Raw genomic sequence first — 71,283 nt, forward strand, 5'->3', positions numbered from 1 at the left:
GCTTACACTCAGTGGTGCAATGATGATGCTCGAGCTGCTGTTGTTCTCACTGCGAGTGTCCTCCCTCAGTCTGGTTCAGAGTTCATGGGCCTCGGCACTGTTGCAGCAATGTGGTCCTATCTTTGTCAGCGCTATCAACCCTCTGGCGATGCTCTCTACCTCTCTGTGGTGCGTCAGGAGCATGCTCTTCAGCAGGGTGACTCGTCTTTTGATGAGTTCTATTCACAGTGCTCTGCCATCTGGCGTCAGCTTGACTCCCCGCGGACAGTTGTTTGTGGAACTTGTCGTTGCTGTCAGACTACTCGGTCCGATTTGGAGTTTCAGCGGGTTCATGAGTTCCTATCACGTCTCCGCTCTGAGTTTGAGCCGAGACGTGCTCACTTGCTTGCCCGTGGTCGTGTTCCTATCTCGGAGGTGCTTGCCGAGCTTCGTGCTGAGGAGAGCCGCCTTCGCTCTGCTGGTTTGCTGGTGGTCCCGTCTGTGTTGGCTGCTCGGGCTCCTGTGTCGTCTGCTCGGCTCACCGCTCCTACCCACACCTTCAGGGGGGGTCGCCCTGCTTATACTGAGAGGGGCCGGTCGCGCCGTGACACCTTCTGTGGCTACTGCTCTTGGCCAGGTCATCCAGAGTCTGATTGCCGTGAGAAGAAGCGAGACCAGAGGCGCTCCTCTTCCAGTGGGACTCCTGGATCTTCCTCGACTCCGTCACTCACTAACCAGGACATTGTGAGGCACAAGCGTCTCTTGGCTTCCTCAGGCTCTTCATCGACCGGTTCCGCTGCTGCTGTGACTGCATCCACTTCTCCATCACCGAAGGCATCTACACAGTCAGGTACATCTTCGTGGGTTCTGGATTCTGGAGCCTCCTTTCATATGTTTTCTGATTCTTCTGTGCTGTCTTCCCTTCGACCTCTTGATTCGCCTGTTAATGTTCTTACTGCCGATGGCACATCGCTTCCTGTTACCAGTCGTGGTTTTCTTTTCACTCCATCTTTTTCTGTTCCTAGTGTTTCACATGTTCCTCGCCTTACCATGAATCTTTTTTTCGCCGCCCAACTTACTGATTCTGGTTGTCGTGTCATTTTTGATACCGACTCTTGCTCCATTCAGGATCGTCGCACCAAGACTTTGGTTGGTGCTGGCCCCCGGCGCCGTGAGTCAGAGGGCCTTTGGGAGGTTGAATGGCTTTGTGTTCCTTCCGCTGCCACCACTTCTGCCCGCTCCCATGCTCTTGCTGCTTCTTCGTCTGCGTCCTTCCAGCAGTGGCATCATCGCCTTGGTCACATCTGTGGCTCTCGCTTGTCTTCTTTAGTTCATCAGGGCCTCTTAGGGTCTGTATCTGGAGATGTATCCTTACATTGTAATGGTTGCAGACTTGGCAAACAGACCCAGTTACCTTATCCTACTAGCGAGTCTGTATCTCAGCGTCCTTTTCACTTAGTTCATTCTGATGTCTGGGGTCCTGCTCCCTTTGATTCGAAAGGTGGTCATCGCTACTATGTTTTGTTTATTGATGATTTCTCTCGTTACACTTGGCTCTACTTCATGAAATCTCATAGCGAGGTTCTCTCTATATACAAACGATTTGCTGCCATGGTTCACGCCCAGTTTTCCACGCCCATTCGTACCTTTCGTGCTGACTCCGCTGGAGAGTATATCTCCCAGCTGTTGCATGGTTTTCTCGCGGAACAGGGTACTCTTGCCCAGTTCTCATGTCCTGGTGCTCATGCTCAGAATGGCATTGCCGAACGTAAGCATCGTCATCTGCTTGAGACGGCTCGTGCGCTGATGATTGCCGCTTCTCTTCCACCCCACTTTTGGGCTGAGGCTGTTTCTGCTTCCACCTATCTCATCAACATTCAGCCATCGACTGCTCTGCAGGGTGGTATTCCTATGGAGTGTCTCACTGGTCGATCTCCTGACTACTCATCTCTTCATATGTTTGGATGTGTGTGCTATGTCCTTCTTGCCCCGCGAGAACGCACCAAACTGACTGCTCAGTCGGTTGAGTGTGTTTTCCTTGGCTATAGTGATGAGCACAAGGGCTATCGCTGTTGGGACCCTGTTGGTCGCCGCTTGCGCATCTTGCATGATGTGACCTTTGACGAGTCTCGCTCTTACTACCCACGTCCTTCTTCCTCGAGCTTCTCTGTGGCCGATATTTCTTTTCTTCTCCTTCCTGATACACCCGGCTATGTGCCTCATGTTTCACCTCCTCCTCCTGCACCTCTCCTTCCTTCTCCTTCACCACCAACCCCATCTTCCCCATCCTCCTCCTCCACCTCTCCACCATCATCTCCAGTCCGTCGCCCTCTATCACCGTTTCCTCTCCACTATACTCGCCATCCTCGTACTGAGGATTCTTCCCCTGACGTGTCTGACGCGCCTTCCACCTCTGGTGAACCTCTGTTCACGCCTACCCCGGTTCACAACCTCCGTGCTCGGCCTCGCCCTCCGCCTGATCGCTACTCTCCGGATCGGTACGGTCTCTCTATTCTTGCTGAGCCCACCTCCTATCGGACTGCCATGACTCAGCCTGAATGGCAGCTTGCGATGGCCGAAGAGCTTGCTGCTCTTGAGCGCTCTGGCACATGGGATATGGTTTCCCTCCCTTCTGGTGTTCGTCCCATCACCTGCAAGTGGGTCTACAAGGTCAAGACTCGCTCCGATGGTTCTCTTGAGCGTTACAAAGCTCGTCTTGTGGCTCGTGGTTTTTAGTAGGAGCAGGGACGTGATTATGATGAGACATTCGCTCCTGTAGCCCACATGACCACTGTCCGCACTCTCCTTGCTGTAGCCTCTGTTCGTCATTGGTCTATCTCTCAACTTGATGTCCAAAATGCTTTTCTCAATGGCGAGTTACGCGAGGAGGTTTATATGCAGCCACCACAGGGGTACTATGCTCCTGATGGCATGGTCTGTAGACTTCGTCGCTCTCTCTATGGTCTCAAACAGGCCCCTCGCACCTGGTTTGAGCGCTTTGCCTCTATGGTGACTGCCGCTGGTTTCTTGCCCAGCGATCATGATCCCGCGTTATTTGTCCACACGTCTCCTCGTGGTCGGACTCTTCTCCTTCTCTATGTTGATGACATGATCATCACCGGTGACGACTCTGAGTACATTGCCTTTGTTAAGGTTCGCCTTCGAGACCAGTTCCTCATGACTGATCTTGGTCATCTTCGCTATTTTCTTGGGATTGAGATCTCCTCGACCTCTGATGGCTTCTACATCTCCCAAGAAAAAAAATATTCAGGATCTTCTTGCTCGTGCTGCTCTCGGTGATGAGCGCACCGTTGTGACTCCTATGGAGCTCAACGTTCAGCTTCGTGCCTCTGATGGTGACCCTCTTCCTAATCCCACTCGCTATCGTCACCTCGTTGGCAGCCTTGTCTATCTTGCTGTTACGCGTCCTGGCATCTCCTATCCTGTCCACATCCTGAGTCAGTTCGTTTCAGCCCCCACCTCTGTCCACTATAGTCACCTCCTCCGTGTTCTACGATATCTTCGTGGCACGATCTCTCAGCGCCTTTTCTTTCCCCGCTCCAGCTCTCTTGAGCTCCAGGCCTACTCTGATGCTACCTGGGCTAGTGATCCCTCTGATCGCCGCTCGCTGTCTGCTTACTGTGTCTTTCTTGGTGGCTCTCTTATTGCCTGGAAGACAAAGAAACAGACTGCAGTTTCTCGCTCGAGTACAGAGGCTGAGTTGCGAGCCATGGCTATGTTGACGGCTGAGCTGATCTGGTTACGGTGGTTACTTGAGGATTTTGGTGTGTCTGCTACTACCTCGACTCCCCTACTGTCTGACAGTACCGGTGCTATCAGTATTGCGCGTGACCCGGTGAAGCATGAGCTCACCAAGCACATCGGCGTGGATGCCCACTTTGTGCGTGCTGCTGTGCAGGATCAGATTCTCGCCCTTCGCTATGTGCCCTCTGAGTTACAATTGACTGACTTCTTCACGAAGGCACAGACTCGAGCGCAGCATGCTTTTTTTCTCTCTAAACTCAGTGTTGTTGATCCACCATGAGTTTGAGGGGGGTGTTAGATGTGTATAGTTAGTTCTGTACATCCCCATTGTATAAGGGGCTTTTCTGCACTTTACCACATCTGTATATGTACTGGCCTTTGGCCCTCAGTAAAACTAGTTGCTGATTATCCAACACATTTCACTAGCACTTTGACTTATTGAGGGCGGCGAAGTGAAGGAAGCTCTGTGTGCGAAAATAAACACACCTTTGTGTGTAAAAATGTACTGATGCATTTTCGGTGTAACCGGTGTTTCTGTTCACGCTTAAGAAGTGCTCCATCATGGTCTCAGTTTACAATTCAAGTTTGGCACGTTCATCATTATCTATAACAAATCAGGTTTCCGAGTTGTGTGGAGCTCCTGATTTTCCGGTCTTTGTAAGGAGTAGGTTCGAGTTATGATTTTAGGGCTATTTGTATGGTGCCTCAGGTAGAGATACTTGCTCTCTCATAGCCGCAAAATAAAAAGATAAGTATTTTTTATGATATAAATTGTGAACAATGTGATAAAAATATGCTAGTGTACTTTATTTTTTTCTCATGTTAGTTCAGATGAGATTAAGGTGATGTGTTGGTTTAATCAAAGGAAGAGATGGAATTCAGGCACGCATTACCAACGACAAACTATTGAATGTGAGAAAGTCGAGGTGCTTATTGCAAAAGTCAATTTTTATATCTAACAAATACTAGGGAGGTTTCCTCAAATGTACATTAAGTGGTTTGAGATGCCTCCACTAGAATCTGTACCGTCATTGGTTGATCTAATGGCCCAGATTAATTTTCTTTCCTATTTTTATACCACAACCCCATATCTATACCACTCCAGTTGATAACGCAGTGCCCCATAGGAAACGTTGAACAGCATATGGCTCCGCTCCAAGCAGAATACTGAAGCAGGGCTGCACAGAGACCACAAGAAAAATATCGAAGTGATTGCGTGTGGGGCCCATGAACACTGAAAGTGATCAGATGTGCACACAGGCACGGTGCTTTCAGACAATGCAGCTTGATGGGAAATAATTGAGCTTCAATCGCAAGCACAATAATAATAGCATTGACTTGACTTGCAGGCTCTTTGGCTGGTTCTTGATGGCTTCAACAAGAAGACTAGCATTCCCCACTCAGTCATGACAGCTTTTTGAGGATTTCAGATTCTGAAGTGCACAAGAAGGTCGCTGCAGGTCCATACCTGGCCGGATCTACATCGATTTTAAGCCAGGTGTGTTGCCCTTAATTTGGTTTCGTTCCTAGTTCTCTTGTAATTGTCATAAATAGGTCGATGCAAAAATAAGCAATTCTCACTATTACGAGCCAGGTGGGTGGTTGTTCTCTGGTTTTGGCGGATACCTCAAGTTGAAGATCAAATCCAGCTGTTTGTCATCAACAGCAGGCTAGCACACTCAGTCATACCCATAACCCATGAGTTCATGAAAGTTTAGGATCTCCACGAGTACGTTTCAATGACAACAAGACCAGCCAAGCCATGAGGCTCAGAATTTCAAGACTCCATGAGACTGTTGTGATGGTGTCAGCTTCAGGAACGCACAAGGAGGTCACCAAGATCGATCAGATGCCGGCTTCTTGATTTGTGACGACAGGTAATGGTCCGGTTTTAGTTGCTATCCATTGTTTCCCTTGATTCAAAAATAATCTGGAATTAATCTGTAGCTGTTATGGCGCTGCTAGAAGGAGGACGCGAGAGGGCTGGCCGGGGGCCTTTCTGCCCACGGCCGGGCAAGAGGGAAGGGATTTCCTTTTTAATTCTTGCTTCTTTAGATTGATGCATCTCCTCTCTTTATATAGAGAGGTTTACTTGACTCCCAAGCAAGGCTTACTTGACTCCTAAGCAAGCGATACTTATCTCTAATTAACCCTAAGACTAACGGGCTATACCGCCAGCCCAGGCCATTATGCCCATTACGTACTCTGACACTACACCCCACCTGGACATGCAGCTTGTCCTCGAGCTGCAGCCTAACCAACTTATAACCATGACTCGACGCAACACAAACCTAACACCTAAAAACAAGCCTTTTACATCTTGGCTTGTTTTATTACTCTCAACCTGAAAATGGACTGGTTGGACCCCTTAACAAAAAGTGGACACCATCCGCATGTCGGACGTGCACGTGTACAACCACCTAGATCCCATGGACACCACCTGGATAAAAGGAGTGCATGTGTATGGCTGTTGGTCTGCACCGCACAGGGAAGAGTGGAGGGCTTGCAATGGAGAATGACGAGGAGGGGTGCGCCCCCCCCCCCCCAACCGCCGATGTCACAGACTTTGAGGTCGCTGCCCGCGGGGAATACAGCATGCCCAAGATCCTCGATGCAGCGGACGAGATCGAGGTCCTTTGCCGAGCGAAACGCAGCTGGGAGGAGCGGCAACTGCAGACCACACATCTCCCGCACACGCCGACGCACTAGGAGGCCGCGTGCAGCAGCCTGTAGCCTCCCCGCCGCCGACACGTGGCGGGTAGTGATCCAAGTCAGAAGCGGTGACGGCGACGGCGGGAACTTGATCTGCTGGATGGGGACGCCTTGGGGAAGCGGTAATGGCGACGGCGGGAACTTGATCTGGTGGATCGGGACTCCCGCCGGCGCAGTCGATGCGGGGCCGGAGCTGACCGGCGGTGGCTGCTGCAGCGGACCGCCGGGCGCGACAGAGGCCGCCGGGAGCGGTGGCTACCACTGTAGCCAGGGCGGGGCGGTGGTGATGGTGGATGGCAGCTGCAGCGGCCGGCGAGCGCGGCGGGGATGCCCTGGGGCAGCGGCTGCTGCGGAGGCTGCCAGGAGCGGCGGCTGCCGCTGCAGCCAGGGCGGGGCGATGGATGGCAGCTGCTGCAGCCGCCCGGCGAGCGCTGCGGAGGCCGCTGGGTGCAGCGGCTGCCACGGCGGCGCGGTGGCGGCGATGAGCGGCGCAGCAGGGTGCGGCCCGTAGGATCCGGCCAAGAACAGGCGGATCTCTTGGACCGCCTGGGTTAGGTCCCGCAGCACTCCGGACACCTCCTTCGAGATGAGGACGGCGGGGGCGGGCGCGACGGAGGATTATCTAACAAGTGGTATACATAGCTGAGGTTCATATACGAGATCAGAGACGAAAGAGTTAGGGTTTCGTCGTATGCGCCGCCGCACGCGAGCCGGCGATCCACCGGATCGATTTCTGCTGCGCCGCCCTACGCAGAATCTGAGATCGACAGGATTTCATACGCAACCAGTTGTCCGAGGCCGACACAAACTTCCGCCGCGCCGTCGCGTCAAATTGCAAGGCGCCGGGTTCCTTCGCGGCTGCGTACAAGGATCAAGTCCCAAGACTTCAGATTAGCCGCCTCTCCCTTCACGTGAAGCTAAGTCCAGAATTGTTTAATCTTTCTTCCGTTGATCAAGAAATAGTACAAGGTCAGATCAGCTAGCTACTAGCTACTAGTACTATTCGTCACATCAAGCTACAGATCAAGTGTTTGGTCTTCGATTACCCGAGACGTTCTACTAGGTGCTATCTGTTTTAGTTTTTTCTGCTCGGCATATTAAATTCTGTTCAGAATTTTTCTACCGGCTTGTACTACTTTGTGTACACATATTTAATCTATTCATGACATCCATGAAATACGATGTTCTGCTGCTGGATCATGACACAAAGTTTATCCTATGGCAAGTCGAGATGCGAGCGTTGTTGGCGCAAGCTGATTATTAGGATGCACTCAGTTTTTCTTTAAGGTGGAGTTTTGGGGATTATGGCTCATCGGTATAATGGATGCAATATTGCTATAGTTATTTGAAAAACACAATTCAGTTATCAAGAAAAAAAGGGGTATGGAGGAGGTAATTATTAAGTCTGTTGGTAGCCAGCATATACACTATTCTCTCCATAGCTTTTTGCTGTTATGCATGTGAAGGTTTTATTTTGATATTCATGTTCGTGATGAGAATCAGTTGAGGTGTAAGAAGGAGATTGATTTGTTTCTGCTAGATACTACAACATTTAGCGCTGTTAAGTTTCAAGTGCAATTCAGTTGTCATTGGTCTTTCAAGAGGGGTCTATTGCAGAGTTGAAACTCCGTTGCATGTTAAGATGGTTCCTTCATCCGATAGTTGTTCTACAAGAACAGTTTATGACCATGTCATGGATTTTTCATTAACCACTACAAGTCGCAGTTTTTTTTGGGTGCACGCGATGCCGCCCGTACCATATGCTCTTGCATGAGTATTGTTTGCCGAGGTTTGTGCTTTCTGTTTTGAAGCACGTTCAGATTCCATGAGATGAGTTCTTCACAATGCGATGTGCACCAAGATGTTGCACTATGAGCTATGCGCTCGTTCAGGCACCACAGGAGATATGATGACTTATGTCATTTGATGATTGAGCAGTTTCAGTTTTTGAGGTCAGACTTTTATTGGGAGACCAAGTTTTGTTAGTCCGCTTTGTTGATAGTTGTGCTGTTTTCTGGACGACCTACTGACTGATTTGCTCAATATGACTTCATGAGAAGTTTATTAGTCCTATGGACGTTTCCAGGCACAAGGTTTACTTGTGATGACTTTAATTGAGGAGTTGATGCTATCTATGATTATTGTAAGGGATTTCGTCTCAAGGTGGAGTGTTATTTTATTGTGTTCCGAATCCCATACAAGTGTTGTACTACAGATGGAGTCCTACCGGACTACGGCATGCCAACCGTGCTAGACATAGCATGACTACAACTCTATTTCGTGTCCACCAAGAAAGAGAGTTGTTTGCCCCTTTATATAGTACCAGCTAGTCATAGAATAGAAGAGAGAGAGATCTTCACCAGATTAGCACGTAGAGGGTTTGTCCTCTCGTGTAATGTAATACTCCTCCTAATTATAGTGATACGCCGCCGTGCGTTCCGTGGTTTTCTCCCGCAAGGGTTTCCACGTAAAAATCTGTGTCTCTCTGTCTCGTTTATTTCTCGTTATTATCTAACAAGGTGTACATGCCATATTAAGATTTTTTTTCCGTTATGTGAAAATCAGGTGTATCCCCTCCTTGAAAGTTTGTCACCACCTGTATTGATTAGGTGAAATTTTATTGAAGATGAAGCTATTTCGACATCCTCATGCTCCCAAGTAATTGCACTGATGAACTCCATAAAGAAAGGAACTCCCAAAGCCTTCTTAGGAGTTAGGAGAACTAAACTTTATTTTTTATCTTTGTAGAGTGACTCCTGGGCATAAGCAATTCCAGCAGCTTTAGCAAACTGGCAATTAGATAATTGATGTTCCTCAGATTCATGTGCATTCTGATCACACATGACACAGCCATAAGGTAGGATAAAAATGTGCTTCCTTTGTAGCATTTCTCTATTGGTAAGCATGTTCATTACCCAAAGCCAGAAGAACACCTTATGCCTCAGTTGACATCATGATTTTCAAAGCCAGTTGAATTGAGCAGGGATCTCTTGGTACCCAACAATAATTCTATAAACTTTACTAGTACAATATCCAGGTGATTTCCAAGGATAGCGCCAGGTGTCTGAGTTGGCATTATCCTGAATGGATTGCAACATGATTTTTAAATCCTGAAACTTGTTCTTGTCAGCTGATAACATTAAGTTTGCCACACTTGATATAAGAGTCCCAAGCTTTCTAAAATTCTCATGGATCTGTCTGTTTTAAGTACCTTTTTGTTTGATTCTGTGGGTTAGAGTTACAAAGATTAACAGTATCAAATATGAGTTTAGGAGAATTACCTTGATTTTTTTGCTTATTACACTTTTCTATTCTGGTTGGAGGGTTTAAAAAATTTCTGACAAATGTGTGGTACTAGCAGAACGCACTGATGGTTTAATTAATACATCACCTCAATTTGCAGTGGCCATTCTAATGATACTGAGGAAAATATACAACTAGGCCACCACCCAACAGACAGATATTAGTAATTCTCAGAAAATAATGGCGGAGATTGTGATTCTTCTAGCCATTAAAAATATCGGAAATGCCTTGGCAAACGGAGCGGCAGACCAGGTGAGCATGCAGTTTGCGAAGTATGGGAAGCAAAAAGTAGATCTACAGGGCAGCATGGGTCGTGTTGCAAGGGAGCTTCGTGTCATACATGATGTTGTTTGTCAAATGGACATTCGAAACAGCAACAATCAAGTATATGAGGGCTGGTTGGAGGAAGTACGGAAGGTAGCACATGTGATGGAAGACATAGTGGATGAGTACTTCTATCTAATTGATCAGGAACATGATATAGGGTGTTGCTTTTACCTGAAGCAAGGGTTCAGAAAACCAGGATCTCTGCTTTATTTGAACCAGATAGCTTTCAAGGCGAAGGAAATAGAGAAAGACCTTGCACACCTGTCAGAGATAAAAAATCGTTGGGTCCCCATGATATAGAACGGGGATACTAGCAGCTTGAATTACATTGTCAAGAGGTCCCAAGATCTAGCAAACATTTCACGTTCCCTTGATGAAGAAGATTTAGTGGGGGTGGATAAAAACAGAGAGATACTTGAGCAGTGGTTGGCAGGTGCTGATTTGGAGTGCTCCGTGATAGCACTGCTTGGAATGGGAGGACTTGGTAAAACAACTTTAGCTGCAATGTCTATAGGAAGGAGAGAGAGCAATTCCAGTGCCACGCGTGGGTCTCCATTTCTCAAACTTATTCTAGAGAAGATGTCCTGAGGAATACATTCAAGGAACTTTTCAAAGATAACGTCAGTGTTCTGTCTAATACCGCGGCGATGGACATCACATGCCTTGAAGAGACACTGAAAAGATTTCTGGAGCAACATAAGTATTTGATCATACTGGATGATGTTTGGACTCCACAAGCATTTGATGACTTGTCTAGAGTGCTTATTCATAATGACAAGGGCAGCAGATTGATAATTACAACAAGGGAAGGTGATGTTGCTGCACTTGCCTCTCCAGGACATATCTTAAAGCTAGAAGCTTTACCAGAAGACAAGGCATGTGATCTCTTTCATAAGAAAGCCTTTCCAACAGATAAAAATCATGAATGTCCCGCGGAGTTGAAGTCTTTGTCCCACGAAATAGTTAGCAAGTGCAAAGGCTTGCCTCTCATTATTGTGTCAATTGGTAACCTCTTGCGTGTGCGTGAGAAAACTGTGGAAGAATGGAGAAGAATAAATGACCAACTGAGTTGGGAGCTAATTAATAACTTGAGGCTTGATCACATAAGGAATGTTCTGCATCTGAGCTTCATCTACCTTCCAGCACACTTGAAAAGTTGTTTCCTATACTGCAGTTTATTTCCAGAAGACTATCTTTTCAAAAGGAAACAACTTGTACGGTTATGGATAGCAGAGGGATTCATTGAGGAGAGGGGTGAAAGCACATTAGAAGAAGTGGCAGAAGGGTATCCGAAGGAGTTAATTGATAGAAACATGCTACAACTTGTTAAAAGGAACTCATTTGGTAGGACGAAGGAATTCAGAATGCATGATATCTTACGAGAATTGGCCGTTGATTTGTGTCAAAAGGATTGTTTTGGTGTTACATATGAGGATAAATGTGTGGGTTCTCTTGAGATGGATGGGCGTCGATTGGTAATGCATAAACTAAAGAAGGATATTCAGCACTCATTTTCTGGTATACACCAACTTCGAACCGTCATTGTAGTGGATGATAACATGCCATCATTCACTCTACTACCTCTGTTATGTAAGAAGTCAAGATATATGACAGTGCTAGAATTAAGTGGCTTACCCATTGAGAAGATTCCAGATGCTACTGGAGATCTTTTTAGTCTCCGCCATTTAGGTTTGCGTAATTCAAAAGTGAAGATGCTGCCGAGGTCTATTGAAAAGCTTTCAAATTTGTTGACACTGGACCTTTATAGATCAGATATACGTTATTTGCCTAGTGGGGTTGTCAAACTGAAGAAGCTTAGGCACTTATTTGCTAAGAAAATGAATTATCTAGATTGGAGGGATATTCATTCTCACAGTGGTATGACTATCCCCATTGGTCTTGGGAATCTAACAGACCTGCAAACCCTACGAACATTGGAAGTGCAAGGTGAGTCAGTTAGACATTTGGGGGAGCTGGGGCAACTGAGAAGCTTGAGGTTATCAAATGTAAAGGGAATCTACTGTGGACGCATCCGTGAGTCTCTAGTTCAGATGCAGTATTTGTCCACGCTATCTGTGAATGCAAGTGATGAGAACGAGGTTCTCTTGTTGAACGTCCTCCCGCCAAATCTGCAAACGCTATCGTTGAGAGGACGATTAGAGCAAGGGTCGTTGGATGAGTCTCCCCTCTTTCAATCTGATGGAGGACAGAACTTGTGTTCATTGGCTCTGTCTTGTTCACAACTGAGAAAAGACCCACTGCCATCGCTTTCTTTGTTGTCGAACTTGACACTTCTACACTTCACCAGAGCGTACAACGGAGAGCAGCTGGCATTTCTCACGGGGTGGTTTCCCAAGCTAAAGATTCTCTTTCTAAGAGACCTGCCTAACCTGAACGAGCTAGAGATACAGCAAGGTGCCATGGCGGGCCTGGAAAGATTATCCCTAGTCAACCTCAACAGCATGGCGGAGGTCCCACTTGGCATTGAGTTCCTCGTGTCCCTCCAGTATCTGGTCTTCCACGAAATCACCAGTGACTTCTTGACCTTGCTGCGCCAATGCTCTGCGATTCGAGGGAAGCAGTGGCATCATGCTCTCCGGCTTTGACCTGCCACACTGGTCGGGAAATGTGTACATGCGTAAGTTGTAGCCACTCACCTATCAACTAGTGCCAGTACTTGTTCCTCCCTCTAATCTCACTAACTTAAGATGCTCATATGATGCTTCCATAAAAAAAGGGTCATGTGATGCTGGTCTCATGTAGGTCACCCGCCCGAAGGAAGATGCTTTATAATTTGGGCCGCATGCAGATAAGGCGTCGATGAATCTCAAGATGAGTATATCCAGTGTCTCTGTACGTTCGTGCTACACCTGATGTGCACACCGTCTGGGTTTCCTCTGCCTTTTGAAGACAGATACTACTGCCTGATGGGCACACTGTTTGCTACTACTACTGCCTGTGTTTACTACTGCTAGTGCTAGAACTACTGTTCGTGATTGCTTGTGAGGTGTGATAATATTGATTTGGGCTGTGCCTTGGCTTTTAAGTAACAATACACCTGCTTTAAGACCGCGAGTGAGTTGTGTTTTCATATTCGCACTAATTTTTGCAGTACATGATTCCTTTTCATACTTCCATTTGATATGATATTGCCTATTAATTCCAGCCGTATCCGTAAAATAATACAATTTGGTTTTAGATAGAAGGCTCAAGGAGAGCCCGGCACAATTTGGTTAGTGATTCATAACGCCGAGACATTCATTTTCACTGCCATATGGTTACTGGCTTTAATTAGTTATTGTTGTTGTAACTTGCTGCTAATGTGGATCCTTTAAATGGTATCAGCACATGTGCCTGTTTTTTTTTCTTTTGCGGAATATGTGCCTGTTTTCGTTTTTTTTTTGCGGATGGGAATATGTGCCTGTTTTCTAACTAGCCTTCTGACTTATCTCTCCTAATTTGGAAATATGAGCTTTTAATTTTTTTTTCCTTTCTGGTAACTTGTTTTCTCTATAAATTATGGATCATGGCAATATATTTTGGAGTGCTGAGTTGGAAATGAAGGGCCATGAATAATTTTACGCGTTTGCTATTTGTACAAGTTGCCTCAGTCTCTAGTTCAGACGAGATGCGCTGCTCTTCAAATTATTGAACAGGTAAAAAAAAAGTCGTTGGTCACTGTTAACCAATGAATGAAGTTGCATTAATCTGCAAGAAGCTTGCTTCATGCTAAACCTGTAGTAGTAGTGGAGAACTTCAATCCCCAAACCACAGTGTATCAACTGGCCATCTAGCAGAGGCAGCTCACCACGCTGATGACGAGACGCGCGATGCAGTCCTCGGCGCCGCCGTCGTCGTCCCTGACGAGCCGCTCCAGAGCCCTGTCCCTCGGGAGCACGCCGGCGCGGTGCAGCAGCGTGGCCGCCGCCTCCGCCGGCCGGCCCGCCAGGAACGGCCCCAGGAACCGCGCCGCCGGCCTCAGGAACAGCGGTAGCAGAGACTGCATTAATTGCAGCGCACACGGCGTGAGTCCAACACATGCCAAGAATTTTATGCCACTGAATTACTAGCAATTTAGCACGCATGCGTCTAACAGGGCACAAGCCTGACACGTACCATTGAACTGTGATCAGGAGGCGCGACGACTGGCCGGCTGGGCTGCTCGCCGTGATTGAAGGCCGCCGGTGTCGACTGGCGGTGGCAACCGGCAATGGCAAATAGCCAAGGGCCCTTGTCGTGCCTTTATTTTCTCTTTATTTCTTTTCTTCTTTTCTCGCCGTGATACAAAAGTACAGAACTCACGCAGCCTCGTGCGCACATATATATACACACGATCCGGCTAGACTTGACCGACGCTGATATGGACTCGTACTAGACTCGAACACTAGTACTTCCTAAATCTAATCACCCGCCGACCTTGATTGCTAGGCAAACCTAAGCTGACTCGTACACAACTACTAGTACGTTGCAGGCATGCATAGTTCGTGCAGGACTCTGATAGGACACGAAATACTACTAGCACACGTGCTGGCGAATTCTATCACACAAATATATTTTGGATTACTATTCTAACATGCGTGCGTGCGTGCATGAGGTATGGGATCCCGTTGTCAACTGGCAGTAGCAATCGGCAATGGCAATGGCAATGTCAGGCAGTGTTGGAGGTGCGCTTGAGAGGGAGCCAGGAGCCTCTTTGGGACGTGTGATCGATGGGCAGGTGTGCAAGCAAGCGCACGCGCCTGAGAGGGAGCATGGACGCGATCGCGGCCGGGCGCCGACTCTGCACCACGCCGCGCACAGCGCGCGGCCTCTGTTGCTTCTGGTCCGCGTGTCACTCAGCAGTGCCTTTTTGATGGTACGATGGTTACGTGCGTACGTGTTCACCTGTTGGCATCATCAAAACAAAGCTATCAAGAGAGGTGAGGTGAGCAAAGAGGGGACACTCTCAGATTAGCGGTACGCTTGCTCGGCTTGGTCAGACTGATTGTTGCCCCCAACAAGCAAAGTACGGCGTGCGTTTGCGTGCAGCGTGTTTTGTACTAGTCTCCTACTATATCACTAAGCTCCCTAGGGGGAAGCGCTCTCGTTCAATTGAGACTATTGATTGCGTGGTGGGTGGCCTTATTTTGACGAGAAAACTCCTTGTATAACACTGTTTTGAATGTTTGTTCCCTATTTAACACTGCAAAAAAAAATTAAAAAATTCTTCCCAACACTTCCGCCAGTTCTGTTAGGAGACACCGTTAAAATCTGCATTGACCAATGTCAGTTCTTTGCAGTTGGACGAAATTGCCCGTGTTCATAATAAACAATTAAACTTGAGAAAAAAGAAAGACAAAGGCCTATCTTCTCTACCGAGTCCCGACCTGACGCTCTCTTCTCATCCCCTTTCTCCCCAGCCCTAGCGGCGGCGGCTTAGGGATATGGATGGAGGCGGTGCAGTGGATGGAGACGGCCGCGGAAGACGGCCAAGGCGCGGCTGTGGATCCAGCGTTGGTGACCGATAGTGATGGCGGAGCTGCGGTGGGCTTGGGCCAGGGGGGCGGGTGAGTGCGCGGCTGAGGGTGGTGATGGCACAGCTTCTGTAGGTGGCGGTGGCTCGGCTGCAGCGGGCTCGGGCGCGGCAGTGGCTGGGGGCTCGGCCACCGGCGTGGTTGGAGACTCCGGCCAGGGGATACCCCATCCATAATATGTGCATCTTTTAATCTCCTTGTACTACGGTATAACATAGGAAAGTATCAATAATTCAATATTGAAGATATATGTCCTTGTTTTCGAAAATAAGATGCATGTCCTTGTCATTTGTCATCGTCACGGCTTACTGTTTATACGACGGTATAACATAGCAAGGTTTTGAATGTGATACATGGCTAGATTCATTTTGTGTGCGCTCACTAACCGATGCATTGTCCAGAATCAAATCATAACGGTGATTTAACAGATCCCATTATTAATCATCCCCTGTTCGTTGCATCGGTTGCTTCTTAATTCCTAACACTAGACCTCTTATTATTCTATTTATTCTTCAAAGTTAATTACTTATATGATTTTATTCTTATTGCTATTTGCAATGCCTATACTTGGTTGTAGTCTCTCACGTGGCCATGTCATTTTTAGTCCCGCCCGTTGTTCTGTGCAGCTGGAGAACTCCAAGTTCCCAAACGCCAAAATATTCTAACGCTGGAATTGGAAATACGGATAACACATGTTCTTGGTGCTGCTCATGTTACGTTGCGTGGACTTGCACTCATGTACGTGATTCTAAAGTCACTTTTGTGCTACTCGTGGCATGTATGTATGGACTTAGACTATGTATGTGAACCTGTTGCCTGGATATGATGAGAGTCACTTTTGTGTTGCTCATATGATGTATGGTCGGACTTGGACTCATATATGTGAACCTGGATAGGTTGCAAGTCATATATATACTTGGATGTGAACTTCAATATTTATGTCTCATGCCATTGGCAAATTTAAATATTGTGTGTTGAAATGTGTATATGTGAATTGTGTGGCGTCAAATTACTGGGGAGGTTCTGCCCAATCTTTTGAATTAAATTTTGAAATAATTTAAGTCCGAGATGTGGATTTTTTTCTTCTTCATGTTTACGGGGGAGGTTCTGCCCAATTTTGTTTTTAACAACAGGAAAAGTTATTACTGATAATCTACGAACCGGGGGTCGGCGATCTAGCAGAGGCAGCTCACCACGCTGACGACGAGACGCGCGATGCAGTCGTGGCCGCCGGCGTCGAGCAGGTCGTCCCTGACGAGCCGCCGCAGCGCCCGGTTCCTAGGGAGCATGCCGGCGCGGTGCAGCACCGTGGCCGCCGCCTCCGCCGGCCGGCCCGCCACGAACGGCCCCAGGAACCGCGCCGCCGGCCTCAGGAACAGCGGTAGCAGAGACTGCAAAACATGCCAAGAACTGCATGTAAACCCACGCCCTCGCAATGAGCACCATGCATCGGACGAGGCACAGACAGACAGACAGACGATGCGTGCGCACTGGCCTGACGCGGTGACGTACCATTGGGCTATCAGGACGGCGCGGCGCCTGGCTGGCTTTGGTTGGTCGATTCGACGGCCGCCGGCGTCAGCTGGCAGCAGCAATCGGCAATGGCGATGACTGGCGCGGGAGCAGGTGCTCTGGTTGCCCGTGCGTGCGTGCGTTGCGAGCCTTGGAGGGAGAGGCAGGAGCCTTTTGGGGCGTGTGATCGATGGGCAGGTGTGCAAGCAAGCTTGCGTGCATGAGGCATGGGATTCAGACCGGGCGACGACGAAAACAGTTGGCGCACCGCGGCACCTGCCATGTGCCCATCGTTTGGCCGCCACCTGCCGTGGAAACCCCAACGTACGCGCGCCGCCGTCCGCGTGAGCCTATCTCGGCCGCTCTCTCTCTGCAGTCTGCAGCACGCCGCACACAGCCAGCCAGCCGTGCCTCTGTTGCTTCTGGTCCGCGTGGCGCTCTCTGCAGTGCCTTTTTTATGGAGCACTGCACCTACTGAGACACCTGTGTGCTTTGCTTCTTGGAATCTTGCCGTCGCCAAAGCTACCAAGAGAGTGACCGAGTTTAGATGAGTGCAGAGGGGCCACATGATCACTGCTCAGATTAGTAGTACTACTAGTATGCAAGTATGTTCGCCTTGGATCGATTGATTGTTGGCGCCAACAACAGCGTCCGCCACTTGGAGGGCGATCATGGCCGGAAGGGAGGCCCTACGCTCTGGACTGATCACGCGCTTGGGGATGGTTCCTCCATTTCGGTTTGGAATGACAAGTGGATTCCAGGTATAATTTCCATGTCTCCTATTTTTCGGCCACAACATACGACTGTTGAGCGTGTGTCCGAGCTTATTGATCTATCTAACTGATCGTGGAGGCAAGATCTTGTTCAACATACTTTCATTGCTCCTGATGCTGAAGCAATATTGAATATCCCTATTCGGCAAGGAGGAGGAGATGATTTTCTTGCATGGGCATTCGAAAGATCGAGGAACTACACTATGAAGTCGGCGTACCGTGCTCTCGTGACTCAGAAAGAGCGAGCTGCTCTAGAGGAAGGGACGGCTACCGGAACCTTAGAGGAAGATACACAGTTGTGGAAATCCCTATGAAAATTGAATGTCATCCCGAAGGTTAGAGTGTTCTGGTGGAGGGTTTCCGTGGAATTCTCCCAGATGAGGTCACTCTTAACTATCGACATATTGCAGAGATCCGTCGATGCAAAGTTTGTTTGGCTATGGACGAGAATCTGGAACATGCACTTATACACTGCTCACATGCAAAATGCTTCTGGGAAGAAGCTTATGCTTGGTTTGGCCTTAGATTGCCTCGTCTTCATCCTGACTCATGGGCGCGGGATATCACATGTGACTCTCGGTTTACTGATGATGACCGTTGCAAAAATCACAACAATAATGTGGTCCATCTGGCATTCCCGGAATCGGATCAAGCACGGCGAAGAGGGGAGGAATCCTACGGCGACGATCAGGGCTACCAAGGAGGCGATTGCCCTCCTTCATCTTCCACGTCGTGATGCGATGACTTTGCCTGGTTTCGGTTGGAGACCACCGGATGAGGGACTCGTCAAGATCTCCATGGATGGTGCCTTAAATTTGGCAGATGGCAGGGGCGGTGCGGGAGGGGTGGCCAGATCCTCTTCGGCGCTCCTAGGAGCATGGTGCAAACCATATTTGGGTATTTTCTGATCCCTTGATTATGGAGGGTTTATCACTACAAGATGGAGTTCGTTTTGCTTCACTTCGAGGATTCTCACATGTGGTCATGGAAACTGATTGCTTGGAGATGGTGACGCTCTGGAACACTCGCCACAATTCTCGATCAATTGTGGCTCCTTTATTGTTAGAGATAGGAGAGCTATGTAATAATTTTATTTATTTTGATATTCAGCATGTAATCAGGTCAGCTAATGTCCCGACGCATCTTTGTGCAAAGCGAGCTTGCACTCTGAATGTGACCGATAGCTGGCTTGAGGAGACTCCTGGCTTTTTGGTGACCAGCCTATTGGCTGATTGTCCCAAAAATGCCTTCATATGAATAAAGCTCTCTGGTTTTCCCGCAAATAAAAAAAAACAGCGTCCGCGTGCAGTGTGTTGTTTTAAGTAAGCGCTTCGATAAACCCCACCCCCCCTCAAACCGTATCAGAACAGTATTGTCATTTGACCATAATGTATAGGTACCTTTGCATACAAGCTGTATGTATACGTACACAAACCGATCAGCCAGCCGTCACACATACCAGCGCACAGCCCCCTCCGTCTTGAGCTGGCCCATTTTTTTTTCTCTTTTTTTAACCTTCAAAAAATACGTGCTTGCAATAGGATTTGAACTCCCAACCTCTTAGGCCCTGTTCGCTTCAAAGGATTCCAAAACACAGGAAAGTATGAAAGTGTAGGAATAGCGAAGCATTGTAGACACAATACGGAGGAATTGAAAGTAGAGGAAACGAATAGTAGTTGTGCGTTCGGAACGTCTGATGGGTAACAAAGGGCCGCCGGCGGTCGTACTAGTCTAACGACGCGCTAACAGAGCTATGAGAATTGTTTATTCCCATGCTAGCCACTCTTCTGTCATGCCTGAGCCCACACAAGTATAATTTAAACCTATCAAGTGTGTTGCCTCGGGCATCTGCCAAAAAAAGAGCTCACGGTAGATGTGTTGATTCCTATGGAATTGACATTGTTACCAATCCTCTCCTTTGTTATACTGTAGTAAATTCCTTGGTAACGAACGCAGCTAAGGAAAAAAAAACCTTTGGAATTCTCAATTCCTCTGAAATGTCTAGAAATCCTGTGAAACGAACGGGGCCTTAGTTTAATTCCACACACTGTAACCAACTAGGACAACTACATTATCATGCTTAGTCACTTCTCTTAGCCTTCTTGTTGTCCATCTTCTCAGTCGTTTTTTCTTTGTTTGGCAATTTTATTCTTCGGTTTTATTCCTTTTTATTTTTCTTTGTAAAACACGTTCTCGTCCCCGTGTTAACAAAACGAGTCACGTGTGTGACGTTAAACACACAGTTAACACAAACAAAAAATATTAAATACAAAAGGTGAACGTGTTTCAGTAAATCAATGAACGAAAATTCTGCATGCATAAGATGGATGGATGATCCATTCCTCGTTGTCTGCACACATGACGTACAGGTTCTCGTCGCATGAGTCGCCATGTCGGTCCTCAGAAAAACATTAAATTAAACGCAAAACAAATAATGAACCGTGTTTCAAGGAACGAACGAAAACGTACACCGACTAGTCAGTGTGTGGTTTCAATGTAGATTTTACTAATTTAAATGCTTCGGTTATTTGCAATTTTCATCATTATCAATCAACATTAACATTTTCTTATATCCTAACCATTTCTTGAAATTTGTCAACAATTTTAGTATTTTAAATTGTGTATGAAAACTTTATAAACTTGAACACTTATTTTAGATTTGTTAACAAATTCACAACAATTGATGTTGAACACAAATGAATATCAATCTACATGCTTCCAAAATTTTGTGCCATTTTGTGCATGGCAACAAATACACCATGTTCAACTAGGACCTTTCGGGTCTGCCGGTAGGGCAAGTCTCGAAGCACTTTTTTTTCACCTCCACCAAACATACCCAAATTTGTTTTCCACCACAAAGGCAACACCATGGAAAGCATGCATCCCAAGTTTCGTTGTTTTCCGACATTTCACGCAATTTCTAGGGTTTTCCCTGAGAAAAAACCCTTAACACGGGCCCACGTGACGCAACGTATGTTCGATGTCCGAATTCGTTCGAATTTTGTGCGGAGGGCTACCATGGACATGCCCACCCGCTGGCAAAATTTTATGTCATTTTATGCATGGCACCAACACACCATGTACAACTTGGACCTTTCGGTATTCCGTATGGCAAGTCTCGAAGCACTTTTTTTCACGTCCAGCAAACGGACCTAGATTTTTTCACACAATGGAAACATAATGGCAAGCACACATGCCAAGTTCTATGCATTTTCTACGGTTTTCTCGGTGAAAAACCCCTAAAAAATAGGCCGGACGTGTTGCAACGTGCTCGGCATTAGAATTCGTTCATTTTTGCGTGGGAGTGGAGCTGATCTGGTGTTGCGCCGGGCCCCAACATCACGTATCTGTCGGTGGTGATGTGCCAATACTACAAGAGATCGGACCTACTATGACGAGCAAAAAAATGTCATCGAATAGCTAATAACGTCACAAATTACCCCCGAGTGACATTTTATGGGCGTCACGAGCATCGTCACGGAATCCCCGTCACAAATTACTTGTAGTGACGGCGCAAGCTATAAAACGTCATTGAAATGGGGACCTTCGATGACGTTATATAGAACGTCATCGACTTGCTACTTCCATGACGGTCGATGAATGTCACATGTTAGGAGAAAATATGCCATATTGTACCATGTCTAGTGACAAAGCAACGTCACTAAATTTATGCCACGTCAACACCCGAGCAGCTATCCCACTAGTAGCGTAGCTAATTTTATTATGGATGAAGTTGAAGTCATCAAAATATAATTACTTTCTTTCAAATTTAAATTACGATGAATTATCAAATCCACTATATTCCAAATGCATATCACAGTAAGTATTTAATTCACATAAGATTATATAAACAATTTAAAGAGCCAAATCACATCATAAGTTGATACGAAATAAAAATCATATTATATATGAAATCGTCTCAACTAAATCATTCTTTAAACAAAAATGACGGTAAAAAATAACACTGACTCAGTTTGGCACATACAATAGAAAAAGATGAAAACTAATAATTAACTAGAGACCACATGTGTTGTCCCAATGATCACAATGTATGATTCAGCAACTATCTTTCCATCACGGAAGGATGGCTTTCATGCACCATCAGGTTTGGACTCGGACTGCTGAGTTGCTTGAGCCCTCAAGAGGAAACTAATAAGATTATTCGTCTCTTGTTGCTTCTTTGCCCAGGCTTCATTGTTCTCTTGATGGCTCTTCTTTAGGGCATCCAATTCGTCTTGTTGCTTCTTCTGTATCTCTTCAAATGCTCTCTCTTGTGCTTCAAGTCTTGCGGCTAACTCCTCCCGATGCCTATAAATAGACAAAACACGACAATGTTGCATCGCAATGAGATGAAAACAGACAAGATAAAAGGGTACAAGAGTACCACTAAGAAGCCTACAATGTATCAAATGATGAATTTGAAATAGAAAAGTACATTATTAAATGTCAAGGCAAGCACGTCGATGGGCCAATGAAACAATAAACCCAAGAAGAACTTATAATGTTAAAAAACATGCATAGCTTGATTACAGGAAGCATCACCAATAGGATGTCAAGTCAACAACCCATGTTTAAAGAAGGAACTATGCTAGGACAACACATAAACAAATGAACAAATCATATTTGATTTCTGGATTAAAAACCATGCAACAAAGCATGTATTTCTCATTACAAGCATTTGTTTTTTATGCCACTTTGGCTGATTGGATAAGGATCATACCATACATAAATAGCAAAGCACTCCTTAGTGCAACTTCCGCTACAGGAACTAAAGATGAATGTCTTATTCGCACACATTTGTGTTTTCATTTTCACTATCATGAGTGCACTGTGCACACAAAAGCAAGCAAAAAGAAACAATAATAATACAAAAAGAAACAAGACAATTACCTGTCATTTGCATCTCTTGCATCTCTATCTTTCTGTACAATTCTTTCTTCGAGAACTCAGATCTGTGTTGATGAAGTAGAGCTCCCAGACCTGCCAGATCTTGAGGCATACCCCATGATCATACTTCACATAACACATGAGAGAAAAATAACACGAGCTACATAGCAGCCTGATGCGACATGTACCATCGATAGATAACATGGACTAGATCAACAAATGAGTATTTTTTTCCTCTTGAACATAACTGAATAGCCCTCGTCATCATCAGAACAAGGAGCATATGCTAGTTTCCTCTTGTCGTGACTTCTTGAAGGCATCAACAGTTGTTTCGGTCCTTTGTCCATCCCTACTTCTTAAAATATGAGTTGCATCATCATCAAGCAAAGGGCTAGAATTTGGAACACGAATATTAACATATTAGTAACAGAAGATATTGGTCCCTATAAAGATTAAAGTTGCTGTTTAAAGTTAAATTTGCTGATAATGGTAGCCTAATAAAATACGGCATACAAAGTTTGTATTGGGGAAGAGAAACTGCAAGCGACATGCACAACAATATCAAATGAACCGATTCGAAGCGAACATACTTAACTGATATAACCTCAGTTTTGGACAAGGCCGCAATCAGCTAATCAGTTAATGAATCCAACTGAGAACAGATAACTACATAACCAACTTTGCAACATATATCTCTTGGCTAGTTAGAATATAAATTCAGTACTTGGTTACTTTGTCAACAAAACATGACTAGTATCCAGAATTATTAAGAAAGTCACATGCCTTTTCTATTGAGAACACTGCCAACTGCAAAAAGGAAAAAAAATGCATAGAAGCAGACTGAGTTAATTCGTCCACGCCGGACACCACCGGCAGCCATGCTCCTTCAACAGCAAAGCATAACTTAGATACAAGTTCAATTAACAATTCATGGCCATATAAAATAATCAGATCTGTGAAGTATACCTTCCCGTGGCTAGCTAGGAGACCTGCTCCCTATTGAGTGCAGAAGTCCGTAAGTTCAGCAACAACATGGCACCAAGGCAACTCGAGTTTCTGTTTTACCTCATTAATTTAACACCAAGCACACTGCATTAGTAGGGAATAGAGCACTACCCGCATGGCAAATCAATTGGCCTACATGGATTTATCAACTTTACTCTCAAACATGATGCAAATATTGTACAACTACTTGTTGCCGATTAGAAACCACAGTTCATGCATCAGGCAGCAGTAAGCTTAGATGAACAACTAGCAAAAAAAGGCCTCTCCAGAAATTAGGCACATCAAAGTAATATATGGAAAGAATCATGCGAAAAACATTGAGATGTAATACCTGAAGCTGCAAAGGATGATAGGGAATGGAACTGAATGAACTGCCAAAATATGTAGCAGCTTATGGTATCAACACGAACTAAATGAATTCCTCTTAAATTTGTTTGGAACTGGACTATAAACAAAACAGCCATTTTACATGTGAATATGTACTTTGCCAATGCACACATGAATGTGATAAAGTAGCTAACTTATAGAATGCAAATACAGGTTGCACTAGAATTGTATATTTCTCAAAGTGTTGATAGTAAAACTGATGTGCTGCACAAACAAACTGATGTAATATTTCTCAAAAGTGCCAAGCATCTATGCACATAAAAGTGCCCCAAATCTATATAACACAAATTCTAACAGTATGAATTGAGTGTTCATTTTTTTGATGGAAATTGAGTGTTCATTAACTTATAGTAAGTAAATTAGTTCATCAGTTTCACATCGCCTAGTTCATCAGTAGATCAAAACTTCAAAAATTTACTGGATATCCTACAAAAAAGGGAAATAGCTAGATAAAATTCACGGTGCTCGTCGTTGTAGAGGCGGCCGGCGACCCATACATCTGCCGACCATGCGCGGGTGTAGGCCCTGGACGACGGATCCGATGGTGAGGCGGGCAGTGGGGTGGCCATGGAGGATGGTCGTCCTCGTGGCGGTGGTGGCCGATCCAGTCGCCGTGGAGGTTGGCCTTGCTGACCGTGGTGGCTGACGATGACGAGCAGACGCCTGGAGGCGCGGGCGCGCGGGAAGGAGGTGTCCGTCATGGCAGGGCTGCACCTCTGCTCCCACCGCAGTGGACGCTGGAGGAGGACCTGGTGACGCGGGCGTCAATGAGCTGGATGGGCCAGCCGCGTTCTGGGGTGCAGCATCGGGGAGGAAACGCGGCAACGGAGATCACGCCATGGACGAGTGGCCCGACAGCGTCGGGAAGATCAGGCGTACGGAGGGCTCCTCCTGCCGTGCCCGACTGCCTGCAGCGGCGGCGGCGCAACAGTGGCTTTCTTCGGGCTCTCGATGGCGATGGTTGTTGTGTAGATGGTGGGGGCGGCGGAGGTGGACGGGGGTGGGAGCCTGGGAGAGGAGCGGCGGAGGGGATTGGAAGATTGGATCGGGATTAAGAAAGGAAGAGGACGACGCCAGATGGGAAAACGAGGATTAGGGTCGGTCAGTGTACAACTAGAATGGGCTTCGCTCCAAAAAAATTGAAATTTTCATTCTCTGCGCGCGGGAGGGCACATCGATTCTCCCTGAAAAAAAAACTAGTGGCTTTGACACGCTTACGTCAAAAAAAGAGTGGAGTTTTTTAACACAAAAAGGTCGTTTTGACAAGTACAATGTACATGAATAAAGTGTACAATCTGATCAAAAAATTAAATGGCAATTATGGCATGTACCATGTAAAGTGTATAGTCTATAAAAAAGTAAAAAAACATGTGCCACGTACCATGTGTGTATAATCTGATTAAAAAAAATTAAGAAGCACGTTCTAGACACCATATATGTACAACTGCACCGCCATATTCATCGTCTCATGAATACCACCAATAAGCTTTCACTACTTATTTATATTAGATTGGTATATTAGACTGAACAAACTAATTGCAGCCCTCAATAACTTATGAACAAACTATGGCGGGTCCAACTATGCATTGAGCCATTGAGACACGGGACCCATAAAAATACACTGACACGTGGTCCTACTGCTCAATAACCCGAAGCAGCTACGACGGGTCCCATTGCTAGTAGTTACACGATAAAAAATGAGTATCACACATTTGCAATAATCGTGACTGTAGTGGGTTCATCACGGAAATTACCAAAACGTCATAAAAAATGACAGCCAGGTGGCACTCAGCGGCTCACATGATTCAGTGACATTAACCGTCACTGACATATAGTAATCGGTGATGCGGTCTCCAGAACATCACACATTAGATACTTTTGTGATGTTGTCAACCACCGTCACAAGGATTTTCGTCACAGTATCTCAATTTTCTTGTAGTGAATCCTTCGGCAACCGCGCCGACGGTGGAGCGAGCAACCCGGAGTGGCTCAACTCCACCTGCGGCCACGAGAGAGTCGATGGCCAAGATCAGTTGTCACCACTATCAGATCCGGAGCAAGCCATCGAGAAGAGAAGGGGCGACGGGGGAGGACCGGGGCGACGATGGACTGAGGAGGAGGAGGGGGCGACGTCTGATGGCTGGCCGGCCCCGGCTTTTTATAGACGGGGGCTATGACGACAAGAGGTTGGAAGGCGCCGCATCGGTGGGAATGCGGGGCCAGGCGGCGCGACGCAACGACTTAATGGCGGGGCGGGCGAGGTGTCATGCGGCAGCGGAAGTGTCAGCGAACCAGTTGCTGCTACTACACCAAGCGCCCAGAATGCTGCTACTACACCAAGCGCCCAGAATGTTGCCATGGCAGCCAACCAAGTAGCTAACAGCACTGCCATGGCAGCCAACCCAACCGCATCCACCAATCAGGGCGAGGGGCGCGTCATCGGTCGTCCACGTCGGATCTTGCAGCCCAATCGCAAGTATGTGGGCCCCGCGTGTACCAACGCTACTTAAGGAAGGAAAGGCCAGGGAAACAGACATCCGGGCTTGGATCAGGAACCCGGCACGGGATCCACCTACTTTCCCCTTCCTTCTTCCTCTGTAAGCTGTAATCGAGAGAGAGACTCGTGTGTATCCCCAACCTGTAGCTGTGTAAGAGAAATACCATGAGCATGATCTAGATCCTAACAGGAAGTGGCGCGGTAGGTGTGGCGGCAGCGGCACTTGCAGCGCGCCAAGGATGTAGCCGTGATTGTCGTCCAGTCGTTTTGAACCATCATGCGTGCCACGCAACACAAATATCATGGCCATGGTGCAGACGGAAATTTAAAAAGAAATTCACGGCTGCCCCGCAATGAAAGAGAAAACACATAGAATGTGTCGTAATGTGTACGCCGGCAATAGTGGCTGTCTCACATTTGGTAATGCGCACCTGAGGACGAGGTCGCTAGTTCGACTCTGCATGCGCGGTTTTTTTTACTTTGTGAGAAAACAAATCGAGTCTGACGCTCATGTAAAAAAACAAATCGCACCACCCACTTCGGATGAATAAAACCCGCCTCGCTACACGGACGTAAGCATACGTATACGTAGGGCGCGTGCGGGTTACTTTTACCAATACGACTATCATGCCTTTACTAACGAAGAGGTATCGGATAATCTGAGCCCTCCATGTGTTTAGGGGGGTCAACAAACGGACGCGCACTTTGTCCGCTATTTGTCTCTTTGAACCGTCCGCCCACTCGTCGTCCTTTTCCTTTTTGCGTTTGGGTCGGCCTTGCGCCAACAAGCAGACCCATTTTTGTCCTCGTGGTCGGCTTGCCTTGTTTTTTCAAACAAAATACAAATATTTTACGTAGTTTCACAACCAAACAAATATATTATACTTTACAAGCCAAATAAATATATCATACTTCCCATCCCAGAATAAATGTCTTCATCTTAGTCCATCTTTATACTAAAGTTAATACAGAGTTGAAACACTTATTTTGATACGGAGGGAGTAGTTTACAAGCCAAAAATAAATAAATTGTCTCAAATACATCTAAAAAAGATACATCTATTGGTTGCCAACGTGAGCCCACATATACTCAACCAAATCATTTTACAGTTGAATGCGAGTTTTCCAATCACGCATTTGAGGATGTAATTGGACGAACTGTGCAAACGTTCTAGTCCTCCACGCTCAGGTACAACATTGTCACCCTGAAACTAAAACCCTTGGTCGTAGATACGTTTCGGGCGCATAATATTATGCATGATCACATAATCAGTCATCACCTCCCACAACTTCTTGGTGCTCCAAGTTCTAGCAGAATACCGAACAATGTCCCATCAAGATTGCAGAACACCGAAGGCACGCTCCACATCCTTCCCGACACTCTCTTGCGCTTGGAAAAATCTCTTCCTCTTCTCTCCTACAGGGTTGGAGATTGTCTTCACCAGAGTAGTCCACTGAGGATAGATACCGTCAACTAGATAGTATCATTTGTTGTAGTTTTGGCCATTGATGTTAACATTGACCTTCGGGCAGTTGCCTTCGACAAGCCTTGCAAACACCGGAGAGCGTTGAAGCACGTTGACATTATTTGTGAGATCCGGCCATGCCGAAGAAAGAGTACCAAAGCCAGAGATCTTGTGAAGCAACAGATTCGAATATGACGGCGCAAGCTTTGACATGGCCCCTATACTGCCCCTGTCAAGCAGAAGAGCAGTTCTTTCCAGTGCATACAATCTATGCTACCAAGCATCCCCGGAAAGCCCCTGCTGGCATTCCTCGCCAACAAGTGGGCTGTATCTGTAGCATTTAACTCTCTCAAGTACTCGGGGCCAAACACTGCTATCACAGCCTTGCAGAAACTATACATGGAATTTAGGCATATGGACTCGCTCATAGGGACATACTCATCAATGAGATCACCGGGAACTCCGTATGCAAGCATCCGTATAGCTGCAGTTCATCTGATAAGAAGAGAAGCCAATCTTTACAAGTGCGCCCTCCTTGCATTCGAAATACTTATCGTATGCCACCATCCCCACACGGATACGGTTGAAAACATGCCTAGCCATACGGAAATGACGTCAGAATAGGTGATGTTTGAAGGGCGGGTTGGGTCTCGAAATAGTCCTTCCATAGAAGGAAATGGCCGCTCTCTCGGGTACGATTCAATGCTGGAGTGTGCCCTAGGATCGAGCCCCAGAACAACGGCCGCTGCCTACTAAGGTGGTCATGGATGACCAACACAGCAGCCACAATCTCCTCATCGTCGGATGAAGAATCATCCGAGCCGCAAATGAAATTGTGGAAAAAAAACTCGTCGGCAGAGTCCATTTGTACCTTGTAGGCAAACCGTCGAACAACTTGCAGGCATCGTCGAAGAAGCAGGCCGGTGAAGAGTGGCGCGCCTCCCATGGACTAGGTAGCTGGCCTGGCGGCGTCAGACGAGCGTGGCGGTGTCGTCGACATGGGCGGGCCCACCTCAATTCAAGGGTATTCAGTTGAATACCCATTATTTTTGCCAAAAAACTAGGTATATATAATGTATGTACTGTGTATGTTCTTTTTTTAGGTGAATATACTGTGTATGTATGAGGAAAAAAAACTGTACAACTGGAGAACATGGTGGAGGAAGCAGCAAGTGATTTCTTCAAGACGGCGCTCTTCATTGTTGCAGCTAGATCCAATGACATATTTTGGAGTATCTTTCGCCTTCAGGACCGTTCTTTGGATGAGAGAAGCCTTATCCTTCAGACTTTCTGGACGTGTTGGTGTTGGTTTCCAATCTGTCATTTTATCAGAAGGTTCCGCCAATTTATCACTACTGTAGTTTAGTGTCGGTTCTTGTTTGCTGAGACCTCTATTTTCTTTCCATCGATTAAGAGGCTAAATGAACTTGCTTGTTTAGGGGTAAAAGCCTTTTATTACTCAAAGTCCACAAAGAGTGGGATACAAGTTTGGTCATGTGGCTGGCCAAGCCACACATGACGCCCTGGAAGTAATGACAAAGCATATTTAGCAAACTTGTGAGCTTCAACATTAGCCTCACGTCCTTCAAACGTAATTTACTAGTGGGTGGTGCTCTATGTCTAATCTTTCTGATTATGGCACCGTATTCTCCCTGGCTTCCCTTGGCTAGATCTTCAACCACTTGCTTGCAATCGGATGCCACGATGTAGTTGTGTTGGTTGAGATCTTCTGCCAATGCCACGGCTTCGCGACACGCAATTGCTTCCAAAGTTGATGCATCCCAGACTCCTACAATGACGAGCGCTGAGCTGCCCAGGAAGGAACCCTGGCTATCTCTGCATATTGCAACGGCTGAGCCTCCTCTCTGCGACCGAGTGCCCGCATCTACATGTATCTTTGCATAGTTTGCCGGGGGTGCCCTTGGTCGTACTGCCATTGCATTCCCCGACGTCGCCACGTGACCTTGTTTCTTGGGCTTTCTGAGCACATCAAGATCTTTTATATACCTCGTTATGAAGGCCGATATCGCATGTGGAGTCTGAAATATTCCTTCATGTATGGCTTTCCTCCTAGATGTCCAAACAGCCCATAGCGTCACTGCCACCAGAGTGAACTGCTCGTGCGAGAGGGATCCCAACAAGTTGAAGAGCCAACTCTTGGCTCGGTTCTCACTTGTAGCAACAATAGCACTGCCTAACTCCTCATCCACGAGCACCCAAGTGCATCTTGAGACGGTGCACTCGAGCAGGGAGTGGCGCCAGGAGTCCGGAGCGCCGCATAATCCACAAGTGCTCGTCGTCGACATTTTTCGGTGTGCCCTCACGTCTTCGGTCGGCAGCGACTGTTTTGAAAGTCTCCACAGAAACATGCGAACCTTCGATGGCACCTCCGTCTTCCAAAGGGACTTCCAGGAGATGGAATCTGCATGCGATGTTGAGGATCCCGGGGCACCATCCAACCAGGCTTCTCTTCACTGCATCGTCGCCACGAGCATATTGTATGCTGGTCGCACCGTAAACTGACCAGAACGCTCGTGAGCCCAACACCAGAAGTCCTGCATGGGTGTCGTAGGCAGTGGTATGCTGAGGTTCAACTTGGCGTCAAAAGCAAGGAACGTAGCATTGATCTTTGGCCTGTTCCACGTTGCATTTGCATGATCTATCAATTCCGAAACTGTGACTGGTGGTGCAGTTGCCAGACATCCATATGGTCTCATCATCTCCGGGCGGGGGAGCCAGTTTTCCGTCCAAATATCCGTGCTCTCTCCGTTACCAATGCGCTTGATTAAACCCAGCTTTAAAATATCGCGTCCCTCAACTAGAGCTCTCCAAATCTGACTTGGATGACTCCCGAGTGACGCTTCTAGTATGCTTGAATTTGGGAAGTAGATACTCTCCAGTATACATGCGCTGAGGGAGGTGGGATCCTGCAACATACGCCAAACTTGTCGAGCTAGCATAGCTAGATTAAAAAGCTCGAAATCTTTGAAGCCAAGACCTCCCATACTTTTTGGTTGAGTCATCGCATTCCAGGAGACCCAGTGTGGTTGGCGTTGACCGTTCTTACTCCCCCACCAAAACTTCCTGATCAACATGTTCAGATGCTCACATAGACCCCTTGGCAGTTTGAAGCAAGGCATGGAAAAGACTGGAATTGCTTGAGCCACAGCTTTGACCAACACCTCCTTGCCCGCAGAGGACATAGTCCTCTCAACCCAACGTTTAATCTTATTCCACAATCTGTCCTTCAAATATTTGAACGCACCATTTTTTGAAGCTCCCACATCTGTGGGCATGCCTAAATATTCCTCACTCAAAGTTTCATTGGGGACGTTCAAAATGTTCTTTATATCATCGCGGACCACTTCGGGGACACCTTTACTGAAGAATATGGATGACTTGTCAAAATTTATCCGCTGACCTGTAGCAGTGCAATAGATATCCAGCACTTGGTTCACCTCGGTAGCCCCCACACCGTTTGCCTTGAAGAACAACAGGCTGTCATTAGCGAATAGTAGGTGGTTAACTAGTGGCGCCGAAGGTGCCACTTGGATCCCACCTAAGTTGGATGAGTCTCTTTGTGATTTTAACAGACACGACAGGCCCTCTGCTGCTAACAAGAACAAGTATGGAGATATCGGGTCCCCTTGTCGGATACCACGTGAAGGACAGAACTCCTCAAGCTTCTTACCATTGAACAAGACAGAAAATTTCACTGAAGATACCATGCTCATAACAATATCCACCCACCTAGGGGTGAAACCCAGCTTCAGCATTATTGCACAGAGATAGGCCCATTCAACTCTGTCATAGGCCTTCATCATGTATAACTTGAGGGCGCAGGACTGATGTTTTTTGGCTTTATTCCTCTTCATGAAATGCAAGCACTCATATGCCGTTATGATATTATCTATAATTAATCTGCCAGGAACAAAAGCTGACTGCTCTGGTGAGATAATATCTGGAAGTATTTGTTTGAGTCGGTTGGATATTACCTTAGACGCAATCTTATAGAGAACATTGCAAAGACTGATTGGCCTAAACTGTTTGAGGAGTGTGGGGTTTTTTACCTTGGGAATGAGGACCAAGATGGTATCATTGATGCAAGCTGCTGACTCATTACCCTCAACAATTTTGAGCACCACTTTCGTGACCTCTTCTCCACATACCTCCCAGTGACGCTGGAAAAAGTGAGCTGGGTATCCATCCGGGCCAGGAGCCTTAGTTGGGAACATTTGAAACAAGGCACACTTGACCTCCTCATGGGTATATGGAGCATTCAGGAGAACATTCATATCAGATGTTACCTTGGTTGGGACATGTCGCAGAACTTCATCCATGTTTTGCACCCCTTCTGACGTATACAAGTTTTTTTAGTACGCCGTTGTCAACTCCTCCATCCCGGCTGGATCCTCAATTACTTGTCCTTGTTCATCTTGCAGTGATTTGATTTGATTTTTACGACGCCTTCTGCTGGCCCGCAAGTGTAAGAAATAAGTATTTTTGTCACCATGAACTAGCCATTCCACGCGCGCTCTTTGGCGCCAAAGCATTTCCTCGCGGTGAAAGAGCTCCACCAATCGGTCAGTGATTTTTGTCTCTTCCCTGGTGGGGTCGGATCTACCTGGAATGGCGCACAGGAGCTGTAGCTGTACTTTTAGCTGGGATATTTCCTGCCGAACCGATCCAAAGCTTTGCCGATCCCAAGCCGACAGGTCACCAGCCAAGTCTCCCAGCTTTTCATGCAATGATTGCACACTCCCTCCATCCTGCATGCTCCACCTGCCCACTACAGTGGTGAAGAGGGATTCCTCTCTCTCCCACATGGTCTCATACTTAAATGTCTTGGGACCCGCCCTGCATGCATGCATGCTACGTAGCGTGAGAAGGATCGGGCTATGGTCGGAGCCGGCTATCGTCTTGTGATGCAGTGTAGAAGCCGGCAACGCTATCAGCCATTTCGGATTAGCCAGACATCTGTCCAGCCGTACGCGGGTGTAGGTGCCACCAGTAACCTTTTTTTCGAATGTCCAGGTTGTGCCCGTGTACCCTATGTCAGACAATCCACAAGTGTCGACTGCCTCACGAAAACCATCAATCTGAGCTTGGCTTCGGCTTCCAACGCCGTCATGTTCGCTAAGGTTCAGAACTTCGTTAAAGTCACCAATAACCGCCCATGGCCTATTATGCGTCTCGGCTATGTTTTTCAGGGTATTCCACGTGTTCTGCCTGTTGGGTACCTGCGCCTCGCCATAGGCAAAAGTGACTCTGACCTGAATATCCACCATATTGTCAACTAGAGCATCAACGTGATACCTCGAATAACCAATTATTTCCACTTTTATTTCATCATTCCAAAAGATACAAAGACCACCACTTCATCCAGAACTACTCACTGCATAGCTTTTATTAAAACCTAAACCTTCCGCTAGCTGTTCTACCCTCGAACCTTCTAATTGTGTTTCAAGAATAAAAAGGATCGAGGGGGCAAACTGCCTCGCAAGAGTGCGAAGCTCACGAACTGTCGCGGCTTTGCCAATTCCGCGGCAGTTCCAGTAGAGGAGACTCATTGCACTGGGCGAACCCCACCTTGGGGCTCGCCAAACGCGCATCAGGGGTCTTGCTTTTTTTTGAGGTGTAACTAGGGATTTATTCAAAGTTCAAAGAGTTTGGAATACAAATAATGTCCGGGACAGTCCCTAGCCACACATGGCGGCCCACGTCAAGAGTCGACGCGGCCTTAGCTAATCTATGAGCCTCACTAATACATTCCCTCGGTTCATGACGAAAGACAACCTGCTCAAAATTCCTTCTGCGAATAACTATCTCATGCAGAATTGGCGCATAAACTGCAGCTGTGTCTCGGCTCATATTGGTGATTACTTCGGCACAATCAGAGGCGATTAGAAGTCGCTGAACATGCAAGTCCTGGCCCAAGGCCAAAGCCTCATTGCATGCCCACGCTTCCAAACTGGCTGGGTCAGAGATTCCATCGAACACAACAGCTGATGCTCCAAGGAAGGTTCCATTGCAGTCTCTGCAAATAGCTGCTGCTGCACCTCTGTTTCCACCGCGAGATAAACCTCCATCCAAATTTATCTTCACTTCTGTTTCTGCCGGTGGAAGCCACCCCCGACGCACCCGGCGCGGAAGCGCTCCTGCGTTAGCTTTCGGTAAAGAAGCAGCGGTGATCTCCAGGTCCTGCAGGTAGCGATTGATGAAACTCATTGTAGTTAAGGGACTCTGATACTCATTATCATGGATGGCTTTCCTCCTAGCCCACCAGATAGACCACATTGTGATTAGCACACGGGCTAGGTCATGTCGAGGTAGCGTGTCAAACAGCCAAAAGAGCCACTGTCTTGCGTCTTCAGATTGATTTGATATCACATGCTCAAGAGTACCTTCATCTCCCAAAGACCAGACACACCGAGCCATCCAGCAGTTGAGAAGAGAATGACGCCAAGTATCTTCGGTCACCGAGCATATCGCGCATACTGGAGATGTAGCCATCTTCCTCTCGTGTCTGGTCGATCCCGTCGGCAGAGACGTTTGGGCCAAACGCCACACAAAAACCCGGACCTTTGATGGCACCTCTGTTTTCCACCCAGTCATTCTTCGTTGCCGTTTGGTTTGAGTTGCTTGTTCGATTTTCCAACCAGTCTTCTCGCTGAAATTTAATTCCAGAGATCATTCTGTAAGTAGAACGTACTGAGAATAAGCCCCTACGATCATAGTGCCACGCCCAGAAGTCTTCATGCACTCTCGTACTAAGCGGAATATTCAGAATGACATCTATGTCTGGTGCAATGAAGGGATCCTCTAATACTTGCCTATTCCATGTCCTGGCTGACTGATTAATGAGATCAGACACCAACAGGGGCGGGTTAGCTGATCGAGAGCAGATCGGTCTCAGCTTGAAATCCCTCGGTAGCCTGTTGTGCTGCCAAATTTGAGTGTCTTCCCCCGTACCTATACGCTTAATCAAGCCCAGGGACAGAACTTCTCTTCCTTCCCTGATTGAGCGCCACACCTGAGATGGGTTTGGTCCAAGTGGCGCATCCAAGAACTCTCCCTTCGGGAAGTACCTTGATTTCAAGACACGAGCACTCAATGAACCCGGATCTTGTAATATCCTCCAAGCTTGTCTAGCTAATAAAGCTAAGTTAAAAAGCTCAATATCGCGGAAACCCATTCCACCCATATATTTTGGTTTTGTCATAGTATTCCAGGAGACCCAGGCTGTCTTCCTTTCACCCCTCTTACTCCCCCACCAAAATTTCCTCAGAAGCCCATTGATATGGTTGCAAAGACCACGAGGCAGCTTGAAACATGACATCGAATATGTTGGTATTGATTGGGCAACTGATTTAATTAAGACCTCCTTTCCTCCTGCAGAGAGGCACTTCTCCATCCACCCTTGCACATGTTTCCAAATCCTATCCTTCAAATATCGAAAGCATCCCTCCTTGGATTTGCCAACATCCGTTGGAAGACCCAAGTATTTCTCCGAAAGAGATTCAGTATGAACTGCTAGGGTCTCCTTGATCTCACCTCTCAAGCTGTCCGGAACTCCCTTACTGAAATAAATAGAGCTCTTGTTAGCATTGATTCTTTGGTCGGGGGCGTTGCAATAAACCTGCAGCAAGTCGCAGACTCTCCTTGCTTCGTCATTTGATGCCTCGAAAAACAGTAAACTGTCATCTGCGAACAGAAGATGATTGACCTCCGGGGCCGTCGGTGCCACCTTGATACCGCGGATGCCATTTTTCAGCAAACAAGATAGACCCTCTGCTGCAATGACGAACAGATAGGGGGATATTGGATCCCCTTGCCTAACTCCACAAGAAGGCCTGAAATCATCCAACACACCTCCATTAAAAAGCACCGAAAAAGACACCGACGACACGCACCTCATAATAGTATCAATGAACCTCGGGCTAATACCCAACTTCGTCATGACCGCCTTCAAGTATGGCCATTCCAGTCGATCATATGCTTTCATCATATCCAGTTTTAGCGCACAATACCGGTTACTCTTTACTCTTCTCGTTTTCATATAGTGTAAACTCTCATAGGCAGTTATAAAATTATCCGTGATGAGACGTCCAGGAACGAATGCTGACTGCTCTTCTGAAATCACCTCTAGAAGAATCATTTTCAGCCTATTGGCGAAGACCTTTGATGCAATCTTGTAGATTACATTACAAAGGCTTATTGGCCGAAATTGTCCTAAGATTTTTGGACTAGCAACTTTCGGAATCATAACAATGAACGTACGATTGATATCCTCCAGTGAGTCAACTCCATCGAGCACTCTTATGATCATACCCGTAATCGCTTCACCACATAAATCCCAATGCCTTTGAAAGAAGTGCGCCGGGAATCCATCAGGTCCCGGAGCTATTCTAGGAAACATTTGGAATAGCACTTCTTTGACCTCCTCTTTGCTATACGGCTTATTCAGGCGTGTATTCATGTCAGCATCTACCCTTGATGGTATATGGGAGAGCACTTCCTCCATACCAATTGTACCTTCCGAAGTATAGAGATTAGAGTAAAACTCAGTAGCCATGCGTGCCAGCTCCTCCGGATCAGTGCTGATTGTACCATCGTTTCTTTGTAGCTGAGTTATCTTGTTTTTTGCCCTGTGGGCACTTGCTTTTTTCTGAAAAAATTCAGTATTCTTATCCCCTTCAGCGAGCCATTTTATTCGTGATCTCTGCCTCATCATGATCTCCTCCGCCAGAGAAACTTCGATCATACGATCTTGGACTCGCTTCTCCTCCTCACTTGGGCCTACCCGACCCAGGACTGCCCGTAGGGTAGCTAGCTGATGTCGCAACGAACGAAGCTCCTGCCGGACTGATCCAAACGACCTGCGTCCCCACTGAGCTAGCGCTACAGAAACTGAACTGAGCTTGGCAGCTAGGTCCGAAACTGAAAGAGAAGGTTGATTACGGTTCCAGACTTCCTCCACTACTTGATGAAAATCTTCCTTTGTTTCCCACATACACTCATATCGAAAGGGTTTTTTAGAGCGTGCCTCATACTTGTTGCCTCCAGCTCTGTATTAAGCAGAATGGGACAGTGATCTGAATTGGCTGCTGTTAGGTGCTCAAGAGATGCAAAAGGGAACAGCGCCGACCAACTAGGACTAGCCAGCGCATGATCTAGTCGCACCCTACAGAACTCGCCTCCCCTGACTCTCTTTTCCCACGTCCAATCAAGGCCTTTGTAGCCTAAATCAGCAAGCTCACACACATCCACAGCCTCTCCGAAGCCTGCGATCTGACCACTGTCTCGAGTGCTAGTACCCATGTGCTCCTCCGGGCGCAACACCTCGTTAAAGTCTCCAATGCACACCCAAGGAAGTGTACTTTCCCCTCGTAATCTCTTCATCGTCTCCCATGTGTTATGCCTCAGACTTCTGTTGGCTTCACCATAAAAGCATGATAAACGCCAATCATCAGCACATGGTTGTGAAATCCATGAGTCTATGTGGTACTGCGAAAAGTTCTTTATTGCGAGATTAACATGATCTTTCCAAAAAAACATAAACCACCACTACGACCGTTACTTGGAACTGCAAAACATCCTAAAAAACCTAAAGTAACAGCCAATCCCTCCACTCGGGCCTTCACAAGTTGAGTTTCAACAATGCAAAGGATCGACGGCGCACACGCCTCCACGAGATCGCGGAGCTCCCTAACTGTCGCGGGGTCACCAATTCCGCGACAGTTCCAGCACAATGTCTTCATCAGGCCCGGCGGCCCTCCTCGAGGGAGGCCGCCTCTCTTGTTTGATCCACTAAAACACCTTCTTCTCCATCCTGAAGCCTTCTCTTCACAATTGGGTCCTTCTCCGGGGTGGAGATCACATCACTTGTGCTTGCCGCTTGAGATCCCCCTTCGATCATCATGACAGTACCAGCTACCCGTCCAGCCAAATGATTGAGCTGTTGCCCCCGGACGTTTAGGGTTCCATCCGCCTCAACCAGCCTCTTCCTCGCTCCCCTTTCCCCTAAACCTCCTACACCGTCTCCCTGACCCTCCACATCCATATATGCTGCGTTCCAGCTTGCTGCACCCCTGCTCCGGGATCCCCTCTCCCCCTTCCGCCCATCGGGCCTCTCCCTCCTCTACCTCTTCAGTCTCCCTGCCTGCATCCCAACCTCTTCGCCTACTACCTCCATCTCCTCTACCTCGGCCTCCTACACCTTGGGCTGTAGGCACTCCAGGCTCCCACAGCAGCCACTCACCCCACTCAAAGGAGTTTGGGCCATGAATCCCATCACCACACTCGTCTGCAACATGACCCATCTTACCACACGCAAAGCAAAAGTCCGGTAGCTTCTCATAATAAACACTGTATCTTTTATACTCCTTCAAGGTTATTGGAACAAAACGGACAAGCGGACTATTGACATCCACATAAACCCTCACCCGGAGGGTACTAGCTGGGTTGATTCTCCCCTCATTCATTATCACGGTGAAAGGTGGGTCACCTACTTTAGCTGCAACTTTCTCCACTAACTCTTTCCTTCTCGTGAGACCATCCGGCAGCCCCTTCACCCTTGCCCATACCGGAATTTTATTGAGTCTATAACCTTTGACATCTGAAAAACCATCATACTCCTGGATCACCACCGGTGCCCTCCTAAACAGCCATGGCCCTCCATCCATAATCCTCCTCCAATCACCTAGACAATGGCATTGCACCACAAACAAATTGGGTCCCTTGATGTTGAACGTCACCCCTTGAGCCGCCGACCATGCATTACGCATCTGTGACAAGAGCGCAGCGTGGCTAAAGGGTTTCGTAGTATGGACACGGAACAGGGCAAGCCAACACTACAAGAATCTTGCTAATCCATGACTGGTTCAATCTGTCACAGAACAGTGGATTACCGTCATGGAGGGATGCCTGTGACGAATTTAGAATCCGTCATGTACATCGCGTCATAATTTGACAACTGCACCATCATCACAGTTCCTGACCGTCACCGATTTGTGCACAAGCCCGCCCCAGGCCCGGGTCTCTGTGACGGACTAATCCGTCAAGGATTGACATGATGTGGCAACAACATGGTACTGACATGGCACCTGCGTGGCGCCAGCATGGGTCTGATGTGGCATCTATGTGGTGCTGGCATGGCCATCAACCCAATAATGTTTCGGCCCACTTATTTCTGTCTAGCCCGACCCAATATCCTGTTTGATCGAATACAAATGAACCGCCTACCGATCGACTAACCCCGCCGTAGGTAAGATCAGGGCTTACAGGGACGAGCCCACCCATGGAGATGATGACGAGGAGCAGCACATAAACGTAGAGCAGGAGGGCCCTGGCAAAGTAGAGGAGGCAGCGCCCATCACAGCAGCACGGCATGCAGAAGCCAGTGGCCAGCTCCATGGCAGCGGTGCCCCTGTACACTTCATCTATCAGCGCCATGTGTACCTCACCATACCTGGCCGCCGACTGAAGATGGACCCGTGGCCGCCGCACGGGACATTAGAGACTTCTCATCGGCGTCGATCTGGTTCAGATGGCCAGCGCATCATGGGAATCATCGCTGCACGTGCACTGCTTGACTGTGACCTAGGCAGGCGGACTGATCTGCGCCGGGAGGTAGTGGACGGTGTCGACCATCGTCCAGCCACAACAGTCGGACCCACCACCACCACTGTCGCCGCAGCTCGAGGACGTGATCTTGAATAGGGGTGGGGGCTACGGGCTGGTGGCTGTGGCGGTGGGAAAGATGGGGAGGGGGCAACGCATGTAGAGGGGAGGAGAGGGCATCGATGGATCGGTACAGGTAAGGCCTGTTCTGCGGCGGCGCCGGCGTGGAGCGGGCGGAGGAAGACTGGTGGAGTGGTGGCGGCCGAGGGGACGGGAGAGGAGAATGAGGAATTAGGGTTTGGTGTTGTTAGTATAAATCCGAGGCATACCGTCGATCATCCGAGGACCAAGCAATCACACGAGCACGACACCGAGATTTGTTAACGAGGTTCACCGATATGGCTACATCCCCGGGGCCTGACTACGGGTGCTCCTCCCCGTGACACCGTCACAATACCGCACACCGGCCACCCGGGCGCCGGCACACGCCGCCGGCTCCCCCTTGCGCGCCTGTGCTATTATGCTGGCATAGGTTACATCGTGTGTCTACCCCTGCTATATATGAGAGGCCTAGGATACAAGTGTTCTACTAGGACACAACTCCATATCCTATCTAAACACAATACTACTACAAGTCCAACTGTAACCTACCTTGTACACAATATTCGACACAACTCTAACAAACTCCACCTTGGCGAATATTCTCCACCACCTTGAATTCGTCAATGCGTCAAACTTCCATGTACATTGGACTTGAGTTTATCCCATGAGTACCGCTGCTACTCCAAAGACTCCATATGACTCCACCTGCAACTTGTAGTCCCTTCTTTTCTTGACCACAGTCAACACTCGAGCAAAATTAAGTTCCTTGTTACTCTAGTTTGCGCTCCCAACTTCCAGAGTATCAGTCCAAAGCCATCACACACTGATCACTGACCTGCGTGAAAGTGAACAACTCACATATTGGGTGTCACACATAAGAGTTACCTGAAGTCAACATCACCGCTCCTTTCTTGACCGCCTGTCTAAAATTTGAAGGAATTTCACCGTTGTTTGTAGTCATCCCGAGTCAAATTCGCAGTTGTCTCACCACATGTATGACCACCAGAGCCCTGGCCCGTCTCCATGTCCCGTGCATACCGCACGCCTCGCCGCTATTACCGCGTCGAGCCTCCGTTGTCCCGGTCGAGTTTCAAGGGTTGCGAAACCACACCACTCAACCCCCACTGCAGAGTACCACCGATCATCACCGACCGATGACGAGTTCCACGCTTCCATCAGACCACTGGGCTCCAGTCCGAACAACGTGTCCCTCGCTTTTTCCCGCTGAATAGGCTTCGACTCTCTGAGCTCTTACGCCGTAGCCCCTCAATCCAGCTCCACCTTCAACAAGATTCCATGGTAGATGATCAATCCACCCTCGCGCCCCGTCGACTTCAAGCTCTCATGTGCGCACCGTCTTGAATCAACCCCGCGCCATAGTCTTGTCGAAGCCACACAAACCCTCGGGCCTGTGCCACGTGTTTCCACGCCCCAGAAGTCGGTCACCATCAGCATCACACTCCTACGTCGTCGTCGCCGATCCCACCACCGTCTTCTGTACAACCGACTTGCGTCGATCCGTCATACTAGCTTGTCCGACCAAGCCGATTTTATTCGGCTGCACGACACACTCAAGGCTCCCAAATCATCTTCGTGAATTTCCATCCATCACCTGATAATTCCATCTTAGCTGACATGACTTCCCGCCACACCATCAAGCATCCTTGTTGGCCAACAAATCTTTCATCCGTGTCTGCCATAACCCAAGGTTTCAGTTCCGTGAACTTCTCCACCTCAAACCTGATACCCATTGATGCCATAGTTCTTTGTATAGCTGACCCGCGAAAAATTATGCGAGCTTTAAACGTAATGCCCCAAGTACACGAACAGAAACTCCGCACACTAATAGCCATTCCAACCAAAACTTTGACCTTTACGTGATCTCCCTTGGCTCAGCTCCCGATGCTGGCTGTTTCTATTGCCTCAACCCTTGCTCTCGATGGATGTGTATCTCTTGATGGAATTTCCCTTCCTGATTGATCTGCGTCCTCTGTGCTATGTCCATGAGGACTCGGTCCTCTATTTTGGCCCAAAACAAATCTCAGCTCAGCTCCAAGCTCCACCTGCGCGGGCCGCTGACAACGGCCTGCATGTCATCCAGCCGTGCGCCCCGCCCTGGTTCGGCCAGCACAGCCCATCAGGTCATCACGCTGGTCTGCACGTGCACCGCTCCGCCTAGTGTATCCCCTGGCGTCCATGTACCGCTGCCGCCTTGCTGCTTCCAGCTGCTGGCCCACCTTCCGAGCTATGTCCGTGTTACGTGCCGCGATCGCACGCGCTCTTCATTAGAAATCCGATCTCGCCGAGAAACACATCGCGTTGTACCGATTTCTCTTTTCAATCTCGTCTGATCGCACATCGCAGTAACCCGACGGCTTTCGCATAAGAATTCCCAATCGGTCGTCCTTGACATCGATACTGATTTCTTCGCATACCGTCTTCGCATCCAAACTGACGACAATCCATCCTCTAGATCAACATCGACGGCCTTTTCGAACCTTGCTCTGATACCACTTGTTAGTATAAATCCGATGCATACCGTCGATCATCCGAGGACCAAGCAATCACACGAGCACGACACCGAGATTTGTTAACGAGGTTCACTGATATGGTTACATCCCCGGGGCCTGACTACGGGCGCTCCTCCCCGTGACACCGTCACAATACCGCACACTGGCCACCCGGGCGCCGGCACACGCGCCGGCTCCCCCTTGCGCGCCTGTGCTATTATGCTGGCATAGGTTACATCGTGTGTCTACCCCTGCTATATATGAGAGGCCTAGGATACAAGTGTTCTACTAGGACACAACTCCATATCCTATCTAAACACAATACTACTACAAGTCCAACTGTAACCTACCTTGTACACAATATTCGACACAACTCTAACAGGTGTGTGTGTGGACTGTGGAGCTAAATGAGCTGGCTCGAAATTTTCCCACCCTGGCGCGTTGGCCACTTAAATTTTTTGCATCTCCGCGCCCTCTGTCAAACTTCAGGCGCGCCCTTTTCTTCCCAGTTTCTATAAATCGTTGAATGACTGACTGACAAGTGGGCTAGATAAGTGGGCACAACCGACACATCAGCAGAAGCCATCCATGACGGTTCATATGTCATATAAAGAAATAAAAAAGGGAGGTAGCTGGTCGATACGTGACGGTTTCTGTGACGATCCCTCAATGTCCGTCATCCCGGGGCTGCCATTTTGGGGGTCGTCCGCATCTTGCTGGTCCATGACGTTTCCATGACTGTTTTCAAGAACGTCACCCGAAATCCGTCACGGATTAACATATTTCTTGTAGTGCAACGTACATCCTTAATCAGATCATCAACTTCCGCTGAGAAATCTAGCTCTTCCTCCTCCCTTCCATGGAGCTTCATCCCTGCAAATTGATCCTCCAAATCAGGTTCAGGCCCATGGTAATCTCCATACTCCTCTTCATCTCCTCCGAATTGGTTCCGCACGTCCTGCGAACTGTGAACAAACCCATCCCTACTCCTATTCTCATCCGTAACCCCCTCCTTCGTTCCTCCCGGTCCGCTCGGCCTTCCTGCTGCCGCCAAAGCTTCCGCCGCGATCTCTTCCTCCTTGCGCCCTTGCACCTGTTGCGTTGGATCCGCCATGCACACGACTGCGCGTGACGGGCGAAGTAGATCTCACCCGCGGCCGGGTCAGTCCGGTCCTCCGGTGAGATTTTACGTGGACTCCGGTGCGGCGGCGCCGGAGGATAGGTGGAACCCTAGGAACCCTAGAGGGGTCTTGCTAAATGAACTTGCTAGTTAAGTACTTCAACCCAAAATCTCCTCGACTCCTGGACTTGGCCCATTGGCCCAAGTTGCTGTAGCGCACGCACACACGCAGACCATCGATCTGTCGACCATTGCTAAGAAAAAAATAAAAAAATCTGTCGACCATCGCCCCTCAAAAAAAATCTATCGATCAGGTCAAACGGAGACAAACCGGCACCTTCCTTACCCTGTTCTCTCCCCACGCGAGCGGTGAGCCGCCAGGCGGCCACGGCGGTTGCCATCGTCTGCTCGGCGATCGGACGTGCGCACGGCGGCCTGGACGGCTTGACGAATCCATCCCCCGCTTACCCTGGTTCTGATCCAGCAGCGGGCAGCAGCCAGCAGGCATTGGTTCAGTCTCCGGCCAGCGGCGGACCCCTCCCCCCGTCTTCATCGTCCGCCGCGGACTCCTCACCACGCGCCTCCATCCCCTCCGCTCCTGACCCGGCGATCCTCTCGGCGAATCTCGGGCCCCTCCCCCCCACCAGCCGCTGCTTGACCCTGCCTGCTGGCGGCGCGGCCGGTCGCGGGGCGCTCGCGGCCTGCCTCCCGTGCAGGCGGCCCCTCGTTTCCGGCGGCCCTCCCTCCACCCGTGCTCGGTGACGACTCCTGTGGAGGCAGTGATGCGTCCGTGGTTGTGGCTAGCTCGGGGCCCCTCGCAGCGGGTCCTTGCTGGCGCTGCTCCGGCCCCGGCGGCTGCAGGCCCGCGTCTCTCCGGTGTCCTTCGCTACCGGCGTCCTCCACCGGGCAGCTCCGTCCCCGGCGACCAGGTAGCTACGCCCCTTCCGGCTTCCCTGGCTCGCTGACGTCCCGACGGTTACGGCCACGGCAGCTCGGATCTGCATCTCTCCAGTCCTTGCTTGCCGGCGTTGCTAGACGCCGTTGCGCCAAGACCCCCGTGTGGTTCGCCTCGTCGCCCGCCCTACCCTGTACGCCTCAAAGCCCGCTCTTTTGCCACATCCAAGCGCATGGTTCGGAGGCGGTGCCACCTCCGGCGGCGGGTGCAGCCCCGCCAACCCCCCTGACTTAGCGGTTCCGACCATCTTTGGCCTCCCCACCTGCGATCCCTGATTCGGCGGCTATGGGATTGCTCAGCTTCAGGCCAGGGAGAGATCCCCGCTCGGTTCGCCGGTGCTGGCAGCGATGGCGCCCGCGGGTGTTGTTTTCCTTCTTGAAGGCGCTGCCAAGGCTTTTAGCCGCGCCCCTCTTCGAGCTCAGGGAAAACCCTAGGTCCGGGTCACCCGGACCGGATAGTGACGGAGTCTCGGTGTTGTCTTCCTTCTTGAAGGCACTATCTTGCTCACTCATGGTGTCCTCGACTCGCACGGTGTTGGAGTTCTCGTTGGTTTGGCATCGTCGTTCTTGGCTCGGGTTTGGTAGGTTTAGCTGTGATGTCCCCTCTGTTTGGGCAGAGCATCCCTTGTCTCTCTGCTCCGGGCACCATGTTCACGCCTGTCTGCATTCGTGTCATGTGTTGTACCCCCTGTACTCGTTCTTCTTCTTCTATTAATGAAATGATACGCAAGCTTTGCGTATTCGCGAAAAATTGGTTCAGTTTCAAAGCCACAACCCACAGATTCAGGTATAATTGCTAATTGCTAATTGGACTAAGAAATAAGAATTGGCATGAGAGGAGAACTCCCAATTTCAGGAGTGAGGATTTAATTCTTATTTTTTTAGTCCAATTGAATGGGTCTATCGCTGCAGGCAGGAGCACAGTTTTCTCCTCATGCTATTAAGCAGGCTGCACTACAGTACAACAGACAAAAGTAAGTTAGTTTTAACACTTGTCTGCCTATTTAATTATAGTGAAATTAAAACTTGTTTGCAGCACATTGTGAATTATTTAGATATGAGAATTTGCAATTTTCTGTTTAAATTTGTAATGTGAGAATGTTTATAAATTTTGAATTTGCTACAGTGAACATTATCTATAAAGAATAGTACTCCTGTAATTTGTAAGGTTTATTGTCATTTTCTATTTTCTGTCCACTATATATCTTAGATTTTTCCACAATATGTTCAACAATTTGTACTTCTATATGTTGAACAATGCCAAGTTATGATCAATTTTGATGAATATAATATATTGTGCAATATCATTTATATAGTTTAGAACAAGTACAATATAATACTATAATCGGTTATACGCTCCAAAAAGGAAGGCTATAGGCTTCCCAAAAGAAATCCAAAATATGAATACAAAGTCTTTAATTTCTGGGCCCGCCCCTGGTCGTCGAAGTGGCCGGGGGCGCGGGGGCGAGGTGATGCTGGCGGCGACGTGTCGGGGGGGGGGGGGTGGAGGAGCTGCGACGGCCCGACGGCGAGGCGGTGATGGCGGAGACGTTGGAAGGTGGCGTGCTGCGGGGGAGGTATGTGGGTGCGGAAGGCTAGCGAGGGCACAGGAACTGGGCGGCGGTGGCAACGGGGTGGGGCGACCAGGTGCTGGCTATCGATGGAAGGAAGAGAATGGCCTATGTGCCATCGACTGTCGGGCCAGGGGAGGAGTAGGCGGGCGTCGCGCGCGTCCGCCTCGTGTCCGCGCTGATGCAAACGAGACCTGAATTTGGGCTGGGATGGGTCATCCGACGGACGAAAGGCGGACATGCGTCCGTTTAGATCAGCGCATTGGGCCGATTTTTCTATTTGTTTGTATACAGACGGACATGCGCGGACGAAATGGGCCGGCGCGTTGGAGTTGCTTTAAGTGAGTAAACAATTTAGTGGCCTGCGCGAGCAAGCAAGGGATACGTAGAAGGTGAAAAAGCAGTCGCTCAAGGGACAGGAATCCTCAAAAGAGCACAAAAGAACTGAAGATCTGCGTACGAACATCACCATCGAGCATGTTTGCATACCAGGGAAACTATGACGAGCACGCAAGGAACAAAAAAACCTCTTTATTCGTGCGAGCGCATGCATCTCTTCTCTTGTATCGACGGGAAACGATAGAGGAGAAGGTGAACATTTTACATGCGTACCTACCTACACCGTCGCCAGCCAGCAAGAGAGAGGAGAGGGAGGGAGGAGCGGGGCCGGCGCCGGCGCCGGCTAAGGATGGGTCTATCAGGCGCCGTGGAGTGGTGGGACGAGTGGCAGCTGCGCATTTTGGTGCTGGGCAGCCTCTTCGTCCAGTACATGCTCTTCTTCTCCTCCATGATGCGCAGGTGTGCTCTTCCATCCTGGCTCAGGCTCTTCATCTGGCTCGCATATCTGGGCGGAGATGCGCTGGCGATCTACGCCCTCGCCACCCTCTTCAACCGCCACAAGCAGCAGCAGGAGCGGCTCGCCGCCGGCCTGGAAGTGCTGTGGGCGCCTGTCCTCCTCATCCACCTCGGCGGGCAGCACATGATGACTGCCTACAGCATCGAAGACAACGAGCTGTGGATGCGGAACACCGTCACCGCGGTGTCCCAAGTCGTGGTCGCCCTCTACGTCTTCTGCAAGTCCTGGTCCGGCTCCGGCTCCGGCTCTGGCGGGGAGAAAAGGCTACTGCAAGCCGCGATCTTGTTGTTCGTCGTTGGGATCTTCAGATCCATCCAGAAGCCATTGGCTCTGAGGAACGCCAGTATCAGTAACATGGTCGACGCTTTCTCCAGGTCCACGAGAAAGGACCAAAGAATCACATTCTGCTGGAAAATGTTATGCGGTTGCACATGGGATTGGTATTTTGGTACAAACAAAACTAGAGAAGAAGCCGAAGAGAAGGACATCCCGCTTGAAGAATTTGTGCAAGAAGCAATCAAGAATTTACCAGAATTGGCCAGTGATCAAAAGCAAGCAGAAATCCTCGACAAATCATCATTGAACGTAAATTTCTACAGGTCACTAGTAGACATATCTCCCCCATACTCTAGTCGGATAAAAAACCTACATCTTTCAATGTGTCTTGATTACAAGAATGCAAATAAGATGTCGATAAACAATCTTAACCAGATGTTTGTCTACCTCTACACAAAACTATTTTTTATCACCGGTATGGATGTCTGCTGTCTGCGCCTCTGTCTTCCATTCCTGACCTTGGCTTCCGCCATCCTCTTCTCCACAAACCACAAATACAAGGACTACAACCAAACAGATGTCAAGGCAACTTCCATCTTATTTTGGTGTACCGCTCTGCTTGATTTCCTATCGGTCTTCCTCGGTACTCTCTTCGTCGTCGCACCATTAGCAGACAATGTGCCCCAGTATAACCTCTTGTCATTCTGTGCTCGTAAGAAGAGGCCCACTATTTTGATGAAGCTTGCCACACTTGTGTGGTGCAAAGACTATGTTAACATGCATTGTTATACACAACAAGCACTAAGATCATCCTTACTCCAGGTTACAGAGTTGATTCATGGATATATCAGGGATGGTTGGAAAGGATATATCCATGATGATGCCAGCTATAGGAGATTCAACAGCCGCAGAGGCCAGTGGGCGCTAAGGAATCGACGTCATCTGCGATGGAGCTTGAACATGTCATTCGATAGAAGCATCCTCATCTGGCACATCGCCACAGACCTCTGCTTTCACCACCAAAGCGCAACCCCTCTCGGCCAAGCCTGCGCCGTCCGAAGCAGGGTGATATCCAACTACATGGCTTACCTGCTCTTCCTTCGTCCAGAGATGCTTATGCCTGGGTCTAGGATCGGCACCTTCACCGTCGCATGTGAGGATGTCGAGCTCTTGCTAGGAGGCGAGCATGAGCTGGACGACGAAACAGCTCTCGCACAGGGAATTCTTTCATGGGCGCAGGCGCGACAGCCTCCCTTGTTAGACGACGCCAACATGGTAGGATCTCTGGTTCCCATGGCATGCAAGCTTGCGAAAGCGTTGATGGAGCTGCGCGAAGTGGAGAGATGGGAGGTGATCCAGGGGGTATGGGTGGAGATGCTATGCTACTCTGCCGGTAGGTGCAGGGGGTACTTGCACGCCAAGAACATGGGTGAAGGTATGGAGCCGCTCTCGCATGTCTGGTTCCTATTGTCAATCATGGGGATGGAGACATTCGCTGACAGGTTTCAGAAGCCGGAGCCTTCCGAAGGCCAAGATGACGGTGAAGGCAAAGCCCCTGAGAACAAGATCAATATATTTGTATAAGTTACTAAAATTTGTATTTTGTGTTCTGGACCATGTTTGAATGTTCTTCTTAGTCGCAGTCGCGGTGCATGCCTTATGTATGGTTTTGAAGGCTTTGATGTTTGATTTTAAATATGGTCACTTGACCAATCTGTCTCCATTAGTGCATAACAATCTTATCTATATCTCACTACCGGACTCGCCACCTATGCCGACGGCCCCGGGCTGTCGGCATAGGCCGTTTGCCGTCGGCTTAGATCTATGCCGACGGCGGCCGTCGGCATACCCCCGTCGGCATAGATCACGTCAGCGTAGTCTTGTCAGACCGTCGGTATAGTTTAGCCGTCGGCATAGGGGCCTATGCTGACGGCTTCCATACGGCCGTCGGCATAGTTTAGCCGTCGGTAGTGATTTTCACCTGACGGCAACGGACGCGGCCGTCAAAAGCGCTGACGAATCACGGGCCGCCGCGTGGCAGTGGTATGCCGACGGCCAAGCCGTCGGCATACCTCTGCCACGTGGCGGCCTCTGGTGACTCCTGGCAGCAGGGGTATGCCGAAGGCAAAGCCGTCGGCATATCCCTGCCACGTGGCGGCCGGGCACTAGGCAGCCCTGGGCATATCTATGCCGACGGCTTTGCCGTCGGCATAGATCTGTGCTGTTTTTTTTATTTTCCCTGTTTTCTCTGTTTCAATTCATTTTGACAGCATTTCAAACCAGAAAATATGGGATTATGCAGAAATATGACAGTTCATCATCTAAACATACTCAAGTTCATCATCATCATTTAAACATACTCAAGATCATCATCGGCGAAAGTTCATGAACATAAGTAGTGCAAGACATGGAACATCATCATCGTCATCTAAAGAAACTAACAAGTAGGAACATGAAAGGTATGGCACGACGACCACATGCACAGGTATCATCACCGACATCAAGCAAGACCGCCGCCGCCAAAACCACCACCGCCAAGACAACCTCCGCCAAAACCACCACTGCCAAGACCACCTCCGCCAAATAACCACCGCTAAGACCACCTCCGCCAAAACCGCCACCGCCAAGACCAGCACCACTCTGCCAGATCGGAGTGACTGGGGTCGACGAAGTAGGAGTCGAGCCACCGGTCCCCTACATGTTTGAGAGAAGATTCTAACGGTAAATATGATATGATAGTGTTGAATGAACAAGAACTAGTTTGTTAGTAGTTAGGCAAATGTACTAACTGGACTATCACTGCCTAGTGCCACCCATTCATCGAACGTGGGCACGTGTGGGGGTTCTCCCGCAGGTGGTGGTGGGGGTCCCATTTGTGGTGGATCCGTGCGGTTACTCCAAGATGCCAACATAGCCTGGATGTTAGTTAAACAAGCAAACTAGAAGGTCAGAAGGAATGAAAGTGCAAAAATTTAGCTTGGTTTTAAGAGGGCAAAACTAATCGTCATCATCTGACGGTTGTAATCATCGTTTGCCTTCACTCTTTGCAAGTACTCCCGCACCTCGAGATTCCTATGCTCGACAAAGGCCTTATATGCCTACATAATTTAGGTTGTTTCTCAGTGAGCAATGCTGAAAATAAACTGAGAATGTTAGAGAGAAAGAAGATAAAGGGGAAGTACTTACAGCATGCTGGCGGGCTAAGGGAGGCTGTGAATGCCCCGTACTCTCTAACAGGCTCGGGTTGGTAGCCCGAAGCCATGTGTACGAGACCGAAGGAGTGATCAAGCCATCGAAACACAGATACCAGCCATGGGACTTCCCCTGGATGGCCACCACCGCCGTGTCGTCGATCTGAGACTGGGCGACGTCAGGAACAGGAACATCCGGATGCAACCTCTGAAAGTGCTGAGTGTAAGACTCCAGGTGCTCCTCGGTCTTGCCGTAGTACTAGCTCTCGCCGTCCTTGCAATCACTCCACTCGCGGGCCAGCTTCCACGACTCAATGTAGGTTGTTTCTAAGTGAGCAATGCTGAAAATAAACTGAGAATGTTAGAGGGAAAGAAGATAAAGGGGAAGTACTTACAGCATGCTCGCGGGCTAAGGGAGGCTGCGAACGCCCCGTACTCTCTAACGGGCTCGGGTTGGTAGCCCGAAGCCATGTGTATGAGACCGAAGGAGTGATCAAGCCTTCAAAACACGGATACCGGCCATGGGACTTCCCTGGATGGCCACCACCACCGTGTCGTCGATCTGAGACCGGGCGACGTCAGGAACAGGAACATCCGGATGCAACCTCTGAAAGTGCCGAGTGTAAGACTCCAGGTGCTCCTCGGTCTTGCCGTAGTACTGGCTCTCGCCGTCCTTGCAATCACTCTGCTCGCGGGCCAGCTTCCACGACTTAATGTCTGAGAGTGGCCTCTTCAACTTATCCTCCTGCAACGTTAAACAGAAGTTAGCCATACATAAGAACATGATGGTAAAGAAGAAGAAAAATGTATCATGCATATAGATATACCTTCATGGCCTTGAAGCCCCAGTGGTTCCTGTTTCCTTGGCCGTGTGTCCCGTCTTTTCCACGGTTAGCCTGGGCCTTGCTGCTCTTGGTAGCAAACTCTGCATCATCGCCGAGCCACCTATCCACCAAACTCGCCCATCCGTCATCCTTTCCATAGCACCAACGAGGAATAACCTATGCAAATTTTGGAAGCATGACATGTGAGCACGAAACATATAATTGACTTCTTGAAACAATGAAAAGTCAGTAATAGCAAGTCGTTGCCTCTGTGCTTGAATTTTGGTCATCTTTTGATGAAGGTAGCTATGGTAGTACGGCGAGACGGCAACCCAGCGCACCTCGTACTACAACTGACGAGCTTTCTTCTTCGCAGCCGCCAGCAAGACCACGTCGGCTCTGGCCTTGTGCTCGTCAAGAACTCGAGTTGCTGCAATCATGCATAAAACCATAAGCAAACAAGGCATGAGTTGAGTGATTCAATGATAAACTATGAACGAAACTGAAGACAGGTGATTCAAAAGAGAACTTACCCAAAATTTGGTGATCACGGCCTTAGCGGCCGTCCCGTACTCCGCGTGGCTCTAAGCCTCGTAGTGGGCCCAGCTCATGGCCAAGACCCGTAGCTGCGGGTCCCTGTCTGGCTGCGGGCAGAATAGGCCCGGCCAAAACTCCTTCAATAGGACAGTGATAAGGCCGTTCGGTTTACGGCCCTTTCCGTGAAGGATCCAGTTCCTGCAAAAGAATCAAAGGATTGCCATGTGTACAATAAGAAAATGTTGTCATGTGTTGAAAATATGATTGAGAGGCACTTACTCTGTCCCCGCAGGTTCAATGAGCCACTTGTGTGCCTCGATAGAAGGTTGTGTAGGTACTCCGGCAGTACCACGCAGCCACCCCTTCGGAGCACTAGGTGGCAAGTCACCCCACAACTCGGGGTCAACCTCCCCTCCACCACCCTCCTCGCCCTCCTCCTCACCCTCCTCCTCGCCCTCCTCCACCTCGCCATCAGGAACATACTCCTCCTCCTCAGACTTAGAAGGTGCCTCAGTATAGGAGGGCATCGAAGAAGACCCTCCTATTTCGGACACGGCCCAGAGATTTTTGCCCCGGGTGCCTCTCCCCCCACCTCCTCCTCCTCTAGGGGCTCTCCCTCCACCCTCTCCTCCTCTAGGGTCTCCTCCCCCGACCCCTCCACCTCCCTGTGAGGTGCCATCCTCACGTAGTCGGGAGGGAACCTTGTGGGCTCGTCCACTCCGAGTAAGTCCTTTGAATTTACTGAGGAAACTTGCGCCGCTGGACTTGCCCATGATTAGCAAACCTGCATTGAGAAGAGAATAAACAATTAGTAAGGATATCAAATAAACAAGCATACAGGAAAGAACATTAATAACAGAAGAGCACATTAAGCATACAGGAAAGAACATTAATAACAGAAGAGCACATTAAGCATACTATTGTAATGATCATTAAAAGAACTTACATTTTCTAGAACCCATATGAATCATCACTATTGTAATCTATTTGTTGACTGGTCTCATCATCACTATCATGCATATCTTCTTCGTTGTCTGACGGAGGTGGAGGCTCTTCCTCATCGTCAATGTCTTCATTTAACTTTTCAAGCATAATTATGTCTCTTTGATTCACAACTGCCTCACCATCAATCCGTGCATCGTCGTCGTTTGGGTCCAGGTCAACATAACCCAAGTCATCATCATCCTTGTTTCGGACCACGTCATCATGTTCCTCTTGAAAGAACACTCCCTCATATGTCATGGGGTTTATGTTGTAGTAATCATCATCGTTCGGGTCCGGTAGCTTACCATGTGGCGACACCTTGAACACAACTTCCCAACCCTTTAGGTACTCTTTCTGGCATGGGTAAGGCAGATAATATACTTGTGTGGCCTGGGTAGCGGCGATAAAGAGATCAGCTCCGGCATAGACGGTTGATGGTTTAACTTCAACTAAACCAACAAAAGGCGTATGTCTCACCCGTTTTGGGGTCGAACCATCGACATTTGAACACAGTGAGACTTAGGTGTTCGCGGCCACGTTTGAATGTAAGCTCGTATATTTTTCCCACCCTTCCATAGTAATCTACTTTATTATCTCCTTCGGTGAAGACTCCGGTATTTATAGTTTTGGGATCATGCCGACTATTCTGGTGCTCCTCTGTATGGAAACGATACCCATTCACATCATACTTTTCGCATGTCATGATGGCAGGGTCAAAACCCATGGAAACCCATCTCAATTCTTCATGCATTTATTCGTTCGGATCATTTCCCTACAAGTTTAATTGAAATTATAGGGTGCATGAGTTTAATTGGAATTGTACGGTGAAATAGGTAATAGGTAAGTGTGAAAATTTACTTTCTCCATGAACCACGCAACAAAAATTTTCCTTCCATCAGCACCCTTTCGGAGAAGAGCAAGTGCCTCCACTTTAGTAGGAGGCAGCATTCCCGTCCACTCTTCATCAACGAATCGACTACAATAAGAAAAGCGGTATAAGAACTAGGCAAAGTGAACATAATGAATTGACTAAAAGAATGGTGCAAAGGTATTACCTCATCCACTCGTCCTCAACTTCCTTGATGTTGTGCAAGATATAGAACATGACATCCTCCCACTCATCTCGTGGCATGATATAAGGTGTCGAGCATCCAGCCCTGCCACCTTGCCCGATGAATAGAGGTAGCTTGGGTTTATACTTGGGTTCTTCTGTATTGTCTCGAGACACCTTATTGTGCAGCGTGGGAACATGGTCCGGATAGTACGCTGTCCTGAGGTCTGCCACCTCCTCTAGGACAACTGCCTCAGCTATGGAAGCTTCAATCTTAGCTTTGTTTCCACATTTCTGTCTCAGATGCTTGTTCTGTCTCTCAGGGCCGTACTGCCAACGATTCTGCACAGGCCCCCCCAACAATACCTCATTTGCGAGGTGCAAAGTGAGATGTGTCATCGGAGTAAAGAAGCCTGGCGGGAAGATCTTCTCTAGCTTGCATATCAACTCCGGCGCCTTCTTATGCATTTCTTTTATCATCTCAGGACATACTTCTTTAGCACAAAGCGTGCAGAAGAAATGGCTTAACTCCGCAAGCACACGCCAGAGACGCTCGGGAACATAGCCCCGAACCATCACCGGCATAATCTGCTCAAGCCATACATGATAGTCATGACTCTTGAGCCCGGTCACTTTGCCCGTTGAAAGATTGACCCCCTTACTTATATTCGACGCATAACCATCAGTGAACTTCACGAAGTGTTTCAGCCACTTGAATGCCTCCATCTTATGATCCTTTTTAAGTACGAAGTCAGCATCTGGCTTGAACCAAGATTTTTGACTGCCTGTGGGAGGCTGCATGTGTAGACGTGGTCTATCACAAATATTCTGTTGATCGACTCTAGCATTAACATTATCCTTTGTCTTATCAGGAATGTTGAGGATCGTGCGAAAAAGGGACTCTGCGACATTCTTTTCGGTGTGCATCACGTCGCTGTTGTATGGAAGTTTGAGGTCCTTAAAATAGGGAAGCTGCATGAAGGGGGTAATGTGAGTCCACTTGTGCGTCTCACCATATCCTTCAAAACATTTTTTTCCCTTTACCTTTTCCTTTGCCCTCGCCCTCGTCTTCGCCTGTGGCTTTGCCTTTGCCTTTGCCTTTGCCTTTCCCTTCGCCGGCAGGCTTAAGAGCTTTCAGCTGAGCAAGCACATCCGCACTAGAAAACGTTGGAATCTCGTTTACTTCATGGACAACTTTGCCTTTTGTGAAGTTCTTCTTGTCTTCCCTATCATGATGGTCTGGAGGGAGGAACTGTCAATGCAGGTCAAAGGCAACATACTTGCCACCCTTCTTCAGCCAAATGAAAATCAAGGCCTGCATGCACACTGGGCAAGGCATCTTCCCACTTGTACACCATCCGCAGAACAGGGCATAGCCGGGAAAGTCATGCATGCAATACTGTAGCCAAAGTTTGATCAAGAAATTTTTCTGCAGATGCTGGTCGTATGTCAACCTCGGGAAGTACCAAGAATGGTGCAAATCATCCACCAACGGGTGCATAAACACACTCAAATTCTTCCCCGGATATTCAGGCCCTGGAATTATAAGCGACAGGAACATGGTCTTGCGTTGCATTATGGCGCCGGGAGGGAGATTGAGCGGAATAACAAATACGAGCCAGCAGCTGTATGGATTAGACGACATACCATATGGATTGAACCCATCACCTGATATAGCAATTCTGACATTCCCAGCCTCGACTGCTTCCTCCGGGTACTCTATATCGAATGAATTCCATGCTTCACCTTCTGATGGATTTACAAATTTTTTTGGATTGTACCTTTTCCCTTCCTTGTGCCACTTGATCATTTTGGCAGACTCCTCGGTGATGAAAAGGCGCTGCAGTCTTTTTATAAAATCAAGATACCGAAGAACCTTCACAGGGATTTTTAGCTGCTTCTCTGACCCTGCTCATCGACCACCTCAATATACCGAGAGGAACCGCACATCCTACAGTAGTTGTCATCCGCATACTCATGCCTAAACAAAAGGCAATTCTTTGGACAAACATATATTTTCTCATAATCCATGGAGAGCGCCTTCATGATTTTCTTTGTAGCGTACATGGTTTTAGGCAGTTCATGGCCCTCAGGCAGGCTGTTAGCCCATACACCCAGAAATGCTTCGAAGCAACCTCTGCTACAGCCGTACTCAGCCTTGACAGCCATCAGTTGCGAGATGGCATCCAACACAGACAGCTTGGCACCCTCATAAAGAGGTTTCTTTGACGAGGCCAAGGTATCCAGGAAGGCCTTTGCGGTTTCCTCCGTCTCCTCCGGTTCATTTGCTGAATGTGACGGAGGTGTCGGCTGTGCAGCAAAGACATCATCCAGAATGTCTCTAACCCCATCGTCCTCATAACCAGCGACGCATTGTCGTATCACCTCCTCTCTACCACGGTCCTGCTGGGCAAAGTTTATCGGCATATTAAAGTTGGGCATAAATCCATGCGTGCGAAGGTGCTTAGTCATCTCACTCTTATCTCTGCGCATACATCTCTTACATTTGGCACACGGGCATTCTGGCACCATCCTCATTGGACTATGGAATATCTCTTTCAAAAACACATCGGTTTTCTCGACGCACTCTGTTGTTACTTGATTCCGACGGAAAAACCCACTATACATCCACTGATTATCTGCCATCTCTGCTTTATTGGAAGCCACACAACAAAATTAAGGATTCATTTAAATTACTCACATCAATATTTTATTTTTTTACAGGGTTGACGAGAAATGACATTTAATCCACCTACATCTCTAATAGGTAAAGATGGGTCCTATTCCCACTCGAGAATGTGTAGATTGAGTACGTTGTCCATGCTCTACCCCATTCAGAGACAAAATTTCGGCAGCACCTTCCCGCTGTTCTCCAAATACACGTCTCGGCAAAATGCCGAGAGAATGTGCATCCGGAGAACAACAGGGAGGTGCCGCCGAAATCCTGTCTCGGAACGGGGTAGAGCATGAACAACGTACCCAATCTAGACATCCTCGGGCTGTCCGTGGAAAGCGCTGGACAATCCTAAAGAGCTGCGGTGATAAATATGCAATTGAATGCATATTTATCGATGCAACCCTTTCGGACGGGAGACGCGTAGGTTACGCGACTTGATGTGAAAATGAAATCTAGTGACATGATTAAAAGAACGTATGAGGTGATGGATTTGTAGCTCACCCTCGGATGTAGATGATGTAGTCGATCAGCGAAGGGACAATCGAAGACCAAGAGCTCCAACGTCAACGATCACTCCACCGGAGGCAACACCAGAAATCCTCTAAATTCCACCAAATGAAAAAAATTAGGTCATCACATCACATATAAAGCATCATCAGACATCACATCATATCACAAACTTTTTTTAGCAAGATCAACATGATGAAGTAACCACTCATCATATCCAAATTTTAACTTTTGTCTATCTATCTTCACAAAAAGTGTACTCTTCCCTCTCATCTCATCTTCACAATACATATATCTATAACATTGAGTATGTATCTAAAAACGTAGTAAAACTACACAAATATCCATTCATCTAACATCTATCTATCTCACATTGTGCACTTAATTTTTTTTCACATTTATACTCTCTTCCATTTCATTCATCTATCTAACATCCATCTATCTAATCATCTATTACTATATATATGCATTCATCTACAACATTAGTACACAAAAAATGTAAAAATAGATTGTTCTTACCTACGGATGAGGCAGCGGTTGGGCAGGGGATGGTGAGGGGGTTCAGGTCGGGGCAGGGGATGACCACCAGAGCAGCATGGGGTGGTCGCCGGAGCAGAGGGGGCCGGCCAGGCTAGGGCGTGGGACGGCCGGGGCGGCGTCCACGCAGGGCGGGCCGGGGTCAAGGAGGCCGAGGCGGGCCGGCGGTGTGGTGCCGGTGCGGCGCGGCGTGGCTAGGGTGGCGGTGCAGCAGATCTTGGGTGGCGGCGCGATGGAGTTTGGGTGGAGGGGGAAGGGCAGAGCAAGGTGGGGCAGTTGCGCGGGTCGGGAAAGGGCGGCGACGGTGCCGCGGTTGGGAGTCGTGGGGCGGCGGCGGCTAGAGCGAGGGAGGGGCGGGGGCGGCGGGTCGGGATTGGGCGGCGACGGCGGCGCGGTTGGGGGTCGTGGTGCGGCGGTGAGGTCGGGACAGAGTGAGGTGAGGGCGGAATGAGTGGAGGGGGCGGCCCGTGGATGGATAAGGCAAAGTTTGCCGTCGGCATAGGTGCCGATGCCACGTGGCACCTATGCCCACGGCTTAGCCGTAGGCATATATATTTTTCGTTTTTTTATTAGCAACAAATTTAAAATTTTAAAATAAATCTACTACTAATTTATTAAAATCGAGTAGCCTAACCCAGCACAAGACCCTACCCAAGGCTGCCGACACGGCCGTTTCCCCCCTCCAGTGTGGTCCAGGGCCATCCAGGGGCTAGCTATCCCTTCACGACTCATGATTTTATCGCGCTCCGAGTCTTCAATAATATTCACGCCGCACCGTTACCGCAGACGTCTGTGAGCAACGTCCGGGGCAAACCCACTGGAAGAACCCTTCCATGTAGACCCAACGCGTCCATTCGCCCCCTTCAGGTGCCGGCGGCGGCGCCGTCCGTGAGGGGGGCACACCCCGGAGCCGCGTGCTGCCTCTTGAGACATGCCACCACACCACCCCGCATGTATGAGGGGCCGGTGCGACGATCCGGTGGCATTGCTACCCCCAGGGCACCCGTCCCGCCTAACCCTGGAGCGGTTGGCCACGAGATCTAGCCCTTTGACTTCTCACGGACGGGCTTTGACCTGTGGACCTCTCCACCCGGTTGTGTTAGGTCAGCCCAGAGGGCACCTGGGAGCAACACTTGGGCCAAACCCACAGCTACATCCCCTCCGTGTAGACCCGACGCATCCGTTTCCCCCTCCAGGTGCCGGCGGTGGCGCCGTCCGTTGGGGGGGGGGCACACCGCAGAGACGCGTGCCGCCTCTTCAAACATGCCACAACACCACCCTTCATGTATGAGGGGCCGGTGCGACACTCCGGTGGCATTGCTACCCTCAGGGCCCCCGTCCCGCCTAACCCTGGAGCGGTTGACCACGAGATCTAGCCCTTTGACTTCCCACGGACGGGCTTTGACCAGTGGACCTCTCCACCCGGTTGTGTCAGGTCAGCCTAGAGGGACACCTGGGAGCAACATCCAGGCCAAACCCACAGCTACATCCCCTCCGTGTTGACTCGACGCGTCCGTTTCCCCCCTCCAGGTGCCGGCGGCATCGCCGTCCGTGAGGGGGGCCACACCGCGGAGACGGGTGCCGCCTCTTCAAACATGCCTCAACACCACCCGGCATGTATGAGGGCCCGGTACGACGCTCCGGTGGCATTGCTACCCCCCTCCCCCGGGCCCCCGTCCCGCCTAACCCTGGCACTACAAAAAACTTGTTAATCCATGACGGATTTCCGGTGACGTTCCCGGAATCTGTCACAGAAACCGTCATGGATCCACGACATGAGGATGGCCCCTAAATCGGTAACGTCATTATGACGGACAAAGAGGGACCGTCACAAAAGCCGTCAAGGATCCACCAGTTGGGCCTAGCCTTTCTTTTCTTATACACCATTCAGACCAGCACAGATGGATGGTGCTGATGTGTCATGCGTGCTCCTTGTTTGGGCCACATTTCAGCCAGACACTAGTTCATATTGTACATATAGAAACTAAAAAATTAGGGCACGAGACTCAAACCTGGAACCTCTTCATATGCTACAAAATTTGTTTATAAATTACACGGTCCTACCTCGGACCAGCTACATCCCGTGGCCAGGTCATGTGCCATGTCAGCGTACAGTACAAGTGTGGCCCACCCATGGCAGGGTATGAGGGAGAGAGAAATAAGGTGAAAAATTGGGCAGATAGGCAGCGAACCTGAAACCTGAGAGGTACCTCACAGTGAAGCTGCCCACCAAACCAAAGTGCGCTCCGTGTGGACAAGATTTTTTTTTCTGATACAAGTGTGGACAAGATATCTAAAACTATATGCTTTTTAGGGGTATCTAAAATAATACTCCGTCCGTATGAATTACATGTCAATGAAATAAATGTATATGGACATATTTTATTTCTAAATACATCCATTTCTATTCATTTTTGTGACAAGTATTTTCTGACGGAGGGAGTATATAGTAGTTTGCTTTCCGTATCGCTTGCCTTCAGTAGCACTTGGGCTGGCCCAGTGGTATAGCGTACCATTTTCTTATCTTCAAGCGATTTTCCTATTGCGTATTCTACTGATTTTCTTTTTATTTTATTTTACCAACTTGTTCTTTATTTTTAAGTTTATTTACTTCCATATTGAAAATTTATTGTGTATTTTATTTTACTTTTTCATTATTTTCTACCTTGAAGTAAGCATGAACTTTTTCCAAACTTTGTGTGGATTTTAGAAAACTGTAGGAAATTTTTATGTAGTTTCATTTATCTAAAAACACAAGCACGCACAACAATTTTATTAAGTTCATGCATTTTTTTCCTTTTTAGCTTTTACCATTAAAACATAAATGTATTTTTTTTACAATGTTTACTAATACACAGTTTTTTTGTATTCAAAATCTTCATTACATTTTCATTATCGAGTAATCTGAAGAGGTAAATTTTAAATTTAAAACAAAATTACATGGATTTTTTTTAAATATGTATTTTCATTCATGTCCACAAGAACACACGATTATTGTGTATATGCATTGTATGTTTTAAAACACACAACTATTAAAAAGTAGATAATGTGTCTAAAACTATTAGGCATTATTAATTATAATTTCTAGAAATGTATTAGAAAATATATCACTTGTATTCAGAAAACAACGTGTTTATTGAACTACAAGAATGATTTTACACAATAATTTTTTCAATATATGTTGAACAGTTTCTAAAGACACGGTGAACATTTGTTTATAAATACTCGTTGTCAAATTTTGAATGCATGACGAACATTTTTCAGAATTATGTTGACAATTTTAAAATAAATGTGATACATGTTCCAAAAAGATTCCGAGCATCTTTTCAAATGCACAAACACTTTCTTTACGTTTGACGACAAATGTAATTTTTCTTACTTTTTTTTATTTTGGAAAATGCAAACAAAGGCTGCAAAATATGAAACCTAGCATGGTGCCATTATATGATACCCAGAGATTATGTTAACAATTTGAAAAGGTTTCACAAAAGCTGTGAGGTACACTACTTGGAAACAAAAACAATTGTGAGAAAGAATCGTGGTTTCGAGAGAGAACGGGTCGGGTTTGAAGGTAAAGTGTCGGTTGATTCACTGTTTGACCTTGAATTTTTTCGGGTCCATTTGCTGTATTGAAGTCATTGGGTGCCTTTCTAGGCATTTAACTGATATAGTGGAAACTAGAACCACATGTACGTGGAATAATCACTATAAATATGTTGAATTTGTTTTTATATGTGGTCTTTAGTCTTTGTTTAGGACATATGCAAGGAAATAGAAGTAGTTCCAGACAACATGGGGCCAAGACTTGAGCACCAACGTGGAGCTTAGTGCTTATTTAATTCTTAAATTTTAACCGAAACCAAAAAACACAAAACTTGGCATGGTGTGGTGATATGGACCCAAGAGGTTATAGTAAAAAAAATGATAATGTTTTATAGAAGTTTTCATGTTGATCATTTACAAAATTGAACTATCTCTTAAGAAAATCTAGGTTTCGAGATGGAATAGGTGAGGTTTAGAGGAGAAGCGACACTGCTTCATTTTCCTAGCGTTAAAACTTTTTCTGCTCTCAATATACGCCATTAGATGTAACATGTAAGATATTTACATTTTACTAGGTCCATTTACTATATTTAAGACATTAAATTAGTTCCAAACACCATGGTGCCAAGACTCGAGGAAGCGTATATGAGCAAGAAAATGCTTTTGCGTGCACATATGTTCCTAAATATAAAATTGTGAATTTTTGTTAACCTTAATTTTTTTACATGTAGTTCAAATTGGAATTACTTCAAAAAGGAGACATAAATTTATTTAAACTATATAATATGGAATTAATTCTAAATTTAGCGAAACTCAAATAAAATGATAATAATGTATAGTCCAACTTTCTTGAAACGTCCTTAAATTATTTTGCCAAGTTATTTTTACAGAGAAATGGTCCGGAAGGACCCAGAGTATCAATTGTTTTTTATATTTTATTTTAGATTCATTCAAATTGAATTTGCTTTCAGTTTAAGCACGCACAATTCATTTACACTATAGAAAAATATTAAATCATTTCAAAATTATTGAAACTTATAAAAAACAAATATAGTTAGCATATTAGATGTAAAAAGCATTATTGGGTTTATATGATAAATAGTTTGCCAATTAGTTCAGTAGTGTGTTTTGCTTACTTTTCTGCAAAATAGAAAGAAAAAAAGATAGTTCAAAATCTCTGCTGCCTTGGTCGATGCTGGGCTAATGTCAACAAAAGCCCATTAGGTTCCCACCTGAGAAGATGCATGTATCCGGCATGAGGAAAATTGTGGCCTCTGATTGGTTCACTGGACCTTCACGCGGATCGCCAGTCACAGCCGCCGGATCCTTTCAAATCCAACGGCGGTAGACTCGTTCTTATCCCCATGTTTTCTTCCCTGTCCCCTTCCTCCTCCCAATGCCTTTCCCATGGCCGACTCCCCTAACCCCCTTCCTCCTCCATCTTTCTTCTCCCAGCACCTCCCTTCCTCCATCCACTGACCGAAGGTAAGCACAACCCCCACTATGCTAAGGTCGTCATCATCCAGGGAGCTGTGCCATGGCGGACGCTGCCACCGCCGGCTCCTCTTCCTTCCTAGATCTCAGCTTCCCTGATTTCCTTCTTCCCTCTTCCCCCGATTAATCTGCAGGTCTGTCCTTCGGAAGCTGCATCAGGCCAAGCAACGCCATTGCAATCTCTAGATGGAGCCCACACGTCCGAAGGTGCCACTCTGTCCTGCCATGGGTGTGAATCTACCACCGATTTTTTGTCCAAAAGGACCCCCTGCCGAACGCTATTGCCATAAAGGACTACCTGCGGATAAAATTGTCAAAAGGACCCCCTCACTAGTGGCGGCAGGCGCGGCAGGCGACACGTGGCACCTGCCGCCACAGCAGGAGGCGGTCGCGCGGGGTATAACGTTATCTGCACAGCGCCAGCAGCCGGGACGGAACGGGGCAGGCTTTGTGGGCCACGCCGCCACCAGGCGAGGCGGCGGGCGCTGCGGCTGCCGTTTGCCTGGCCGACAACCCCTGCTGCGCGTGGGCTGAGGTGTGGGCCAGGCTGCCACGGGAGCAGGCGGCATCTCTGGTAGACGCGACAACGGACCCAGACGGGCTGTGCGTGATTCCATGTTGCTTTGCACGCGCTCATTCACACGCGCGTGATTTAGGGCAATTTTCCCTGTTGCAAACTGCGCTCATTCCTATGCGCGCGGACGACAAAGAATTTGACGGGCGGGAATCACTCCGGGCTTTCTTCAGCGGATGCGACGGCACTGCGGCAATCCGAGGCTGCGGGAACCTGTTGTGCCGACAATGCAGGGATCCTAAAATTTCCCGCTTTATTTTCTCGCCATCATTTATCGTCTGAGCTTATAAAAGGAGACACTAAGGCTCTCGTCTAGCCATCCTCGAAATCGCCACTGCGCAAAGTGTGTAACACATTATTTTCAGTCGGTATGAGTTTTCCTTGCTCGGATCAAAGCATTAGGCCGAGGAAAATGAAGAATGCAAGTTTGCCTCCGGGGGTGGCAGTCCTGCGGTGTTGGTGTGGCGATCTTTGCAAGGTGAAGGAGGTTACGGATTTTTCAGATTGGTTGGGCATGAAGTTTTTCATGTGCGCCAATTAGGAGGAAGATCCACCCATAGCTATTTCAGAGTACGACAAGCCTCCGATATGCTTTAACCATCACAAATAGATATTGTTGGTATTTTGATAGATTCTTTAATAACATTCCTGTTTCTTGTTGTAGTATCCTCCGTCTCTATGCATGTACTATCGTTGGATTGACACGGAGATGCCGGCTTGGGCAGTGACTGAGATTCGTGAAAGAAGTCATCGTGCGTGGAATAGTTTCTATGCGGAAGAGCGACGCGAGAAGGCGGAAGCTGACGAGAAAGCAGATCAAGAGAGAGAGTTAAAAGAATATTATGCGGAGCAACACCGTTTTTTTAGGATTTAGGAAAGAAAAACAGGGAAGAGGCTCGTCGCATGGAGGAGCAGGAACGACAGCGAAAGGAGGCTCGTGAGGCGGTGAGGCAGAGAAAGAAAGAAAGGGCTCGTGAGGCCAAGGCAGCAGAAGAAGCTGGCGATGGAAAAGGAAAATATCCACGTTGGACTCAGTAGATTCCTGTGGTAGTATTTTAAATTTCGCAATCATTTGTATCTTTATTTCTGCAGTTTAATGTAGCTTTTTTTCAGTAGTTAAATGTAGCTTTATTTCAATTCTACGATGTATCTTATTTTCAGTTGTACCATGTCGTAATGAAAGAAAATATAGTTTTAGAATAAAGTAGTGGCATTTTCATGCCCTCCACTAATATCGAACATCGTGCAACAACTACAGAATGAAATTAAGATAGAACATAATGCCCTACAATAAGAGAGTACAAACTAATAATGCAAGTACATCTGAATTAAACGGTAGAACTGGAATACAGCTTAAAAACTACATGAAGGCATCATCGTCATCCTCCGTCGATGCAGAACTCTTGCCCTTCGAGGATGCAGAACTCTTACCCTTGGACGATGCAGAAATCTTGCCCTTCGAGGATGCAGTAGTCTTGCCCTTAGACGATGCAGAACTCTTGCCCTTAGACGATGCATATCTCTGGATACAGTACATCAATATAAAAAATATTAACAAAATTACGGTGTCATTTTATACCTTAGCTCCAATATGGATGTGCTTGCGAATGCAATTAAGAGTCCAAATAGTTCGAACGGAGTCAACCTATTATCACATGAACATCAATATTACACACGGATTTTTCTTTCTGCTATCAAAAGTATGGAAATAGCACTTGCATGTATGTGGTCATCACCTCAAAAGGGACAGCGAAGATGGAAACACAATTTCTTCAATCACGTCATCTCCTCCTTGTTTGCTACTAAGATGAATTATTTTACCTAATTACATACATCATCAAATACATTAGCACATAACCTTAACATATAAAATTTAGATTATTGCGACATAACAATGTAGACCTAGGGCTTCCTAACTATAGACTTATTAATAAGCATACCACATGAAATAACATACCACATGCAATGAACAATTACAATACAAGTTTTTTCTTAATTACCGGATTAAGATTTCTCGCATGTCAATACTAATGGACGCACCTAACATAGATACAACATCTTCAACCTACTCTTCTAAAAAAATATTATAAATGTTGGATCTGTCGTCTGAAATTATTTCTAACCTCTAAGCACTAACATCGCATAGCTAATGACGAGCTAAAAGACTAACTAATTACCATTGTGCATGCACAAAAAATTCCATGTATTGCAAAGCTCATACCTTGATCTTCAACTTCGTAGTTCACTTCGCTACGCAAATCCTACTCAAGCTCTAAATGACTCCAAATGACTCCTCCAAGTGCTAAAATTATGCCTAAAACAACAGAGAATACACACTTAGGAACTAATCAAACAGAACGAAAACATCATGCATGCGAACGAAACCAACAAAAATGGATAGATCTTACCTTAATCTATCCTTTCTTCAACTTCATCATCTTCGAAATCCAACTCTAAATCGGCCAAAATCACGAGGGAAAGTGGCTACCAAGTTTTTCTTTCTGTCTGTGTATTCTTCTACACTTAGAGAGAGCAGAGAGGCAGACAAGGCAACCAGAGATATGCGAGAGAGAGTGTATGCGCACGGAGCTGCGGATGTGCGTTTAAAAAGAAGAGGACCACTGTATTGTCGGCAGAACAAGCCATAACTCACCTACCGCGGCATCGGATTCCAGCATCGCGGTGTCTCATCACACGCAGCAACAACAACACTCTCGAGTGTGCGGCAGGAAAACACGCGTTGAAATCAGCACGCCTGAGTGTTGTCGCTTCGACTGGAGCAATAGACGGAAGCGAGAATCACGCACTACTTTAATCAGTGTCGTCTACGTAGCAATCAGTACTACAAAGTTTAGGCGGGAATCCGATATCAGATCATCGAAACTTGTGGCAGAAAGCAAAGCAAGGAACCGTGGAATCAGCGCCCATGAAAATCTGCGCCGTCAGCACGGGAATCAGTGCCGTCTGTGTCGTTGTCGCGCGTGCAGCAACAGGGACGCCGCCTACTGCAGTGGCGGCGTGGCCCACATGCTGGGCCCACGAGCAGCAGGGCCTGTCGGCCCGGGAGCGACAGCGGCAACAGTGGCCGCCTCACACGGTGGCGGCGTGGCCCACCTGGCCTCGCCCGTTACGTCGCGGCTGCTGCGTTGTACAAAACCCGTTACAACCCGCGCTGCCGCCTCTTGCTGTGGCGGCAGGGCCCGCCGCCTCCTGGCGTGGCAGCAGGTGCCACGTGTCACCTGCCGCGCCTGCCGCCACAAGTGAGGGGGTCCTTTTTGACAATTTTATCTGCAGATAGTCCTTTTTGACAATAACGTTCGGCAGGGGGTCCTTTTGAACAAAAAATCTCTACCACCATGTAGTGGCGCAGTGGTGGAAGCTGCCCCGTACGCCATGCAGGGGCCTCCTTTTCCTTACTGATGGCGGCAGCGCCTGCATCCTTTTCCCGAGCGGCGGCGGCGACCTCTCTTCCGAGCGGCAGCGATGGCATGTATTTCGAGCAGCAGCGGCGATCTCAAGCACTCTCGCTCAGAGATTCTTTCCTTCTTTTTCCCTTGGTCGATACAAGGCCAATAGAGGATGATGACGAACTACGCCCATCGAGCGCTTCAAAACCGATTGACACTGGTGAAGTTCCGGAGCAGAGGCCGCGGCGGCGTCGTGTTCCCAGAGGCGGCCTCCTTTTCCTGAACGTCGGCGTAGTTCTTACATGACCCATGGCGGCCTCGTCTTCACGAACATAGCAACTGGATTGTTGCGGTGCCGGCGGCTAGCCGTTGAGCCATGGTCCATTTTGTTGTAATTTTTTAATTTGTTTTTGTAATTAGTTTTTATTAGATGAGCGCATACTCAAGAAAAATGTATTGGCTTAAAACGTTGAAATTAATAGGCTAATGCTTTTAACTAAAATTACTTTTATAAGTGTTGGAATTACTTTTTTTAGCAACACTAAATTACTGTGTTATAAGTCTATATAAAAATTACCGTGTTAGGGATCGAACTTAAGCTTGTGGGCCAAAACAATGTTGGGCATGTAAACACATGTGCTGTATCTAAAATTAGTGGGCCAAAACACTAATTGGGCCAAAATGTTGAATGGGCTGATTTTCACACGGGCTGCCACGTCATATTCATGTTATCTACCACTTCATATCAGGATGTGGCAGGCACGTTAACGCCGTTACCAGCAAAAAATCATGACGGTCAAAATCCGTCATGGAATGCATGGAGATCAAATTATAACGTGATATACATGACATATTGTGAATCCGTCATCGACGGTCTTCCATGATGGTTTTGCACTCATAGTAGAAAAAGGGGCTTTTGTCCCGGTTGGTAAGGCCCTTTAGTCCCAGTTTTCGAACCGGGACTAAAGGGCGCGGTCACGTGGAGCTCCACCTTTAGTCCTGGTTGGTAACACCAACCGGGACTAAAGGAAATTTATGATTTTTTTTTGAAATTTTTTTTGATTTTTTTTTATTTTTAAATTTCTGAATTATTTTAACCTCTAGTCTCTAATCACCACCCCTCATCACTCCTCCATTTATCCTCTAATCACCCCTCATCATTCTAAATCATCTAACTTCCCGAACGGTCACCCATCCTCCCACTCCCCTAGCCTGAGCACGCTTAACTTCCGGATTCTATTCTCCCTCGTTTCCAAGTCTGCACTTATTGTTTTCCTGACAATAGTAAGATGTCAATCCTATTAACCTTCAGGAATTTTGCTTGAGCATGAAGTGACACATTTCACTGTTTGAGTTTGAAACTATTGTTTTTAAAAAACAATAATTATTTAGTAACACTAATATTTCTTGAATAATTAGTTTGACCATTGTTTGACTATAGTTTGACCATAGTTTGACCACAGTTTGACCAGATTTGACCAGAATTCAAAATAACTGAAATAATTATTTAGTAACACTAATATTCTAGAATAATTAGTTTGACCATTGTTTGACCACAGTTTGACCACTGTTTGACCCGATTTGACCACATTTTTTCCAAAAGAAAAAATTGAAACTATATTTTTTTCTGTTACTAGTGACGCACCTAGTAAATGGTGCGCCACTAGTAAGTTTGAAATTTTTTCGATTTTTTCCACTCTAGATCTTAAAGGCCCCGTAACTTTTTTTCTGTTAGGTTTTTTAGGATTTTGAAAATGTTTAACGGGGTTCCCCCAGTTAAATTCTTATGTAACTTTTCGAGTAGATGATTTTTCATATAAAAAACTTTTTAATCCGAGTTCGTATGCAAAAGTTATGCCAATTTTACAAATTCCAGAGAGATTTTGCAAATAAAGTCGAAATTCATATTTGTAAATTTTCCCAACAACTAGACCACATATCACATGGGAAACTTATTTTATTTTATTTTTTTGACATTTCGATCATTTTCTTTTGTTTTTTCTAAAACTGAAAAGGCGGTCCACGAGGGGGGGAGTTTGAAAATGGGACCTTTAGTACCGGTTCATGCCATGAACCGGTACTAATGCCTCAAAGCCCATTAGTACCGGTTGGTGGCACCAACCGGGACTAAAGGTCTAACCTTTAGTCCCGGTTGGTGCCACCAACCGCGACTAATGGGCATCGCACCCTTTAGTCCCGGTTCGTGGCATGAACCGGGACTAAAGGGCCCAGGTGAACCAGGACTAATGCTTTAGCCGCACGAACCGGGATAAATGCTCACAATAGTCCCGGTTCGTGACTGAACCGGGACTAATGTGAAAAGTGCCCTGTGACCAAAGCCCTGTTTTCTACTAGTGTACTGTCATGGATTAACATATTTCTTGTAGTGTGAAGCGGTTGACCACGAGATCTAGCCCTTTGAGTTCCCACGGACGGGCTTTGACCAGTGGACCTCTCCACCTGGTTGTGTCAGGTCAGCCCAGAGGGACACCTGGGAGCAACATCCGGGCCAAACCCACAGCTACATCCCCTCCGTGTAGACCCGACGCGTTCGTTTCCCCCTCCAGGTGCTGGCGGCGGCGCCGTCCGTGAGGGGGGCCACACCCCGGAGACGCGTGCCAGGCGTTTGTAACCGCCACAACACTTTCAGACTTGTGAGAAGCCGCGTGCGCAAGATTGGCGGCATGCTAGCCCCCGGAGGCCGCCGGCCACAGTCGTAGACATGCGAAGGGCAATCCGCGTAGAGGGAAGTGTTCGGATACTTCTCCATCACCAAAAATTATGAAAAATTACCATCATTCCTATAGCACATGTGCCCACGTCGTGTAAAAGACTCATGATCTTATCGCTATCCGAGTATTTAATAATATTCACGCCGCACCGTTACCGCAGAACGTCTATTACTGTGTCATCGCCCTCCGTGAGGAGGGCCACACCCCAGAGACGCGCGCCGCCTCTTCAAACATGCCACAACACCACCCGACATGTATGAGGGCCCGGTACGATGCTCCGGTGGCATTACTACCCACCAGGGCCCCCGTCCCGCCTAACCCTGGAGCGGTTGACCACGAGATCTAGCCCTTTGACTTCCCACGGACGGGCTTTGACCACTGGACCTCACCACCCGGTTGTGTCAGGTCAGCCCAGAGCGACACCTAGGAGAAACATCCGGGCCAAACCCACAGCTACATCCCCTCCGTGTAGACCCGACGCGTCCGTTTCCCCCCTCCAGGTGCTGGCGGCGGCGCCATCCGTGAGGGGGGCCACGCCCCGGAGATGCGTGCCGCCTCTTCAGACATGCCACAACACCACCCAGCATGTATGAGGGCCCGGTGCGATGCTCCGGTGGCATTGCTACACCCCGGGCCCTCGTCCCGCCTTACCCTGGAGCTGTTGACCACGAGATCTAGCCCTTTGACTTTCCACGGACGAGCTTTGACCAGGTACCCTCTCCACCCGGTTGTGTTAGGTCAGCCCATAGGAACACCTGAGAGCAACATCCGGGCCAAACCCACAGCTACATCACCTCCGTGTAGACCCGACGCGTCCGTTTCTCCCCTCCAAGTGCCGGCGGCGGCGCCGTCCGTTAGGGGGCCACACCCCGGAGACACGTGCCGCCTCTTCAGACATGCCACCACACCACCCCACATGTATAAGGGCTCGGTGCGACGCTACGGTGGCATGGCTACCCCCCGGGCCCCCGTCCCGCCTAACCCCTGGAGCTGTTGACCACGAGATCTAGCCCTTTGACTTCCCACGGACGGGATTTGACCAGTGGACTTCTCCACCCGGTTGTGTTAGGTGAGCCCAGAGGGACACCTGGGAGCAACATCCGGGCCAAACCCACAGCTACATCACCTCCGTGTAGATCTGACGTGTCCGTTTTCCCCCTCCAGGTGCCGGCGGTGGCGCCGTCCGTGAGGGGGGTCACACCCCGGAGACACGTGCTGCCTCTTCAGACATGCCACAACACCACCCCGCATGTATGAGGGCCCGGTGCGACGCTCCGGTGGCATTGCTACCCCCCGGGCCCCCGTCCCGCCTTACCCTGGAGCGGTTGACCACGAGATCTAGCCCTTTGACTTTCCACGGACGTGCTTTGACCAGGTACCCTCTCCACCCGGTTGTGTTAGGTCAGCCCATAGGAACACCTGGGAGCAACATCCGGGCCAAACCACAGCAAGATCCCGTCCGTGTAGACCCGACACAGCCGTTTCCCCCTCCACGTGCCGGCGGCGGCGCTGTCCGTGAGGGGGCCACACCCCGGAGACGTGTGCCGCCTCTTCAGACATGCCACAACACCTCCCCGCATGTATGAGGGCCCGGTGCGATGCTTCGGTGGGATTGCGACCCCCCAGGGCCCCCGTCTCGCCTAACCCTGGAGTGGTTGACCACGAGATCTAGCCCTTTGACTTTTCACGGACAGGTTTTGACCAGTCGACCTCTCCACCCGGTTGTGTTAGATCAGCCCATAGGAACACTTTGGAGCAACATCCTGGCCAAACCCACAGCAAGATCCCGTCCGTGTAGACCCGATGCGGCCGTTTCCCCCCTCCAGGACCCGGAGGCGGCGCCATCCGTGACGGGGGCACACCCCAGAGATGCGTGCCGCCTCTTCAGACATGCCACCACACCAACCGGTTGTGGTAGGTCATCCCATATATAGAAACATTTTGGAGCAACGTCCCCTCCGTATAGACCCGATGCGGTTGTTTCCCCCTCCAGGTGCCGGTCGGCGTCGGCGCCGTTCGTGAGGGGGGTCATCACAACCCTTCGTATAGAATCGACAAAAATTTATGTATGCTTACATATATTAACAAA

At 48.1% G+C, this 71,283-nt stretch overlaps 3 protein-coding genes, 2 long non-coding RNA genes and 1 pseudogene across 8 annotated transcripts; 2 read left to right on the forward strand and 4 right to left on the reverse strand.

Moving 5' to 3' along the window:
- Positions 1-4,624: 4,624 nt before the first annotated feature.
- On the forward strand, positions 4,625-12,843 carry LOC123495090 (disease resistance protein RPM1-like; annotated as a pseudogene).
- Positions 12,844-13,638: 795 nt separating this feature from the next.
- On the reverse strand, positions 13,639-17,301 carry LOC120968167 (uncharacterized). Of its 3 annotated transcripts, XR_012189687.1 has the most exons (4): positions 17,112-17,299; positions 16,793-16,990; positions 14,203-14,970; positions 13,947-14,086 (listed from the first exon to the last, which is right to left on the reverse strand). XR_012189687.1 is itself a non-coding variant. In XM_045230955.1 (3 exons), the coding sequence occupies exons 1-3, from the start codon at positions 17,112-17,114 to the stop codon at positions 13,877-13,879; spliced, it is 411 nt and encodes a 136-aa protein (XP_045086890.1). In that variant the 5' UTR covers positions 17,115-17,299; the 3' UTR covers positions 13,639-13,876. The 3 variants fall into 3 exon arrangements, 2 of the variants coding, with proteins under 2 accessions (XP_045086890.1, XP_040250651.2); XM_045230955.1 differs by lacking the exon at positions 14,203-14,970 and having other exon boundaries at positions 13,639-14,086; XM_040394717.3 differs by lacking the exons at positions 13,947-14,086; positions 14,203-14,970 and adding an exon at positions 15,312-15,801 and having other exon boundaries at positions 17,112-17,301.
- A 3,893-nt stretch (positions 17,302-21,194) lies between these two features.
- Positions 21,195-25,551, reverse strand: LOC120968169 (uncharacterized). Its single transcript, XR_005762365.2, has 3 exons — positions 23,738-25,551; positions 22,775-23,655; positions 21,195-22,192 (listed from the first exon to the last, which is right to left on the reverse strand). It is a non-coding gene; the product is annotated as an uncharacterized lncRNA (long non-coding RNA).
- Positions 25,552-46,589: 21,038 nt separating this feature from the next.
- On the forward strand, positions 46,590-48,749 carry LOC123495091 (uncharacterized). The gene has a single exon (XM_045231861.1). It carries the CDS (start codon positions 46,609-46,611, stop codon positions 48,718-48,720), a length of 2,112 nt encoding a protein of 703 aa, XP_045087796.1. The 5' UTR covers positions 46,590-46,608; the 3' UTR covers positions 48,721-48,749.
- A 3,890-nt stretch (positions 48,750-52,639) lies between these two features.
- Positions 52,640-56,369, reverse strand: LOC141027393 (uncharacterized). The gene is made up of 5 exons (XM_073504402.1): positions 55,657-56,369; positions 55,339-55,570; positions 53,728-54,833; positions 53,531-53,648; positions 52,640-53,026 (listed from the first exon to the last, which is right to left on the reverse strand). The coding sequence occupies exons 1-5, from the start codon at positions 56,367-56,369 to the stop codon at positions 52,640-52,642; spliced, it is 2,556 nt and encodes an 851-aa protein (XP_073360503.1).
- A 7,930-nt stretch (positions 56,370-64,299) lies between these two features.
- Positions 64,300-65,638, reverse strand: LOC120969571 (uncharacterized). 2 transcript variants are annotated; one of them, XR_005763897.3, is made up of 5 exons: positions 65,464-65,638; positions 65,277-65,369; positions 64,792-64,876; positions 64,635-64,700; positions 64,300-64,535 (listed from the first exon to the last, which is right to left on the reverse strand). It is a non-coding gene; the product is annotated as an uncharacterized lncRNA (long non-coding RNA). The 2 variants fall into 2 exon arrangements; XR_005763896.3 differs by having other exon boundaries at positions 64,300-64,700; positions 65,464-65,636.
- Positions 65,639-71,283: the final 5,645 nt, after the last annotated feature.

This window comes from Aegilops tauschii, chromosome 7, assembly GCF_002575655.3.
Source record: "Aegilops tauschii subsp. strangulata cultivar AL8/78 chromosome 7, Aet v6.0, whole genome shotgun sequence".
NCBI lineage: Eukaryota > Viridiplantae > Streptophyta > Magnoliopsida > Poales > Poaceae > Aegilops > Aegilops tauschii.

What these genes read in the sequence shown, in the direction of transcription:
- LOC120968167 (XM_040394717.3), bottom strand. An exon ending in CGCGTCTCGTCGTCAGCGTG is followed by an intron (nt 15,802 to 16,792) that starts GTGAGCTGCCTC and finishes GTTATACCGTAG; the next exon opens with TACAAGGAGATTAAAAGATG.
- LOC123495091 (XM_045231861.1), top strand. Translation starts at nt 46,609, where the DNA reads ATGCGTACCTACCTACACCGTCGCCAGCCAGCAAGAGAGAGGAGAGGG.
- LOC141027393 (XM_073504402.1), bottom strand. Translation starts at nt 56,369, where the DNA reads ATGGCAGATAATCAGTGGATGTATAGTGGGTTTTTCCGTCGGAATCAA. An exon ending in AGGATGTGCGGTTCCTCTCG is followed by an intron (nt 55,571 to 55,656) that starts GTATATTGAGGT and finishes TTTTATAAAAAG; the next exon opens with ACTGCAGCGCCTTTTCATCA. An exon ending in GTTGAGGACGAGTGGATGAG is followed by an intron (nt 53,649 to 53,727) that starts GTAATACCTTTG and finishes TTCTTATTGTAG; the next exon opens with TCGATTCGTTGATGAAGAGT.